This window comes from Dendrobium catenatum, unplaced genomic scaffold (genome assembly GCF_001605985.2).
Source record: "Dendrobium catenatum unplaced genomic scaffold, ASM160598v2 fragScaff_scaffold_1089, whole genome shotgun sequence".
NCBI lineage: Eukaryota > Viridiplantae > Streptophyta > Magnoliopsida > Asparagales > Orchidaceae > Dendrobium > Dendrobium catenatum.
The window spans coordinates 453,739-514,686 of NW_021319551.1; the positions used below are offsets into that span (position 1 = coordinate 453,739).

The 60,948-nt window shown below is 34.0% G+C and overlaps 2 protein-coding genes and 1 non-coding gene across 5 annotated transcripts; all 3 read right to left on the reverse strand.

Annotated features, from left to right (window-relative positions):
- Nucleotides 1-3,271: 3,271 nt before the first annotated feature.
- Nucleotides 3,272-3,371, reverse strand: LOC114580550. The gene has a single exon (XR_003701997.1). It is a non-coding gene; the product is annotated as a small nucleolar RNA Z279/snoR105/snoR108 (small nucleolar RNA).
- An 8,885-nt stretch (nt 3,372-12,256) lies between these two features.
- On the reverse strand, nt 12,257-19,331 carry LOC110098304 (serine carboxypeptidase-like 42). 2 transcript variants are annotated; one of them, XM_020825088.2, is made up of 10 exons: nt 18,825-19,322; nt 14,634-14,741; nt 14,424-14,516; nt 14,231-14,323; nt 14,070-14,155; nt 13,702-13,980; nt 13,493-13,626; nt 12,959-13,051; nt 12,766-12,883; nt 12,257-12,471 (listed from the first exon to the last, which is right to left on the reverse strand). In XM_020825088.2, the coding sequence occupies exons 1-10, from the start codon at nt 19,066-19,068 to the stop codon at nt 12,307-12,309; spliced, it is 1,413 nt and encodes a 470-aa protein (XP_020680747.1). In that variant the 5' UTR covers nt 19,069-19,322; the 3' UTR covers nt 12,257-12,306. The 2 variants fall into 2 exon arrangements, with proteins under 2 accessions (XP_020680747.1, XP_020680745.1); XM_020825086.2 differs by having other exon boundaries at nt 14,070-14,323; nt 18,825-19,331.
- An 11,953-nt stretch (nt 19,332-31,284) lies between these two features.
- Nucleotides 31,285-60,439, reverse strand: LOC110098291 (UDP-glucuronate:xylan alpha-glucuronosyltransferase 1). 2 transcript variants are annotated; one of them, XM_028698475.1, is made up of 5 exons: nt 60,327-60,439; nt 59,826-59,990; nt 33,347-33,553; nt 32,536-33,176; nt 31,285-32,356 (listed from the first exon to the last, which is right to left on the reverse strand). In XM_028698475.1, exons 2-5 carry the CDS (start codon nt 59,876-59,878, stop codon nt 31,359-31,361), a joined length of 1,899 nt encoding a protein of 632 aa, XP_028554308.1. In that variant the 5' UTR covers nt 59,879-59,990; nt 60,327-60,439; the 3' UTR covers nt 31,285-31,358. The 2 variants fall into 2 exon arrangements, with proteins under 2 accessions (XP_028554308.1, XP_020680726.1); XM_020825067.2 differs by having other exon boundaries at nt 59,826-60,380.
- Nucleotides 60,440-60,948: the final 509 nt, after the last annotated feature.

Consider the following 60,948-nt stretch of genomic DNA (forward strand, 5'->3'; position numbering starts at 1 on the left):
GTGTGTGTGTGTGTGTGTGTGTGTGTGTGTGTGTGTGTGTGTGTGTGTGTGTGTGTGTGTGTGTGTGTGTGTGTGTGTGTGTGTGTGTGTGTGTGTGTGTGTGTGTGTGTGTGTGTGTGTGTGTGTGTGTGTGTGTGTGTGTGTGTGTGTGTGTGTGTGTGTGTGTGTGTGTGTGTGTGTGTGTGTGTGTGTGTGTGTGTGTGTGTGTGTGTGTGTGTGTGTGTGTGTGTGTGTGTGTGTGTGTGTGTGTGTGTGTGTGTGTGTGTGTGTGTGTGTGTGTGTGTGTGTGTGTGTGTGTGTGTGTGTGTGTGTGTGTGTGTGTGTGTGTGTGTGTGTGTGTGTGTGTGTGTGTGTGTGTGTGTGTGTGTGTGTGTGTGTGTGTGTGTGTGTGTGTGTGTGTGTGTGTGTGTGTGTGTGTGTGTGTGTGTGTGTGTGTGTGTGTGTGTGTGTGTGTGTGTGTGTGTGTGTGTGTGTGTGTGTGTGTGTGTGTGTGTGTGTGTGTGTGTGTGTGTGTGTGTGTGTGTGTGTGTGTGTGTGTGTGTGTGTGTGTGTGTGTGTGTGTGTGTGTGTGTGTGTGTGTGTGTGTGTGTGTGTGTGTGTGTGTGTGTGTGTGTGTGTGTGTGTGTGTGTGTGTGTGTGTGTGTGTGTGTGTGTGTGTGTGTGTGTGTGTGTGTGTGTGTGTGTGTGTGTGTGTGTGTGTGTGTGTGTGTGTGTGTGTGTGTGTGTGTGTGTGTGTGTGTGTGTGTGTGTGTGTGTGTGTGTGTGTGTGTGTGTGTGTGTGTGTGTGTGTGTGTGTGTGTGTGTGTGTGTGTGTGTGTGTGTGTGTGTGTGTGTGTGTGTGTGTGTGTGTGTGTGTGTGTGTGTGTGTGTGTGTGTGTGTGTGTGTGTGTGTGTGTGTGTGTGTGTGTGTGTGTGTGTGTGTGTGTGTGTGTGTGTGTGTGTGTGTGTGTGTGTGTGTGTGTGTGTGTGTGTGTGTGTGTGTGTGTGTGTGTGTGTGTGTGTGTGTGTGTGTGTGTGTGTGTGTGTGTGTGTGTGTGTGTGTGTGTGTGTGTGTGTGTGTGTGTGTGTGTGTGTGTGTGTGTGTGTGTGTGTGTGTGTGTGTGTGTGTGTGTGTGTGTGTGTGTGTGTGTGTGTGTGTGTGTGTGTGTGTGTGTGTGTGTGTGTGTGTGTGTGTGTGTGTGTGTGTGTGTGTGTGTGTGTGTGTGTGTGTGTGTGTGTGTGTGTGTGTGTGTGTGTGTGTGTGTGTGTGTGTGTGTGTGTGTGTGTGTGTGTGTGTGTGTGTGTGTGTGTGTGTGTGTGTGTGTGTGTGTGTGTGTGTGTGTGTGTGTGTGTGTGTGTGTGTGTGTGTGTGTGTGTGTGTGTGTGTGTGTGTGTGTGTGTGTGTGTGTGTGTGTGTGTGTGTGTGTGTGTGTGTGTGTGTGTGTGTGTGTGTGTGTGTGTGTGTGTGTGTGTGTGTGTGTGTGTGTGTGTGTGTGTGTGTGTGTGTGTGTGTGTGTGTGTGTGTGTGTGTGTGTGTGTGTGTGTGTGTGTGTGTGTGTGTGTGTGTGTGTGTGTGTGTGTGTGTGTGTGTGTGTGTGTGTGTGTGTGTGTGTGTGTGTGTGTGTGTGTGTGTGTGTGTGTGTGTGTGTGTGTGTGTGTGTGTGTGTGTGTGTGTGTGTGTGTGTGTGTGTGTGTGTGTGTGTGTGTGTGTGTGTGTGTGTGTGTGTGTGTGTGTGTGTGTGTGTGTGTGTGTGTGTGTGTGTGTGTGTGTGTGTGTGTGTGTGTGTGTGTGTGTGTGTGTGTGTGTGTGTGTGTGTGTGTGTGTGTGTGTGTGTGTGTGTGTGTGTGTGTGTGTGTGTGTGTGTGTGTGTGTGTGTGTGTGTGTGTGTGTGTGTGTGTGTGTGTGTGTGTGTGTGTGTGTGTGTGTGTGTGTGTGTGTGTGTGTGTGTGTGTGTGTGTGTGTGTGTGTGTGTGTGTGTGTGTGTGTGTGTGTGTGTGTGTGTGTGTGTGTGTGTGTGTGTGTGTGTGTGTGTGTGTGTGTGTGTGTGTGTGTGTGTGTGTGTGTGTGTGTGTGTGTGTGTGTGTGTGTGTGTGTGTGTGTGTGTGTGTGTGTGTGTGTGTGTGTGTGTGTGTGTGTGTGTGTGTGTGTGTGTGTGTGTGTGTGTGTGTGTGTGTGTGTGTGTGTGTGTGTGTGTGTGTGTGTGTGTGTGTGTGTGTGTGTGTGTGTGTGTGTGTGTGTGTGTGTGTGTGTGTGTGTGTGTGTGTGTGTGTGTGTGTGTGTGTGTGTGTGTGTGTGTGTGTGTGTGTGTGTGTGTGTGTGTGTGTGTGTGTGTGTGTTTTGGATTTAGTAGGCTGTCGGGCAGAACTCCGACGCTAGTCGACAGTTGGGTAGAATTCTGATGTCAGTTGGCAGTCGGGTGGAAGTCCGGTGGTGGTCGAGGAGTCTTTTCCTTCTCTTTCTTTCTTCCTTCTATTCTTGATTCCTTAATTCCGGCATTAAGTCCGACGATGTTCGAGGAGTATCTTCCTTCTCTTCTCTTCTTTCTTGGGATCCCCTCTCAAGAGAAATGATTGATTTATTTATGATTTTCTGAGAGTGATATGACTAGTAAATAGGAGAAAGATAAGGGATAAATTGGAAGTGATTTGAATGGACAGCCGATGTCGAATCCCTTGATCGTGGACTGTTTATTGGGCATTTTAAGACCCTAATGATATCAAAATTCAAAGATCTTGGGCTCGTCGGATTCGTCTCGTGGAGCCGCTCGATACAACTATAAGCACGTCATATTTGAAAACTATTTGGTAATCGAAATTATGGATTGAACCTTCGGAATGTGATTCGAGTATTTGATTTGAACTCATTTGGACGGATTGAATATTGAGTTGAATTTGTTTTTTTTTTTTTTTGGGGACATTTAAGGCAAACTCACACACACAACGCATACACATAGACTCGAACCCTGAACCTCTAAGCTCTCAACCAATAGGCTCGTTGGATTCTAAGTTTGTTAAAATCAGAGTTCATATCCCAAATTTTATTTTATGTCCAATCAAAATAACTTTTTGATGATATAAATCTTTTAATCAAAAGTCTTTTAAATCACTTTAACACAAGAAGAAAGAAAAAAAAGTAAAACGAGTAATATTATCAATTATGGAATAAAAAAAAAGCAACTTTTAGGTAATTAATCCAAAGAGAAATAGCTTAATAAATACCACAGCACGCGTACAAAACTCACTTGCCTGTTACTATTAAAACGGCTAACCTAATTGTAATAGCCTTTAATTAGGGATCAGATAGGTAAATAATAGAGTGCCCCTTCTGTCGTAACAAAAAACGGGGCGGGCACTCTTCTCGCATGGCGAGTTTTGACCACTCCTCATATCCCATAAACCTAGAAGGATCAATTGTTTATTCGGCCGCTTGTTTACTTATATTTGAGTTTCCCTTCCGCACGCTTTCCTCTGCAAGATGTGGTACTAAACATATGCACTTTTACGCTGCTTAGTGCATTTTCGTTTCTTGTTATGTTTAGGCCACTCCTTGCCTTAACCATACAAAAATCAGGAATTAATTTTAATACACATATTATCAGCTATATATACCTTAATTTATAGAGGTGGCGATATTGTAATTTTTTTTTTGGGACATTTAGGTCAATTAGGACTAACTCATACACATATCAAATATATAAGACTTGAATCTAAAATTTCTTGATTGATAGTCAAATCTCTCAATCAAGAGATAAAAATGAGCTGCATATTTTAATTTTATTTTGAATGAATCGTGTAAAATCAAATCCAATTGAATTGAAAAGATGAAGAACATAAATCTATTTGATAAAAAAAAAAGAATCAAATTGAATCATTTATTTGAATTTGATAGCAATTAGTGTTGCCCCTAGGGTCAATGGGGGGTTTATATCTCGGCCATAGAAAGCATTTAGTGTCATTTAGTATGAGCTTTGTACTAATTGTTTTCGTTAGCCCCTAGCGTATGCTAGTTATTATATAATTATCACCTAAAATTTTAGGTTTTTTCAAGGCTTTGTTATTTTGTAGTCCAATTGACGAAAAATACTATTCTCATGGAGAGGAGCTAATACATTTAAAATGGTGAAACATAATTGTCATTTTCAAGTTACTCAAATTTTAAAATGATCATTTTTTTTTCTTAGAACTGTTTTTGCATCTTTGATCATGCAATTTTTTATCCATCTACGCTGATGTGCTTGTGGCATCAAGATCTATTTTGTGTAAATCCCATTAGCTAACATTATAGCGTACGTAATTTATTCTCGTAAAATATATTGGAAAATTTTATAATGATAAAATGTTAGGTTTAATTCATCATGATCAAGAGATTAATTTTTAGGGAAGACACAAGGAGATCAATTTAATTGGAGTATGAAAAAAACAGTGCGTTGTCACAATAAATATGTTAAAGATGGAAAGAATTAGGCATTATAAATGTCTTAATTTCATTTAACACAAATGAGTACAAACATAGAATCATTCAAATAGACGTAGTTTATATCATTATGCATTATAATTTTTGCGTGACACTTTTTAGAACATGTAAATAAATATTATATATATAAAGTGTAACGAAAATACAATATCATACAATAAATTATGATTCATGTCAATAAATTTAAGAGGCATCAAGAGCAAAACATCAATGTTATCAAATAATTAGAATGCTCAATCAAGTCATTCAAATCAATATTGAGGGTATATGAGTAAGATTTAAGCTAGGCTACATGTCTAGTTGAACATGTTTAAGTATAGTCAATTAGATCTTAAGTATAGTGTTAAGCTCTACCTTGGTAACCTTGATTAAGATAATGTTCTTGAATCAATGTGGGCTAATGATGAAATGAATACATTAATGCTAGTTTATTAGGGTTTTAGATGGTCAACATTTCATTAGATAGGTCCCTCATATTATCTATATGGTCTCTATATTAATTATTTTAGCTTATTTTTATTATGTGACCAACATGTAACTTTTTAAGTTTATTTAGATTTCTTTGCCCCTTTTATTTCAACAAAATTGTTGTGATATTATAAAATAAAAATAAATCTATAGATAAGGACAAAATAAAATTTATTTTTGATAAAGGCACCATTTTAATATTTACTAAATATAAATGATTAATATATTTAAAGCATAAAAATGCATTAAACATAAAGTTTTATCAACAACACCATTATTAAATTTAAAAATCCTCAAGGTCACTTAATTGGCATCTTCAAAAACTTTTTTAAATAAAGTTAATAATGTTAGAAGATAAAGCTAACTAGCATATTTTATGCATAATCAAGATATAGTTCTTAAGGTACATGATCTCGCCAAAGTCTAAGTAGTACTTATCTCCTTATCTTAGGTCTTCACATCAAACTCAATATGATGTGCTTTTCATTTTATGATCAAAGCTCATGTTCATTTAGATTTCTCCATGGAGTTCTCTTCATTGGCACAAAATTTAAGGATGCCACGAAAAATATTAAAAAGCCCATATGCAAATTATAAACTAATAGTGAGTTTGATGAAAAAATTTGTACATTTTAAATTTCCACAATAATTGATCCTAAATTGTGCAATTTGAAATAGATTTAATATTGCCAATAATTAATATCAGCATTAAGCAGTTTTATTTCTTGTCGCGGCTTCACAAATAGAGTCGATGCAAAGAAACTCATTTATTGTAGTGGCTTCAATTGGAATAAATCATTTTTCTTGTATGTAATTAGGGTGTCAAAATGAGACAATGGATTGGGTTTTGGTTTGACCCAAACCAAATTCGATCAACCTGAATCGAGCCAAATTAATAAATAAGACAAAAAGTTGAACCCAAACTTGACAAACCAGCAACCTCTGTATTAGCATTACGTGCCTCATAACCTATTCTAGTGATTTTACTAATATTAAACATATCTTTGGATATTCTAATTTATGTGCTAAGTATTTCAAGTGCATTGGTTTGATGGATGTGTAGGATGATTACTTATATGAGATGTATACTGCACAACCCAAATTCAATCAAAATTTAGGCTTAGAAGAAGATGAATAAGATGGATAGCTTGAATGTTTATACATATTATAATTCAAATTATATTTACTTAGGAGTATCATAGAGATCCATAGATATTTAGTTGCAAGATTTGTTTGCTCACATCTAAAGATCTATTAATATGCTTTACATATTATTGATTTAGGATAATAAGCTTAATTTATAATATATATAAACATTTCACAATCAACACATTGTTTGGAAAACTTTTTTTGAGGGATTTTTATTTTAGAAAAGCAATCAAGTAAATGATATCAGTTTATATAATATTTATTAATTTTTTAAATGTTGCATAATGTAAATTGAGATTTTTGGATAGCTTTTTTACTATTTTCTAAAATAAATTTTTAGTACAAAAATTCCTTGCACTAGACATATTCGTACTAGAAAGTTGCTTTAAAAGTATTAAAAAATCACCCAAACAAAGCCCACATAAGGCTTGAAATGGGATAGCTTCCTTATTGTGTTATATAATAGCTTTCTAGTAAAATATTTCAAGTTCAAATTTTTTGTACTGAAGAATTGCTTTAAAAAAAGTAAAAAAAGTTGTCTCAAACAAAACCTTAAAAAATAACTTCTAACAATAAAAAAAGGGATTTGCCTCCCAAATGAAGTCCAAATGGCATTTCAATCAATGCTTAAAATGTATCAACATCAAATTTTCAAATTTTTTGGATATTCCAATCACTACTAATAAATCAGGTTGTTGCATCACTTTTTAGGACCTAATGCAGCAGTTTAAACACATAATAATTTATTTGCAGCAGTTTAGAAACCATTATAAATTCATTGTATTTGCATTCACTGGAAAGACTTTAGCAGCAGTTTTATGAATGGTTTTGCAGGAAGGCTTTAACAGCGCTTTAAGCATGTGCTAAAACCGCTGCTAAATGGTAGAATTGATTAAAAATATATATAATGCTAAAATATCAAACTTTGTAATCAAATTACAAATATCTATATAATTGGACTCAATCTGCTATAATCTTCCTGGCCTAAGAACCAAACATGAAAAAAAAACATAAAAATCATAAGAACTGTAGAAGCATTCAAATGTAAGATTTAGAGACAATCAATCAAATACCTTCAGTGTCCCAAAGCCCTAAGTTGAAGTTGTCAAACACAGTTGGAATATAATCCTGAACAGAGAAAAAGATGAATAAAGGACTTAAATTGCTTTTAAAAAATCAAAATATAATGGAATTGAAACGGTATGTGTTAAGAAAAGTTTAAAGCTTTTTCAGAATAAATGAAGCTAACATGCAAAGATCTGAGAAATTTATGACGGAAAAGGAGAAGAAGATCTAAAAGAATAATTTTCAAGGAATAGCAGGGAATCCCAAACAGTAATAGAGAAGAAATATTTCATTGTCGGACTCTCCAATATGTTTTTCTCCCCCTCTTTCGCCTCTTTCTTCTCCTCAAAATCGGAAAACAGAACATTCTCATGACCATTTCAATCTCACCGCCGGTGACCTGCAAATTTGTTGGATTAGGCATCAGGACGACAAGATTTGTCATCTAGATGGATGGATTCGGTCGGAATGGAAGGATTCGGCGTCAAGATGGTGAAGAAATGGTATGAACTACAGAATAACCTCAGCTTTATAGAATTACCAACGAAGAAATACACAGTAGAAAGTATCGTAAGCAGAATACAGAACCGAAGTTTTATTGGATAAACTCAATGTAAATTTACAATTGATTCTATGTGTATTTAAAGTAGGAAGTAGCCGTTTTAAAAATACAACAACCGCAGAGGACTAGTGGGCTTCGGTTGCTGAAAACTGCTTTAGCAGGTTTGCTTACATAAGTGCCATTATAGATAGTTAGAATGCAACGATGAGGATTTAATTTGATGCTTCAGCTCTATTACAGCCCCTCAAGTTGAGGTGATCCAAAACTGTCAACTAGTTCCTGAGAGAAATGAATGTAGAATTTGGAGGAGCTTTCGTTAAAATGTCTTCGATTTGATTAGTAAAAGAAATATGTTGAACTTTGATGATAGCAGATTGTATAACTTCACGAATAAAATGATGATTAATTTCTATATATTTTGTCAGCGCATGAAAAATTGGGTTGTTGGCAATAGATAGATCATATATATTGTCACAAAATAGAGGAGTTGTTTCTAGGTTGAGAGAAAAGTCTTGACAAAGATGATGAAGCCATATAATGTCCATGGTTGCAGCGGCAAGGGATTTGTATTCAGCCTCTATAGATGAGCGAGCAACCGTGATTTGTTTCTTGAAACTCCATGTAAGAAGATTGGGACCAATAAACACACAGTACCATGTAGTAGAATTGTGATCATCTACATCTCCTGCCCAATCTAAGTCTGAAAAGGCCTGTAGCTGAAATGTACCACGGGTGAGAAGACCATGGTTTAGAGAGCCCATAAGGTACCTGAGTATGTGTTTAAGGAGGAAATGGCAATCCAAAGGATTTGTGCATGTGTTGACAAATTTTATTTATGGCAAAGGCAATATCCGGTCTTGTAGAGGTAAGATATTGAAGCAAACTGGCTAACTAACAGACATATTTGGATTATGAAAGTCCTGTTGCAATTCTGGTTTTTTCAGACACTTGAAGGAAAGTGGGTTAATAATTGGTTTGTAACCTGCAATTCTAGCTTTGTTTAAGATTTCAGAAATATATGTAGGCTGAGAGAGATGGTAGGATTGGTGTGTGGTAGTGGCATATATTCCAAGAAATCTAGGTAAGGTTCCAAGATTCCGCATATTAAATCACAATTGTAGTTTGTGGCGAATATTAGAAATGAATTGTTGATTATTTTTGGTGACCAAGATTTCATCAACATAGATGAGAAAATATATATGAATATTATTTGTATCATATATCATAAGGGAGGGATCAATAGTGCTTGAATGAAAACCTTGGAGAACTAGATATGAGGAAAGGGTGGCAAACCAATCTCGTCGAGCTTGTATGAGGCCATAGAGGGCTTTTTTTAGAAGACAAACATAGTTCATATATTGAATATCTTGGTAGCCTTGTGGTTGAGTCATGAAGACTTGTTTATCCAAAGAACCATGAAGAAAGGCATTTGCTATATCAAACTGAAAGATTTGTCATTGAAAATGAAGAGAAATAGTAAGGAATAGATGGATAGTTGGAGACTTAGCAACATGACTAAACATTTCGTGATAATCAAGACCATATTCTTGTTTGATAGTTGGGAGGCAAGCCATTTAGAATATATATAGGATGGCATCTTCGGTATCAATTTGTCCACCAGCTATTGCAATATTATCCACCAAACATTTAATAGTAGAAAGGTAATATATCATGGACTGATTTTGCATAATGAGGGAGTGAAGCTCATTCTTGAGTTGAATAATTCTAGAACGGTTGGTGGAAAATAATCGGTGCTCAAGAGTTGTCCAGATTGAGCGATAGAACTCTAAGTTAAGTATGTAAGGGAGAAGAGAGGCATTGATGGTCGAAAGAAGGGCAACTAATATATTTTGATTAAGAAGTAGCCATTGGTTATATTGAGGATTTATGCTAAGATGATCTGCATTAGAGAATGTGTAATTGGGCAGCAAGAATTGGTGCCATCAAGGTACCTAGCGAACCCATTAACAAGAAATAACTTGTGAATTTGAGTTCGCCATGTTGGATAGTTGTCAAGTTGAGTTTGAATAACATTCTTAATGTTGGAGACAGCGAACTTTAAGAAAGCAAGAATGGGGGTTTCAGATGGTGTAGTCAAACTGATAGCTGGAGGCGAAACATTGGTTGATGAGGCTTGAGGTGTATCCATTACAATTACACAATCTGCTCTAATACCATGAATAAATGGTATGAACTACAAAATAACCTTCAGCTTTATAGAAATACCAATGAAGAAATACAGAGAAGAAAGTATCGTAAGCAGAATAAAAAATAGAAGTTTTATTTGATAAACTCAATGTAAATTTACAATTGATTCTATGTGTATTTAAATTAGGAAGTAGTAGTTTTGGAAATACCATTGTTTTGAAAATCGGATCGGACCGGTTAGTTCGACTAATAAATTGGTCTTATGGCCGGTTCAGTACTCCTGAAGAACGGGTCTAGTATCAAATCAGTCAAAACTAGTTTGAACCGCCAGTTCAACCGGCCAAACCGGTCGGTTCAACTAATAATATATTTAAATAATTTAATTTAATATAAAATATTTAATCAAATATTAAAATAAATTATTTAAATATCATATATTTTATTTTAATAATATAACTTCAAAATTTTAAATGTATTATATATTATATATTAAATATAAATAATCTTACTCACATGATGCCATAATATAATTTGAGCTCTTAACCCATGGGATACAATAAAATGTATATAAACAACACAACATAAAACTCCTAAGTTATATGGGACTAAACAACTAGTAATTTTTAGTTTCAACTTTTAACAATGTGTGCAAGAGACTTGTTTGAATGAGAATTTATTGGAAAAATTTTGTATAGAATATTCAAATAAAAAATCATCATAATAAATTTTAAACTTCTTAAATTTATAATTAATTATATATTTATAATTATTCAAATAAAAATAATTATTTATAATTTTTATGAATTTTATTTACTTTTTAGTCTCAAAATTCTTAGAATTATGAATTTTTTAAGATTAAATTGTCATTATTATTATGTTAATTTTATTATTTTTAATAATATTATTATTTATTACGTCATCCGGTTCGACCCCAGTTCAACCCCGGTTCAACCGGTCGAACCATGAACATCTCCTTCTTCTGGTTCGTTGTCCTGTTTGATTTTCACAATATTGGAAAATATAACAACCGCAGAGGACTAGTGGGCTTCGGTTGTTGAAAACTGCTTTAGGCAGTTTGCTTACATAAGTGCCATTATAGTTAGTTAGAATGTAATAGTGAGGATTTAATATGATGCTTTGGCTCTATTAGATGGGTGGCTTCGACATTAGGTTGGATGATACGGCGTGGATGATTGTTGAAGTCGCGGGAGAAAGAGTCGGCTAGGGCACGAAGGAGATGTATAATATGGCAGATTGAGGGCCGTGTCTTACCGGGCGACCCGGCAGTTTGCAAACAGCTGCTACAAAATACTATGGTAACTTAATTTTTAATGGTGAATTTAGCAATGTTTAAAACCGCTGTCTATATCTATCTATTGCAACAATTTTAAAATCGTTACTATAAACTGCTGTGAAAATATTATCTTTTTTATAGTGAATGAGCTAAGTCAGCTACATTGATATTAAGGAAACATTTGGGAAGATTATAAATTTTTTTTTTTGTAAAAGTAATTGTTAAATTATTCTAAAAAGATAATATTTTAAAAATCTATTATGAGTATTATAAATATATTTTTTTTCAAAAAATATACATGAATTTTTTATCATTATCACATATCAGGAGATATTATTGTAAAAGTTAAATTCTAATCAATTTTTTTAAATAATAAATATATTAAATTGCAATAGACCTAAACATGGTATTTTTTATATTGCATTTTGAATACGCCAAAATTTTTGACTAATTTAGCAAATTGCACAAAATAAATTCACGCATTAAATATGTTCTAATTTTTTTTTTTGAACTGTGCTTCTTTGGATGAATTATTATGTGCGGATGCCGAACACCGTCCAGAACCCAATGAAAATGCACTACATCACCCCCTACTCGGTACTGAGGCTCGGTGCTGGATGACGTGGCTGCACCTGATTCGTCTCTAGACCGTAAGCTGTGTCCGGTGTTCGCACAGAATAATCTCTTGCTTCTTTGGCTTAATTCGGATTCCGTCCCACTCCCTTTAAAAAAAGCCTCTAAAGTAACATAATGAACAAAAAGGCCCCAAACAAACTCTAAATATTAATAAGCTTCTATTATGAACATAGAAACTTCAAAAACTAGTAATAAAATAAATAAGTTGCTTCAAAAGAGGAAGAATCAATCATTTTTTTCAGTAAAGTTAGGCTGATACAATGAAATCTCAACTTATTCAATCTCTTATTCCAAATAAAACGCCGGATCAAAATCAAATTACTACTCCCAACAATTGAAAAAGAAAATCAAAATACTACTTAGATTGAGGTTTTATTTGTGACCATTTTTTTTATTACCTTTTAAATAACCTTTTAGTTTAAAAATTTTTTAAATGAAAAATTTTTATACTAAAAAGCTGTTTTAACAAGCAATAAGAAAATTGTCCCAAACCAAATTTAAATCTTATAAATCTTTAGATTTTATCTATCATCAGTCAATGGGAGGAAAGGTTGTGTTTGGCAATCTTCTGCCATTTACAAATAGTTTATAAAGAAAGAAAGCTCTTGCTGGCTGCGCATAAGGCACCATATGAGCAGCTCCTCTCACTGTGGCAAATGTCAGTATGTTTCCATACTCTGTCATCCATCCACCGACCTGTGAAGGTCCCATGGATGATTATATCTCAAATTTAATCTAAGAAAATTGAAATTCTTCTCCTCTGTAACCTTACTCGAGAAAGAGAATATCCAAATACAAAACGCAAAGCTCTTTGATTTGTGTTAAGATTAATACACTTTATATACAATATTAATCTTAAAACAAGTCTTATGATTCTGAAGCACATCAAGCATTTTGCATCAAAACATTCTGATCCAAATTTTTTCTTTGTAAACTTACTTTCATTGATCTAGTTTCTATGTTATCAAAGAGGCTGAGAAGAAAGGATACCTGGCCTTTGTAGAACCAAGCAGTATAAGGAACGCTAACACCAAGTCTCATATCATGTGCTAGCTCCCGCATAAGTGCTCTAGTGCCCAAGAACGGCGCCACAGAGTCTTGATCTCCACTGCAGATTTAACATTCCTTGGAGTTAAATTTCCAAGATAATGGAGAAATATAGGTTGAGTATTGGAGTCCTTACCTGAAAACCCAAACTGGTATTCGATGTCTAATAATTCTTTTGAGCAATGGAAGTATGTTGATACTCGCATCATTTAGGTTGTAATTTAGGATACTGTCAATTAAGAAAGTTGAATGAGTTAATTAAAATTTTATATGGAACGTAGTTCATTTTAGTCTATTGGTTGAATGAGTCTCATATCATGTCCCACTACATGGGGACGGTTATATGTATTCATTTTCGTCATTGTGTCCTGTTAAAAGTCAAATCTGATTTAAATCTAATAAAGAAAGATCATTTCTAATATTTTCTAACAAAGTCTTTTTAGGTCTAGCTCTATCTTTCTTAACATAAGTCAAATCTAATACTACAACTTTCCTAACCGGATTATCGGAAGGCCTCCGTTTAATGTGACCAAACCATCTAAGGCGACTCTCTCTAACTATTAATATTGAAATACCCAATCAGGAAATTTAATAATGGAGATTTTAGCTGAAAATGTATGCGAATCATTCATAGAAACATAAAATGAATAGCCTTGATAAGCCTTCTTACTCGCTGCAAGTGCTCCAGTTATAAGGCAAACTAGTTCTGTTGGCATGAAGGGCATGCTGTACCTCTGGTAGATTGAAGTAATAGTCCCTTTCCATTGTCATGCACACATCAACCCCAATACTAAACTTAGAAACCTGCCATCATCAAAAGCTCAAAGAAGAAAACCATGCATATAAAACAACAAACTCATAAAATGAAATGATTCTTACGGTTTTTTTCAGCCTCAGTTCCTGTTTTACAATAGATGGATAGCACAGATCAAGGATCACATCATATTGGTTTATGTAATTTCCTACCACCTGATATGCTTCTGCAATTGCATCATTGCATAAATTGCTAACATTGTGAGATTCGGTAAACGTATAATCCTCAAAATCACAATTGTTCATTATCCTATCGCCTATCTCATCAGAAATCATTCCATGAGACCAAAAATACTCATAAGAAGCAGGAATATCCCTGTCAAGCTTGAGAAGTGGATTCCCAATCTACTCTAGCAAAATGAAATGAAGATGTATTAGATAATAGTTAAATAGGTATTCGTTATAGTTGTAAAGTAATGTTCAAAAGCTCATACAGCAACCCCTTTAATATTGAACTTGAAATTAGTTGAACGTTTGTTATGGTTCAGTAGAGCAACTGCTAGTTCTGGTATGTAGTGCCCTGTGGCCACACTTAATATTTTTAGTAAGAAACTTTTCTGAGGAGAATTCATGTAATTATATAAGGAGAATAGACCTGCATAGCTTTCTCCAGTAAGAAAAAAGTCTCGAGTTTTGAAGTCAGGGAACTTCTCAAACCACCGTATTAAGAATATATGCATATCACTAGCTTCAACGTTCAAAAGATCAAAGAAATCAGATTAGTTCTATAATTCATTTAAGATGTTCAGCAGTTGATAATTTAAAGAGAAAATGCATAGAAATCTTACTTGTAGATTTATCACCACAAGTGTAATCTGAAGTTCTGTTTGAGTATGACCATCCAACTCCAGCAGGTGATTCAACAAACAGAAGGTTTGAAACTATGTATAGCAAATTGATGAAGTCAATGAAGTTTTGCAGTTCAGTTAACTAGAGAGAGAAAACAATTATAGTTGAAGAATAATCTAATTAGCTTGTTTGACTGACTAAAAGAGAACCTTTATTCCAAGAATGCTTATTTAATCGGAGGCCTCGGCCATCCCCTCTAGGGAAGAATGGTCCCAGTTCAGTGAATGCACCTCCTCCAATTGAAGAGCATCCAGGGCCTGACAATAAACTTTTACTTAAAAATATCAATATTAGATGGATGCCATTCTTTAAAATCGAAAAGATTTCTTCTTTAGCTAGCCAATAAGAAGCAACATGCAAAAAGAATCATCTCACCATGAGGATGGTCTAGCAGCATTTCCTAAGTAGGTGATTTTGCATCAATAATCATCATTACAAGCAAAGGAAACACGTGAAGCTAAGCTTTAAAAACTCAAGAATAAGAGAATTCCAATGAAATCTGGCAACATAATCCCATCTTATTGATTGCAGTTAATAGCATGTTTGGTTAAATTTGAGAACAATATCGCTTCAGAATATTTTTTGTTTTAAAATTTAAATTTCAGTTAAATTGACAAATTTTACTCTATTTCGTAAAAGAATTCCCTTCTTGATCACTCAAGGGAGAAAAAAAATATTTGATGAGAATTCTAACCTTTTTTTTTTCTTTTGAAGGAAATATATTACTTAAGCCATGTGTTTGAGCATAAACATGGAGAATATTGATTGCATTACTTCAATATCCTTTAGCTTATGACTTGTCCTTTCATATTCTTTTCATCTTTTCAAGATGAAAGTTGGATAATTATTCCATCCTATCTTTAGAAGAAAGTAGAAATTAGGCTTTGTTTGGTAGGCTTTCCATGCTTGGCGCTGCATAGGGCGGCCATGAAAATAAATTGATAATCCATCATCTGGCACACTCTACTATAAAAGTAGCTTTTCTGGTTGCTCATGAATACATCAGTGCCTAAGAAAGTAAAGCCCTTATACCAATTTTCAGAATGCAACAAAAGCATAGACTCAGTTTGATACAACAATAACTAGCCTTTTTCCCACTATATGGGGTTGACTACATGAATCATTTTTCTCCATCATGTTCTATTAAAAATTAAATTACATTTAAATCTAATAAAAAATGTCATTTTTAATACTCAAGTCTTTTTAGGTCTAGCTCTACCTTTCCTAACGTAGACCGAATTTAAAAGATCTACCCTCTTAACAAGGTCATCAAAAGGCCGACATTTTATATGACAAAAGCATCTAAGACAACTCTCTCTAATCTTATCTGCCACTAGAGCTACTCGTATATACTCATTTCGTATTCTATCTCTAAGTGTAAAACCACTCATCCCCCTAAGCATCCACATCTCTGCAACACTTAACTTAATTTTATGCTTCTCTTTTAATGGCCAACATTCCCAGTTTAATAATAATTGAAAAAAAAGTAAAACACGTAAATAGAAGATATTCAACCTAATGATCTGTAACTAAATAGGATGAATGGGCCTCTAAAATTGCTCGCAAAGTTCCTTTTAGAAATCATCAATATATAAGTTTTGAATTGAATGTGCTAATTCGAAACTTAGCAAGGAATATTATCAAATGATTGTCATATCTTACCTTTGTAAATTTCAGTCATAGCCAATGAACAATAGAAATAAAATAATATCATCTAGAACTTAGCATTTCATCTTCTAAAATTTCCCCTCTTCCTCCCTAAATAGTGGGGCAAAACTATTTTTTCCGAACCACTGGGGATGATATTTGACGAAGAATTGACCAAGAATCAAGAGAGAAATATTCCTCTCGAGGAAGCACGCATTGCAACTATGTTGAAAGATAAAACAAGTGTTAATAAAAAGTAAAAAAACAATTACCATGTATTTTTAAGAAACCAAAAATAGAAATTTCTAATCTATTTACCTATAAAAAATTTGAGTGTTATATAAATAAAAATAAAAATTTAAATATTAAAAATAAGAATAAATAAAAATTTTATGGTATCCAAAAGTTAAAAACTGCAAAACCGATGAAATGAATGCAGAACTACAAACAAGCTTCCAGAGCCACAGACAAACTCAGTGTAACAAATAAAATAAAGCGCATACTTATCCTTTCAATGCCAATACATAGTCAGCAGTACAGATCAAAACAGTAACTTCTCCTTGACATTAAAATAGATAACTAATCATACAGTATTACCCAAACCAAATCAAAGAGAGAAATAGATATGGCGCAGTAATCAAACAGTAAAAACCAACTTGAGAACACATCTCATGGAACCACAGAGCTGCATCAATAACTATCATTACAAGCAAAGGAAACACGTGAAGCTAAGCTTTAAAAACTCAAGAATAAGGGAATTCCAACGCATGAAATCTGGCAACATAATCCCATCTTATTGATTGCAGTTAATAGCATGTTTGGTTAAATTTGTGAACAATATCGCTTCAGAATATTTTTTGCTTTAAATTTTAAATTTCAGTTAAATTGACAAATTTTACTCTATTTCGTAAAAGAATTCCTTTCTTCATCACTTAAGGGAAAAAAAATAAGTGATGAGAATTCTAACTTCTTTTTTGTTTCTTTTGAAGAAAATATATTACTTAAGCCATGTGTTTGAGCATAAACATGGAGAATATTGATTGCATTACTTTAATATCCTTTAGCATATGACTTTTCCTTTCATGTTCTTTTCATCTTTTCAAGAACAAAGTTGGATAATTATTCCATCCTATCTTTAGAAGAAGGTAGCAATTAGGCTTTGTTTGGTAGCCTTTTCGTGCTTGGCGTCGCATAGGCTGGCCTTGAAAATAGATTGATAATCCATCATCTGGCACACTCTACTATAAAAGTAGCTTTTCTGGTTGCTCATGAATACATCAGTGCCTAAGAAAATAAAAGCGCTTATACCAATTCTTAAAATGCAACAAAAGCATAGAGTCGGTTTGATACTACAACAACAATAACTAGCCTTTATCCCACTATATGGGGTTGGCTACATGAATCATTTTTTTCCATTGTATCATATTAAGAGTTAAATTATCATTTGAATCTAATAAAAAAAATGTCCTTTCTAATACTTTCTAATCAAGCCTTTTTAGGTCTAGCTCTACCCTTCTTAACGTAGACCGGATTTAATACATCTACCCTCTTAACAAGGTCATCAAAAGGCCGACATTTTATATGACAAAAGCATCTTAAGAAACTCTTTCTAATCTTATCTTCCACAAGAGCTACTCCTATCTTTCACGTGTATACTCATTTCGTATTCTATCTCTAAGTGTAAAGCCGCTCAACAACTTGAGCATCCTCATGTCTGCAACACTTAACTTAATTTTATGCTTCTCTTTTAATGGCCAACATTCACAATTTAATAATAATTGAAAAAAAAAAACGTGTAAATAGAAGATATTTAACCAAATGATCTGCAACTAATTAGGATGAATGGACTTCTAAAATTGCTCGCAAAGTTCCTTTTAGAAATCATCAATATATTAGCTGTGAATTGAATGTGCTAATTCGAAACTTAGCAATGAATATTATCAAGTGATTGTCATAAATTACCTTTGTAGATTTCAGTCATAGTTAAACATACTGCATCCAATGAACAATAGAAATAAAATAATATCATCTAGAACTTAGCATTTCATCTTCTAAAATTTCTCCTCTTCCTCCCTAAATAGTGGCAAAACTATTTTTTCCGAACCAATGGGGATGATATTTGATGAAGCAATGACCAAGAATCAAAAGAGATATATTCCACTTGAGGAAGCACGCATTGCAACTATGTTGAAAGATAAAACAAGTGTTAATAAAAAGTAAAAAAACAATTACCATATATTTTTAAGAAACCAAAAATAGAAATTTCTAATCTATTTACCTATAAAAAATGTGAGTGTTATATAAATAAAAATAAAACTTTAAATATTAAAAATAAGAATACATAAAAATTTTATGGTATCCAAAAGTTAAACTGCAAAACCGATGAAATGAATGCAGAACTACAAACAAGCTTCCAGAGCCACAGACAAACTCAGTGTAACAAATAAAATAAAGCGCATACTTATCCTTTCAATGCCAAAACATAGTCAGCAGTACAGATGAAAACAGTAACTTCTCCTTGACATTAAAATAGATAACTAATCATACAGTATTACCCAAACCAAATCAAAGAGAGAAATAGATATGGCGCAGTAATCAAACAGTAAAAACCAACTTGAGAACACATCTCATGGAACCACAGAGCTTGCATCATAGGGACGAAACAAAACATTTTTTAACTGCAAAATCTGTACCTCCATTAAGCCAAAGGGTCAGAGGCTTCTTATCTGAATCCTCCTGTGATTCTACGAAGTAGTAGAAGAGACTCTTCCCTGCCTTCTCATCGACATCCACGTACCCTGCGAACTGCTTGAAATCAACCTTTGGCTGCCCTGGAAGTCCTGCCACCAAATGGTCTTGTGGCTGACCACCTACGCCGATTCCGCTACCCATTACAGCCCAAAAAGCCATCAAAATCCAAACTAGGAACTGAAACATCTCTTGCCTCAAAGAGAGAATACGAAATCCTTGTTCCTCTTCCTCCAATTCTCTTCTTTTCTCTCTTTTCTGCGATGTGGAGTGTTGAAAGCATTAAGTGGACTCCCCGCCATCATCAGTCATGGGGTAGCGTCGACTTATCTATTGGCATCATTCGCAAAAGTCTTTTTTATTTATTTTTGGTTAAATTAAGAGAATAGCCGATTTCATTACTATAAGAATAATTACATCTGAAAGATAAAACTAAAAAAAAAAAAAAATTGAAGTAATTGAAGGGATAGACAAATTTGTTTATAGACTATTTTTATTATATCACATGTCTTATATTCACAATATATTTCATGTATTAGTATTAAGAAAATGAGTATGTAATGTAGAGCAAAAAGTTATTGATATGATCATATTTTGGCATTTGATGTTAAGCAACTAAGGCATAAGCAAATCTCAATGACCAAAGTTCAATGGAAGCATCGGACAAAAAGGGAAACAACCTGAAGAAAGAAGCTGAGATGAGGCATTTATATTCGGATTTGCTTTGATTGAAATGTCGGTGATGACATTTTTCCAAAGAGAGGAGAATGTAGTATTCGTCGTCTGAAATTCAGGTAATTATCTGCTTAGAAGTATATTTTTTAATTAATCTAGTAGTTGCAAGTATTATTAAGTTGTTTAGATCTTTGAATATTTAAAGATTTGAGTTTAGGAAGTGAAATTTAAAAGTTCAATTTTTCTTCTGCGAGCACTGTGGCGCTGGATTGGGCGCTTAGTCGCTATGCTCTTGGGAAAATGGAGAAAATGAGCCTTTGAGGGAGTGTTATAGCTAAGCAGTGTTATTGTGGTGCTGAGAATGGAAACTAAGAAAGTTTGAGAGAATATGGGAGAGTTTGAGAGTTTTGCTGGAAATGCTATGGTGTTGAAGATTGTAGCACGACGACGTTAGGTCTAATTAAAACTTTTTAAAATAATAAATATAAAAAATCAATAATGCAAACCCAAATGCCTAGCAACTTGTCGAGGAAGAAAGGAGATGACAGGAGGAAAGAAAAGGAAATAGAGAATATTCAAGGTTAAAAGCCAAATTTTTGTCCATCTGGCCAACCATGAGAATTATTGGGCTCGAGGTAGGCAACCCATACCCCATTTCTATTTTTAAATCTGTTGTGTATAATAAAAGATATGTTTTTGAAAGTATTTTTTAGTTTTAAAAAGATTTTACTATGTAACTTATAGTACATTATTTTATTCATCATTCGGGACATTTGACTATAAGAATGTAAAATTTTATCGGTCGATTTATTCTGTATGAATTTTTTATTATTCTTGTATATGGTAAATTTAATGAACTATAGTACAGTTAATAAAGTATATTATTTTAACATTATACACAACCTCTATGAAATTGAAAGTTTCGGGCACTTTGTGTTGGCAAGTAAAATATGATGGTTTTATATACAAGTTTACATATGATGTTATTTGCTTAAAAAGTTCAAGTGCATGCTATATTTGCATTATCATGCATTTCATGATAAGTAGTTTCTGAAATGTTAAGGAAAATACGCTGGAAAATCTCTACTTGGGCCCAAGGTGAAAATGCTTTGTATTGGAATACTCTATTTTTGGCTTTGTAGTGGAATTATGTTTTATTTTGGTTTTGCTCTATTTTGCACTTATCTTAGGCAGGTGAGAGGTGGAAGATTTGGAACTTATAAGGGCATCAACACACATGCCTTCTGCATTCATAAGTTCATTTGCATATCTAAAACATTAAGTTGAAAAGTATTATTACAATTTTGTTTTAATCACTTTCAATAGTATGCATTGAATTTTGTTATGGGAAACGACATTGACCTATTGAGTTATATACTCACTCCTTTTTTATATCATTTCAGGAAAAGGTAAAGATTTTGTGAAGTAGGTCTAATTCAATAGGAAGCATAAGGCCAGATTTAGCAGTTATTTATGATTTTGTAGTCTATGTTGTATTTATAGTTTTGTTGGAAGTATTGGAGTCTGGACTTTTGTAAATGATTATTTTGGGAAGAGAATCCGTGGTTTGCATTCTCTGAAAATTTATTTTATAAATTATTGATATTTAGTTTGCTCTGGTGTATATGAATTTATTGAGGATGATAAATTTAGAAGTATAAGAAAGTAGGCTCAATTAAATTCCTTCTTTAGATCTTGGTGCAATACAAAGTGGTATTATAGCACTAATTGGGAAGAATTGAATCAGTACTAGAGCCTTAGGACAAAACTCTTGAGATGATATGGTCCATAGCGCAACATAAGTAGTAGAACTATATTTGATGATGCAGTTTGCTAGGCTAGTAGCATAATTGATAGAAGAAGCTCATAACAGGATATTACGTGCAAAAGGAGTGAGATAGATCATTATTTATATTTATTTTTAGATTGAAACCTCCCCCTTTTCATGGAGCTATAAAAGATAGGCTATAAAAGATTGGTTATTCAGATTGGAGAAATCATTTTATGGGATGTAGTGCCCTGAAGGCAGAAAGGTACCTATGAGAGTGTTTCTTCTTGATGGAGAAGCTAAGGACTATTGGATAGGCCAACTGAGGGAGAAATTTCAGGGTAGGATGAATGCTGAGACCTCTTGGGAGGAGTTTATGAAGACTTTTAGAGAGTAGTTTATTCTACCCTCGATGAGGCAACATATATAAAAGTAATTCTTGAGGCTGGTTTAGGGGAGTAAATCAGTGATGCAGCATGAATACGAGTTTATAGCTCTAACTTGGTATATCCCTTAGTTAGTTAATACTTTAGAGGAGAAATATTTTCATTTTTTAAGAGGACTGAGAGACAGTCTGATACATCTGCTGGTACCCTTTCATATCTAGGACTTTTATAGATTAGTAAATATGGCTATATTGGTAGAAAATGATTTGGCAGCAATGCAACAGAGATGGTATACCAGCAGGAGAAGATTTGGAGGGGAGCCCTCTAGGAGTGAATTAATTGGAAAGCAGCCCAATTTTGGTGGTATTTGAGAGTCGAAGAAGGAAATTTTTGTAGCTTCTGTGAGTGCTGGTGCATTTATATATGTTGGTAATGTCCCTCCTATGGATTTTGAAGCAGAATGCACTATGTTAGTGGATGCTTCAAGTATACGGATCAATATTTATTTCGCTCAGTTGGGTCACAATATAACTCAGTGCCCCCATAATATACGAGAGGGTAGATCCGAAGATGGAGGTAGTCAGATTTAGCTATTAGTGGTGGTTCCTTCGAGGGCTATTAGTAAAGGGACGACATCGCATAGTAAGAGCAGGTTGGTAGTGGAAAGCTATTAGAAGTGTAGAAAGAGTCAAGGAGCATCGATAATGCCCCTTCCATTTAGCCCAGTGTTTATAGTTTGACCCAACAAGAGGTAAAGGAAGCTTTAGATATGGTAACATGTATGGTTTATGTTTCAGAATAGACATGTAGTGTTCTTTTTTGGTCACGTGATAGTTATTCTTTTCTATTTTAGCACATTTTGGTTGTTCTGAGTTTGCCTCTCCTTCAATTATGTCCTAAAATGTCGATTATATTTCCTACGGGATATTTGATGTATATAAATAAAGCTGTTAGTGTGAGTTTGAGATTTTCAGTTAGAAGTTGGCAACAACCTTAATTATATAACCTTTAAAGGAGTTCGAATTATAGCCAGAATGGATTGGTTAAGTAAATATTAAGCTTAGATTGATTGTAATAAGAAGAGAGTGATTTTATGCATTGATGGTAAATTAATTTATTCTCTAGGAATCCGAAGTATTATGAGTTATTTAATTTCTATACTCTAAGTGGATAAAGCTTGGCATAAAGAGAGTTCTATTCTTAGCTTATGTGAGAGACCTAAGCAAATTAATTGAAGATATTGCTAATGTTCTAGTGGTGAAGGAGTTTCTTGCTATTTTTTTTAAGAAGTCATGTGGGTTACCTCTTAAGAGCGAGATAGAGTTTATATTTAAGTGGTGCCATATACTGCTTTGATAGGAAAAATGACATATAATATGGCACTAAGAGAATTACAAGAGTTGAATGTGTAGCTGTAAGAGTTATTAGAGATAGGATTCATCAAGCCGAGTGGATTTTCGTGGAAGCTAATATTATTTATGAAAAAGAAGGATGGATCTCTATGGACATGCATTGCTTACAAAAATCTAAACAAGGAGATGGTGAAGAAAAATACCTACTCCCAAAATAGATAAATTGTTTGATCAATTGGAAGGAGCAGCTATATTTTCTAAAATTAATTTGAGATCATGTTATCATCAATTAAGAGTGAAGCATGAGGATATTGTGAAGACAACATTCAATACTAGGTATGTGTAGTATGAATTTATTGTGATGTCATTTGGTGTGATGAGTACACCATCCAGGTTTATTGATATGATGCATAGGGCTTTCAAGGAATATTTAGACTATATCGTTATTTTATTTATTAATGATATTTTGGTATATTTAAAGTCTGAAAAGGAACATGTTGTCCATCTAATATTAACTATAGATATGTTGAGATAGCAGAGATTGTATACTAAACTTTTGAATTGAGAATTTTGGTTGACTTTTGTAACATTTATAAGGCACCATCAATAAAGGGTGAATTACTATGGATCCTCATAAGGTGCATACTGTGAAGGATTGGCTGAGACTGACATCAATGACTGAGATTCATAATTTTATGGGTTTGACAAGATATTATTAGAAGTTAATCAACGGGTTTTATCAAACCAAAGTTCCTTTGACGAGATTAACATAGAAGGTTGTACCGTTTAAAATATGTCAGTGTGAAAAGAGCTCTTAAATTTGAAATAATGTTTAGTGTAATCCCATGTACTTATTATTCCATTGAATATATAAGGATTTAAGCTATACATTGATGCATCCTTGAGAGGATTGGGGTGTATACTTTAGTAGAAAGGGAGGGGTTGACCCATACGCTAAAAATATGAAAAATAGGTGAAATTGGTGACTCAAATGATTGTCGACAGGCGCGCCGCATCGCTTAAAAGGTCAAACGCCCCCCAATAGCCAAACAAATTGCGCCGTTGTGATCAAAGCGTTGAGTTCACCTAAGAGGAAGTCCCTCATAATCAAATTAGGTGAAAACAATCAAAATTAGCGAACTAACACCCAAATTTGATGTGTGATGTTGTCAAAATGAAGTTCAATGGCGAAACACATTTCGTTCTTGCATTCAAAACATTTGAGACACCTAATAATGACTATAATTCTTCTCAATGGAGTTCACACGAGGAAATTGGCATGAATTTTGAGGCAAAAGCTTACAAATTGAGGCACAAAATCCCATTTTCACTATTATTATTATTATTATTTCCCAAAAAAAAATTATTATTATTATTTAAAAAAATACAAAAAAAGTGAACATACATGCTCATTTGGCACCGATGCCAATGCCATTCAAGCCTTCTAGCATGGTCTCTGCTCCAAGCATGGGTAGATTCCCGGGGGGGGAGTGGGGGGCTAGGGGTGTACGTGCCCCCCTCCAAAAAAAATAAGGCTCCAAATTGGCATCAAATTTTTTAATTATTTAAAAAACTATAAATTCTAATTTATATGGGATTTATGTAATTAAAGCCAACAAATTATATTAGAGGAGAATTATAATATTTAAATTTAAATCAAGTAGCTTAAAATACGCTTCTTATAAATGGTTATATATTTTTAATATAGTGCTCCAAGCATGGACGGCGACATTCTCACTTGTTATTAAAATGAGAAACGAGCGAAGATTGTTGGTTTTGCTCTTCTTCCAAGCATTTAAACCTCCACAGCCATCCGAATTCAGCCGCTTGATCTCCTGTTTGAACACCCCATGCTATCCAATCCCTTACTCTACCGAATTGCACACGTCTCTACAGCAACCTCCTGCAACTGAACTCCACCGCACACGCCGCCTACAGCCTGACTTAATCCGTCGAATTAAACTCCGCCTTGTTGCCGATGCCCAGTCCGATCCTACCAGAGCTGCCAATCGCCTACCTCACCCAGCCGCTCACATACCACCTCCAATATCCCCTGCTGCCTCCTCCGTTCAAACCCATCTCACAAGTCACAACCCACTTTCCCAATCGATCTGATATAAAGCTCTCCGTCGAACTCTACACCCGTGCATATCTCCTCCAACAGCTGAACATCCACTTTCCCTACATAGGATTAATTGTCTTGCACTGCTGCTGCTCAATAAAAGACCGACCCTTCTTGTCTATCTCATTTTTCTGTTGATGAGTCAAGTACTTCACACAACAACTCTTTCCCAGTTCATTCAACTCTCCAACAGTATCTCATCCCCCTATAATTATTATTAATTTAATTAAAAAAAGGAAAAGAAAGACAAAAAAGAGAAGAAAAAAAGAAGAATAAGAAATAAGAGGAAGAAAGAAAAAGAAAAGAAAAGAAAAGAAAAATATTCATGCATTTTTGTCGTCATCGTCATCGTCATTGTCCTGACACCGCTGTCGCCGATGTTGCTTGTAAAGATATAATGATTTCTAAACTAAAAAATCTTACAAATCCTATTCAGTGCTTGTGGTGTGTCGGGAGACCACCCATACATATTTTTTAGCGTGGTGGGATGGAGCCTGATGCGAAGCTTGTGGCAAGGCGGGTCGGCCTCATACACACTTTTCATAGTATGGCAGGAATAATCTTAAGTACATGTGCACGTGCTTCTATGCCTATGGGAAAAAAATTATAAATTCTTAGCATACGTACCTCGAAGATCCATATATGTTTTTTAAGCATGGTGAGATTGAAAATCACGGCCACGGTGTCCTCCAATATCCATACAAGCTTTTTATAGTGTGGTTGGAAGGCCTAGCTCTCCAAAATTCCCATAAATATGGGAGATAATGAGAGGCTGCCAAAATTCAGACCCACAGGATACAAAAATTAAATTAAAATACAAGGAACATAACTTGAACTGAACCATAGGGAACTAGATTTAATGGAATTGTAATTTACAAAAAAAAAAAACAATGACTTGTGATGAATAAAAAAATTTCCTAGATCTCATCCACAAGAGACAATCAATACAAACATGTAATTTGATTACAAGTAGTGATGAAAAACTCTTAACTCACTGTAAACAATATTCAGCTCAATCCTGTTTACAAAATGAGCAAGGATAGTTGAAACGAAGTGGATATTTACGAGTAAAGCAAGAAGAATACATAATGAATCCAATGACATCTCTACCATCAACAATAATATAACTTCAAACAAGCATAACAATCCCCTGCAAGCAGAGGGGGTCAATGTATAATGAACATGATGATTTAATGCATTCGATGAAGTTCAAAGTACATGAAGTTTGCTCACAGTCAATACCATTCAACTCTAAACACTACTTGTTGGCGAACAAAGATGAAATAGCCGATGCGCAAAGAATGTTAGCATACCTATAGTTTGCGCTAATCAACATGCAAGAAAATGTACTAATCCCTATGAACACTAAAGGTGGATACACAATGAAAATAACAATATGCCAACCAACATGCATAAAGAGATTAGTGTTGAATATAGTGCATCTGATAGTCAATGTTAACTTGCAAATGAATACATTAACTCACCTTCAAACAATAATGCTCCCTACAAACATAAACAAGTAGCGATGATAGATGTGCTGCAAGTATGGTAGATCCCTTGTGAATAAAGATACACCCACAATATACTATTTACAGGAGATTACAACAAACCTGTAATGAATACAAACTTCTACCAATCACTATAGGATATTCTTCGTACACGTAAATGTTTTCCTAAAAGCTAAGCTGATGATTTATGAATGCCCCGTAATAGCATATAGGTAGATTCAACAAAACATGCATGACATAATAGCTCACCTGCAAGAAGCAAAGGGATGTAGTGCAGCACTACAACCCTCCTACCAGAAAAATATACATTGAGTGTAGTCCACCTCCACAATGGATGACTTTTAAACATCTGCTAATGACACACGACCAACAAACACATCCAACAAAGCTTGTAATGCACAATAGCTCTCCTACAAGAAATAATAGGTGACTCGTAGCGCAGCGCTATGACCCACCTATAGGACACGTTGGTTTATTCGTGATGAATGCAAGTATCTACATGCAATGCTCTAGGATACCTAATGCTGGAGCGCGAACAATGTTAAACAAAACTTACAATGCATCATAACTTGCTCGCAAGAGGCAGCATGCAACCCGTAATGCAACACTATAATTCACTTTTATGCAGAAGCATGAAATATATAGTAAAGGTTGTAGATCACTGGTAAACTGAGAAAATAAATTTGTGGTGCCATGCTATTACACTAGATAAATTAGTCTACTTACAAGCGAAAGGTAGGAGGCTCTTGAGACACTGCATAGCTCATTTGTAGGCTAAAGTATATTCTCGCAAGCTGAATACTAAAGAAAATGACAGCTTATAGAAGATGAAATGAGCAATACCACATTAATGAAGCATGATAAATAAGGCCTACAATGATGTTAAATAATGCCATTGAATCTGAAACACTCAATACAAATAAACAGAAGACATTTGTTGATTCCAAGATGAAACCTTGCACACTTGTTAGTGATAGTCATTTGCATAGCTGGCTATAATTGAATATTGTAAGAACACCCCCTTCATGCATCAAGATATGTACCAACAAATTTATATCATGTATGCATTTGTAATATGCAAGATGTATCATGCAAATACGCCACCCAACATGTAAAATCTTCCACGTTGTGACAATACATTGCATTAACATGCAAAATATATTATGCATATACACACTCCAATGTACAAAATGCACTATGCAAGCATATGATACAAGCATATAATAACTACATGTAGTTAAGAATGAGTAAACATATTGCAAGCATCCTCACCTAATATATGAATGTACCATATACATACACATTATTGTATATAAGATACACGTTGCAACATGCAACATGCATCGTGGAAAGACATCATTTATGATGTAAATACATATGCCAACACACAGATAGATACAAGAGTGTATATGCATAATAGCAGATGTGTTTCATACATCCACTACATTGCATATAAATAGCTTCCACATAGATATATCATGTTAAATGCATTCAACAACATATACCCGCATGGGCCATAGCGAGTGTGATATATGTACATACATGTCACATCTGAGGATACTACACGGGTCAAGAAAAGAACTTAAGTTTAAGCCTAATCATCTATCAGTAGAGAGATAAAGTCTACATTGCTTGAATCATCAAACAAATACATAGTTGTAGTGTCGACTGGAGCATTTATTTTATACGTTCATATTAGGAAATCATGGTCTATTATGAGAAAGATTCATCACCAAATATGTAAAATCTACATTGACCCAATCCTCTATGAACAAGTAAAATGGGTCGACAAAGTTTGACCAATAAAGAAAGATAATCCACAATAACCTTGATGATGGTCTTATTGATAGAAAATCTCAATCAAAGGGGACCCAAAATATTCAAAATGGATCCAAATTCTTATAAAATATATTCAATTAACTTTAACATATTTGAGCATAAAATTTTATGTACTTATTTTACACTAATTTGCTTTTAAATGTGTTTAGTAGTTTTTTTTATTCAAATTTGCATAGCTTAACATTATACTGTCCGAGAGGGGAAACTAAGGTTCTAATTTCGAATTAGAAAGAGAAACTATAATTTACTTTTCTAATACAATACAACATAGGGAATATGCAATCCATCTTGAGAATATAATATTCTTCTAATGCTCTAATTAGAAAATAAATTATAAAATTTAATTTCATAATCAAATGCATAAAAGATATTCGATTCACCACAAAGGAAAATAGAATATCTAATCATATTTTGATTATTAGATTAAATATAATATTTTAAGAAAAGGTCCATGTTCACAGATTTTCCTCATATCTTAGAAAGAAACTAAGATATGGTTCATTTTATTCTGGGTTCTAGACTCCCTATAGAGGAAAGTCTCTATAATTAATTACATCTCCTAAGAGATCACTCTCGATTAAAGTAAAGGCTAAAGATTTTTTAAATTCATATAAATTTAAAGAGATAATTGGGCCATTTTTTATTTAAGTGTACAAGCTTTAGATTGTAAATTATGGAGTAAGATTCGGAATTCATATTTGAATACAATAGGCAAAGATGTGCAGGGAGATAGGTGTATACAATCTGGACTTATACTTACCTAGAGTGAGCTTCCAGCTAATAATCTTAAACAGAACAATCACCATATGTATGCAGGATTTGGTAAGTTCTGCCCTAAGAATTAAGAGATTATTATTCCGAGAATTTAAATTTAATGTTCTATAACATGCTTTCAAAAAATAAGAACTACTTATATGATGGAAATGATGCATGAACAACAATATATAAAAGAGCTTATTTTATTGATTTATGAATTTTTAAAAATATAACTCGGGGGTATGCTAAAAAGAAAGGTGGTCAAGCTTCACCAACATCAAACTTGGATTCTAATCCTACCAAACACACACACACACACACACACACACACACAAATATATATATATATATAATCAAATACATCTTCTTATGATCTTCGAGTTTCAAGTTTCCTATTAAATTTTAGTAGAGAATATCCTCTAAGGGAGAGGATATTATTTTTTGGAGCCCCACTTATCTGTATAAGCAACTATATTTGGCCCTTTTATAACTCATGTCTTTGTACAACTCGATTTACATACAAAAATTTAAAACATTTACATTTCTTTCTTATATACATTAACCCTATGTATATTTTATTTTACATAAATGTAAAGAGCAAAATGTAAAAATGCAGATATGATGGTGCAATGTGAGAAATTATATATACATAAATGAAAAAGTAAGTAAATTGCATGGTCCTGAATTCGTTCACTCTGCTCTCTAGTGCACCAAAAAAAGAAGTAAGTATGACATCTAGATTTGCAGAAAGTAAGCCAACACACAAAGGTACCCTCTAGGCAAAGGTGCCCTCAATCAAACCAAACCAATCCACCAGCCTAGCCTAGGCTAAAATTGATTGTCTTAGCAAACCACCTAAGAGATAGAGAAGAGTTTAAGATTTTTGCTCATATCCAACCCTTTCCAATTCATAAACTAAAAATATATGAAGATTCAAAGTACTTTATTCCAAAAGAGCCAAAGCTATCAAACTCTTTTGAATCCAATGCGTCAAATGTAAAAGCTACAAAGCGGCCCAAACAAGAATGTGAGAAGAAGTAGGTGAGAAGAAAAAAGGCAGTACTAACTCTTCCCATAGCAATCACCATGTCTAAACCATGCAAAGTTATGCCCCACATGGGAGTGACATTGAAGAAGATGAAATCATCCCTTCCAAATCTAAGAAGACCACCTGCTAGTCTTTAGTTAAACGGAAGAAGAAGAAGGCAGAATGCTAAGATTCTTATTATGACTACAGGTCTACTTATATGAGCAAGGTGCGGTGTGTCTTCTCAAGAAAAATAAGTAGCTTGTCAATCTCAGAGAGAAAATTCGTGGTCATGCCTCTCCCTCTATGACACTTCAAAAAAATTATCCCTCATGTGGGGCATAATGTCGAGGAGCGTAAGACGTTTTACCACCTCCTCTAAGTAAAAACATTAAACCAGGGAGATTATTTTATAAATTTCGAGAACATTAAGAAGAGGATTTTGACTGGCTTATCTAGCTTATTGATTCTAGAGAGATAATTCCTATGATGATGCCTAAGTATTATCCCAAAAAAGTTCAAAGAATGAAGTAGAGACAAGGAGTTCATGTTAATATAACTAAATGATGAACTCATATCTTTTTAAAGTTATGATATTAGAAAAGTCCTCTCATATCATGAAAGAGTGATACCCTTATAAGAAGAGGCCTCAGATTTAGTGAATGAAGTACCCCTAAAAGGAGATTTACTGTGCAATCACATATGGGAAAGTTGAATCCAATGATTACAATGAGGAAGAGATCTATGAAGTTCATATGGTAGATGATCAACCCATAGAAGCTAAGCCTGCACCAGAAGAGCTTGCAGATGGTGGACAGGTTGCTACGATGGTGATCAAATTTTATCATATAGAAAAATAATTATATGAATGATGTTCTATAATAAAGGAGAACCAAGTGTCTTTTTCAGTCTTTTAGTACCATACTAAATTCTATATAAAACAAAAAAATGTCTTTATATGAATATCTCGTGGATTATACAGACCGCCAACATTATTGGAAACAATGTGAGGAAAGATACACAGATCAGAGACCCGTCGTTTTTTGTCAAGTTTTTTTTATTACAGAGCTTCCATTTACATACCAAGGATCTTTCCAGTGCAGCAACATAGACTTCCAGTCACAGTAATTACCTTTACAAATCCTTAATCTTGGATCAGTAACATTCCTCCTCCAATGTCCATCAGAGTAATTGGCCTTCTCTGCTCGTCTTCTATCCCATTCCAAACCTGCTTTCATATGAGTACTTAGAAGACAGAATTTGTGCAACTTTCTTGGCATCAAATCATGAACCTTCCACCACCTTTTATGAGCAACATCACTTGCGAACTCTTGCATAAAATCGACATTCCAGTTACAGTCATAGTCTCGAAAGCACCTCCATGGCTTCAATCCTAAGTAATGAAGCGAATATAGAACAGGAGGCTCAGCGCCAAACAACTGAGTCTTCATAGCTTTCTTCTTCTCAGCATCACCAATCCAAAAATGCTTCAGGAAATTCATGTTCCTAGGAATTCTATGCCACCATGTAAAAATCTCATTCAAATATCCCTGATCACCACCATTATATGATTTTATTTCATTAATGTTCTCCATTAACAACTTGAAAGTGCAGAGTGAAGGCTCAATAACCATAACGCCTGAGTTAAACAAAGTTCCATTGTTTCCTGACGCGCTGATCTCGGGCATTGTGAAGAGGAAATCAATGTTTCTTAGAATAAGAAGGTCGGCATCGATGAAGATGATTTTGTCATATTCAGTGAGCTGCCATAACCGGAATTTGCTGTAATTCCATTCATTGTAAGCATCTTTCTCAGCTTTTGGGTTTCTTATCCTTTTGATTTTTTTTATCTTCCAACCTGCTTCTTCAAGACCATTTTTGTAATGGTTACTGATTGTTTCATCGACGAGAATTACAAGATCTCTGGTTGAACCACTAAAACGTATGCTTTGAGCTGCGGCAATAGCACCACACACATATACATCTACTGAGTGGAGAATGGTAGCATATGCTTCTCTCCTGCCATTGTTTGATGATGGCCTCACTGTTAGAATTATCAGAATAATGGAGATGAGTATCTCAGAGAAATATTCGGGAAAATGGTTCTTAAAGCTGACTACTTTTCTTTGCTTTAATTTGAAATAAAACTTTTTCTGCATTACATCTATAATTTGATCACTTAACGAGAAGAAAATATCAAACATGCAAAGATTGAAAGCTCACCTGTCTGTTTAAATGGAAGTGATAGTTCACATGACCCAATCGGAAGCTTGAGTTTCTCTGTTAAAACCTTCAAGTCAGGCTTGTATAACCAAGCTTGCCCCTTTCTTGTAACAAGATGCCTGCATGAAAAGAGGTTTGGTATTGGAAGGCAGTCTGTGACAATAAGAATATGGACTGGTTCATCCCTTTCCTTTGAATCTGAAGCAAGTTTTGCCGTCGAAATCTGCAAATGCAATCGCGCTATATCCCTTGTCCAGTTTCCAGTTTTATTACAGGGAAGCTTGACAGCAACTAGGCCAAATTTTATTTCTTTTGGGACTGCAGGATTGGGAAGATTTTTGCATGAAGGAACTTGTGATTCTTCTTCCTCATCAATCCATTCAGGATAGAGGTCATCCCAAGTAAGACTTCTTTCAGCATTTTCAAGTTGAACATTGGAAATTTTAGCACTTGGCAATAGCTTTTGCCAATGGTTGATCTCAGGGCCGTTAAAGTTTAGCAATCCTATCTTCAGATTTTCTTTTCCATCAATTTTTGTTATGATTTGCTGTATTTGGGACCATTTAATATCCAAGTTTGATACATATCTTGGATCTGGAATTGCCTCATTCCACATCCATCCAACACTTGAAAAACTTGACCTGTATTTGTTGAATTTAATGTTCAAGAACTTGTTCTTTTCTGAAGAAAATTTACATTGAAAAATGGAAACATGAATTTTCTTTATTTATTTTTCTTCACTACTGAAAAGAAAGGAACCTTCAACGATGCAAAGATCAAAGAGAATTGGTATTGATGTGAAAGCATGTACCGAATAAGAGGGCTGGAAGATTTTGTATAATGATTCTGTATTGGAGAGTGAAGAACTTTAAGTAAGGTCCCGAACACAGCCAGCACAATGAAATACTTCAACCATCGAAGCTTGCTTCCTGCATTCCTTTCTTGATTTAGATTGACCAGCTTTGCAGTTTCTTTGAAGCTGCTGAATTTGGGGGAAGTTCTATGGCTCGCATCAGAACTGAATAAATATAATAAAAACATGATTAAATTGTACTTAAAGCTCAGGAAAACTACTAAGTCCTGCTATTAATTAGAAGTACATGTAAAAAATAGATCTCTAAAACTTTAAGCTGTTTGCCTTATTGGTTATTCATTTAGTAAAAGTGTCATATGCTTCATATGAACCCCACATAATTTCTTCCATTTTAATAAAAGGTCAGGTTGAATCTTAGTCAGAGATGTGGATATTCAGGAGAGAGATCTATTTGAAAGTAGTTGATTAAGTGTTTTTTCTCCATTGGGAAGGTGGGTATTGACTATTTAGTTTTAGTTTGCTTGAGCCATGCTTTTGTTTAGTTCTTGAATTTTATGGAAGTCTTTTGGGCCGCAATCTTTGTCAGCTACCAAAATAACTAAAATTTTAAAGTAAATATTAGGAGAGGCTTTTTTTTTTCCTTTCACACAACATGCGCTTGCTTTATGTTTGACTTATCAATCCATAAAACCAATAAGAGATGATCAAACTTAGGTTTCATTTGGGACAACTTTCTTAATGCTTTCTAAAGCAACTTTTTAGTTAAAAAATTTCTTGAATTTGAAATTTTTATGCTAGAAAGCTGGTTTAGAAAGCAGTGAAAAATATGTCCTAAATGAAGCCTTAATGTTTGTGAGGCTTCTGGTTTGCCCATGTTTTTCTAAGTCAAACCACAATAATAGAAAAACATAATAGCCCAATAGTCGAAAAGCTAGCTTTTTGGGCTAGTAAATTTGTTTCCTTTCGAAAGCACCCATGGATCTTCAAAATGGTGTGATTACAGTTCAATATTTCAAGAAACATAATATCAAAATTCTCTTCATTGACTTACTATAAATAAATTGGTATAAGTTATAAACCAATCAGTGAAGCTCCTTATAGCCTATCTCTTCCACCCTTGGAATCTAATTGCTATGCCAGTGTGACTTCACTCACTAAATTTGATTTGAAATTGAGTTCGTGCATTGGGTGTCTTGAAAATTACACATCATATTTATGTAAGTATAATTGATTGTGAAATTCTAATATGAGTCCCATATTTTGAATCTAAGGATTTTGCTCTACGACAATCATACTAAAAATACCCAATTATAAATAGCATCAAGTTAGTTGAGCTATACAATTAGATGAACCATAGTACAATATATTTTTCAAATTCTTGTAATATTTCTCTTTCTAGAATCGTTAGTTGTTGAATTTGTCAATTATTTTTTTCAATGTGCTCCAAACTTAGTGTAATATTTTATAGATATATTTCTTCATTTTATAAACAATTAATTATATCATGTATGCTTCTGTTAACTTAAAATCATAAATGAAACATGTTGTTATTTATAAGTTTTCCCCTCACTATATAATATATTTTTTATCTCATTTCAAGCTAATAGTTGGAGAGAGAAGGTAGGAAAGGGAGAGAGAGAGAGAGAGAGATAAGTATAGATTCAAAGCCGTTGAAGATTGATACAAGATAAATAATATTTTAATATGGCATGATGACTAAGATTGTGAGAAGTGCATAACATGTTTGAATGAGATATCCATATGAATGCTACATCATTTTTCATAAGTGACTTTATATATAAATATTTATGGCTCTAACTGATTAGTTTCCATATTACTCCTAATTTTATACAATTATATTACTCTAAACCCCCTATTTTTTCTCAAATATATTATTAAGAATCATATTCATGGGGGGGGGCAGGGGGGGCACGTGCCCCCCTTGCAGTCGAACTGAATGGGGAGATTTTAATCCAAAATTAAGTTGGTAACTTCAAAAATTAATTCGGAGACCATATGAATTCCGATTTCAGTAAACTTACAGTCGAACTGAACGTCTCAAAAACACAAACCTAACGACACCAAATTCAACTCAATCCGAACCCAAATGACTCCAAATAGTTTGGATGTAAAAAATTGAAGAAAAATAATAATATAATAAAAAAAAATTTAAGCCCCCCCTAGAGATATTTTCTGGCTCCGCCACTGATCATATTCATTGTATTTTTATAAACAATGAAAGTGTCACATATTATGTGATATGCTCTAAGTTTTAAATCATATCGATAAGATTATGAAAGAAAAAATCATAATAGAGACATAAATTCTCAAGTCTTGCAAAAGGGTAAGTTAACAAAATTATCTTAATTATGTAGGGAGTTGAAGGTCATACTTGGGAGTTACAATAAAAGGGTATCATGCATGAAATATGGTAGAGTGTGTACTAATTGACAAGCATATGATTTAAGTATTACTCTAGCTAACAAGAGCACTCTAATAAGCAATTGGATGGTAATTATGGTTTAATCTATAGAGTATAGGTTCACTTTATTATTTCTTGTACATGACATACATTGTCTTTATGATATGAATGTTTTATTATAGAACATTTTTCCTTATGTTATGTATATTGAATAAAACATTTAAATAAGTGATGCATACTAATCTAAAATATACTATATGATGTGTGATAAAGTTATATCTTAATTGCAAGGATGCTCTCATATGAATAATTAATGGTATATTTACATATTTCTAGACAAATTATACATTTTAGTGATTCCATAACTCCTACAAGCTTAATGAACAATTTGAAATTATTTGATATGTTTTAAGCATCATTTACATGACTTGAATTTAAAATTCATATTTTATTATTATGTTTTTATTATAAAAATTTGATTGTGATATAATATATACTCTATCAAAAGATCACTGATTAAATACTCAAGCATATGTGGTCTCATATAAGTATTTATGGTTATGTCTATACCCAATATATCATTTTGTTTTTTGACATGGCACGTAGATGAATTAGTTCGACACAATGTTTAGTTGTTTGACTTATAATTGAAATTTTACTTGATTCTAACATTTACATTATATGTGATTTGCATTTATATTTATGAATAGCTTACTATCCATGTTATGATTTAGTTCTATGATATAGTTTTTTTAATAAATATTATAATTTACCATTATGAGTTATATGTAAATGACATAAAACTCATGTATGTAGCATCGGGTATGTTTGAGTATGCAGGAACTTGATTCCACATGCATGGTATATAACTTCATGGATTTTTTTTTTTTCATGTATTAAATCCTCTTAAAAGTTTCACATAACCTATTGAGCTTTTTACTCACCCAATTCTACGTATGTGTGTTTAGTTTCTAGTAAGGATAATAGGCCTACGAAATAATGATCTGACTTTGTATTTGTTAAAGCATAACGATGTGTATGGACTTTATGATTTATATGTCAAGTGATGCAATCTATATTTGAGAAATTATATAATTACCCTTTGTCTTATAATTATGCATACTTTTTCTTTAATAGAATTATTGTATATTTAATGTATATAATTTTGAGTGCATGGTACTATTAACCTATATAATGTCTAAATTGTCTTTTGGATTATTGATAATAAAATTTTGTAAATGAAAGCTTATATTATCTTATTTGTTATTTGTATTGTATTTGAATATAGTATAAGATCACATAATAGTTAAGTAAGATGATTCCTAATATAGTGGATACCAATGAAAGTTGATTCTAGTGGATTAAATTTGATAAGAATATGAAATACCAGGGAATGGGTAGAGTTATGGGAGGGAATGCTAGTACACATCAAGTGAGTTGAAGAAGGGAGAGAATAAAAGGATCAAGAATTAAGGGACTCTATTTCTTACAAGAAAATACATCTATTAAATTAGCACTTAATAATTGGTTCATGTTTTTTGGTTCCTATAAGTTGGAAACAAAGTAATAATTTTCATTACAAGGTTGCAACAACGATAAAGTATTATTAGATAATCTGAATAGAGTGATGGTATGGAGTAATGTTCGTAGGAAAGTGGCTCTCATTTTATAAAATAGTAGGTTTATCATTTAGTTTATATGTTGTTGGATAAGTAACTTCTTTAATAATGATTCATGTTGTATTGCATGTGATTTCATTATTTTATTACAAAAAGTGGATGTTTAAGAATTATTTAATAAGTTTATTTTTATTACTTTAATATATGATAGGTTTCAGTTGAATTTGAGTTAAGAGAAAATGTAATTTATTATATGTATATAAATAAATACAAGATCCAAATGAATATATATGATATGAAAGGTTTGTTGTAATTAGATAGTTTGTAGAAGAATTTTGAAAATACTGCTTTTGCCATTATTTATCATTTTAAATGGTATATAATTGATAGTTAGAATTATGGTAATTTTCATAAATAAATAACTGAATATATGTTTCAAGATTGATAGTTGAATTGACAAACAAAACAACAGCATGATCAATTTAACATTATGCTTAAGAAGTAACATGAATAAGGTAATAGTATAATTGAAGCATATTAATTGTGGTTAATAATTTCTTTTCATTAGGATTAAATATTTTGATTCAATTGAATATCATATGGGTAATATATAAGTGCAATATAAAATAAATTAAAATTTTAGAATAGTATTAATGAATTAAAAGATTATAATTATTGGCAAGTTACATTGACTATTTATTTCACACACACACACACACACACACACACACACACACACACACACACACACACACACACACACACACACACACACACACACACACACACACACACACACACACACACACACACACACACACACACACACACACACACACACACACACACACACACACACACACACACACACACACACACACACATATATATATATATATATATATATATAATGTATTTTTATGCATACATTATCACTATAATTGGAAAAATTTTGGGCTTATAGCTCTCTTAGATATCTATAGATATGTATATGATGTTAATTTAAGTAATGACATGATATAAGTGTGCTCATCACATACAAAGAGTTGGATTCAATGCATGAGGAGACTAAGAATGTTGCAATGGAATGAAATAGAGTGATATTGGATCAAAATAATAAATAATGAAATAGTCCTAATTGTATTGATAAAAAAATTTACTTTTTGGATAATTTATGAATATAAATTTGCAATCATGATATGAAGAATGATTAAAAGAACTATATGTTTATATAAGAAAATTGTACTATACATGCATGCATGTATACAATGTTGACAATATGATGCTTTCGTAAGAGTGCAACAATGGTAATACAAGTATTTTACTCACTGAATGATCATATATGATAATTGTTTATAAATATAATTATATTGGTTTATATGTATATTTTATTGGATTATGGCTTGATACAATTGATTTAGCCTTGTATAATGCACATTATTGAGATATTTCATGTATAATTTGTGACCATTTTTTAGTATTAATATTTTTTTAACTCAACATAATATTTTATATATATTTTTAGTTTCATTGTATTATATAAGTCATCATTATTATGCTATAAAAATACTTTTAATGAAACTTTCTATAATTTATAAGCTTCATCACCATTAGATAATATCGATCATTTCCATTCCATTTTATTCTCATACTCCCTAAGCAAACCAATGGCGGGGAAGAAAAGAGAAGAGGAAGAGCGAAAGGGCAAAAGAGTCAAGTTCTTTTTCCCATCTTTCCTTTTCTTATAACTATATTATGAATTGGTTGTGCTCTTTTGTCCAAGTCCCTTCCTAGTGTCATCATGCATCTTTCACATTCATTTGGCCAAGTATTTATTTAATTTGGTCATGCTCTTTTGTCCAAGCCTTTCTATAATTTGGCCATGATCTTTTTCCATACCAAACAAACTTAAGTTAGCCATGTTCTTTTAACTGCCACCTTCCTGATCTAGTCATGCATTTTTTATTAAGCCACCTTCTAGTATAGTTATGCCACTTTAATTGGCGCTTCTTCTTAGCATAGCCATGCTATTTTGATGAGTTTTGTCCCAAGTTGATTATATCATCTCAAATAAGTCATTTTATCATTTGGTTATGCTCTTTTGATTTACCACTTCTAGTTTAGTTATAAATTGTATCCAAATCATTCCTTTTTGCATGAATGGACAATTTCTGCTTGGATATACCAGTCTTTGCACTCTAGATATTTGGAGCTCTTTCTTGATTTCTAGAAATTTTTTCTTTGAACTGTTTGGCCAACATTCAAAGGTATGGATCCTTGAGTTTGATAATTGACAAATTTAACTATCTTTCCATTATGTTGCTACTTTTTCATTTGCATGCTTGATTTGAAAATAAATTTCTAGGGGTTGTATATTAACATTTAAAATTCCAAAATAAAAGTGGTGGCTTATTTAATTTTCTAGACATTATAAACTGCTAGGCTTCATTAGAGAAACATTATGTGTAGTAGCTAATGATGTATGTTATCTTTTTTTATTCATGCACTTAATTTTTATTAAGAAAATGTGCAAGGTACAAATAAAAGTACCTAACATATACCCATTTGATATACTAGAGTTTATTCTGATTCTTGTACCTTATAACCCTCTGTTTTGATTATATATATTGGTCTTGGTTGTATTTATACAGAGCATGTGGCATTTTTTTTTAAATTTTTGTTGAGTTTATATTTATAGGCCGATTTGTACCTACCCTTTATTTATTCTTTTATAGGTTCCCTATACTTTTGTCTTTTCTAATTTAATTGTAGGTTGCCTCCTTTTACATATTTAATGTTGTATGGTTTATTTAAAAATTATGCTCTACGATGGAATCTTAGAAAAAATATTTTCTATTAAGTTTAAATAAATTAAAATCAACATTAAAATTAGTTTAATAATTTTTTAAAATTTAATTGCATGGCCTTAGATACAAATTTTTATTAATGGTATCCTCTTAATATCTCCTTAACAAGGTGTAGAGTTGACTTATTGGTAATTGACCCTTGTTAATGTTTGTTCTTAATATGGGCATTTCTAATATTTATAGTTAAAAGCCTTTCAAATTATGGATATATAAATCTACATTCATTTAATTTCTCCTATGATTATGTCCCTAACTTATTGACATGATTTTAATTGAATACACCTAGAAGGATGTATAACATGCTAGGTAGTGACATTCTTAATCTCAGTATGATTACAATTGTCTCTTGCTACATAAAACTAGGGCTTTCTCATTCACTTTCTTAAATTAGCAATATTTATATTTCTAAGGATAGTAATCCTTGCATCATTCTAGATTTACCCCATAGATTATATATATTAATTTGAGTTCACAAGAATCTTCCTAGATGATGTAATTCATGGTTATTAATAGTGTATCTCATTATTAGGATGGGTGAGCTTGATAACATAGGATGATAGATCCCTGAAATCTCGGCCATGTTGTTTCTCCTTTTTCTTGGATTCATTACTAGTATGCATAACCTCTTTGAGCCCTGGCACTATAATTATTTTTATTGACTCATTGATTATCATCAAATAGGATTATCTATATTGAGAAATAGTAGCTCATTTGATTAAAATGATTATAACTTTGCATTATGTGTTATGTCATCTTGAAGGTTATAAAGTCCTATTATGATGTATATCTTTAAATCATAATCTTTCTTAATATTCACCCAGCCAAATAAAAAACATCGTGCATTTTCTTTATTGAGAGCATCACTTAGAGATTTGATTGAGTGTACTTAAATCTAAGAGATATGTTCCCTTTGTGAGACTAATCAACTCATATTATCTTTGACTTGTAACTCAAACTTAAAATTCTACTAAGTATTTTATGTGAATTGAGATCGATTCCTTATTATCATTAGTACTTCTCTCCTTATAGGAGTTTTCTCTCTTATTTCCCTTTAGAAGGCTATTATGTGCCACCAATGATATATTGTGATGATTACAAATATTTGATATTTCCCCTCAACCATACCCATAGTAGGCATAGGTCATTACCAAACTACCATAAACTATAAGTCATCTCTTTATGTTGTGACTTTTCTCTATCTTTTTTATCAAGTAATAGGGATGTGAAGTTTTTTTATTCTCATTCCCAAATTCTTGGAAAATATGAAATCCTTGTAAATCATTTAGCATGAAGATAAAATTAATCCTTTCATATACCCTAATATCCTAGACACTCATTTCTAATGACAATTATCTTGATAGAATTCACAACCCTTCACATTCAATGCTCACACCTATGGATAAATTTTATTTTGGAGAAATACATGAAATTTTAAGCAATATATTTGGATCATATCATTCATTCTAAGAGTAAAAGAAGTTTATATACTTGAAGTTGATGCTATGGTTGTTTGGGTTGATAAAGAATGCAATAATTTTTGTGGCTAGGTGTGAATTATTTTAAGTGGTGAAGGAAAATTATTACAATCCTAGTGTTATATTAAAACTATTGATTATATCCAAGTGGAAGTAAGTAGAAATTACAATTGATTTCTAGATGATGTTTTGATGGGCAAAATAGAACCATGATGCAATATGGATGATTGTTGATTAAATAATGAATTACACACACTTCAAAGCCATGTGATAAATTGATTCAATTAATGAATTATCTTAGCTGTATATGCAATACATTAGTGACTTCATGGAGTGCCTATGGTGGTCATACAACAGATTCAAATCAAAGTTGTCAATGACATTTTTATAGGATTTGGAGAAACCAAACATCTTGATATATCTATATAGGCTTAGTGAATAACACTAAGAAGATGGTTCTAGAAGATTCACCTTATTTAATCCTTATTCTTATTCAATAGCTATTTTATCATCTTGGACGGAGTCATTTCTAATAGATAATATCAAATTAACTCTTATTTACTTTAAGAATAAAATTGCTTGGGAGATTTATCATCAATAAAATTTCATCATCATACCTTTTAAAATTAGTGAAGGTAATTTCATTCAATACAAATTACATACTACCATTCTAAAGCATACATCCATAAATGAATTGTATATCATTATTTAATTAACATGGCTCGCATGTAGTGGTCTTAGAATGAATAATATGTCCAATAAGACCACATAAATTGTTTTTTCCATATATAAAATTATTAATACATCAAGAGAAATTATATCAACATCATATCCCAAATGCTTACCAAGTTTATTCTTTGTTACATATAGCTCAATAGATTTACTCTTCTTTGATCATCATCTTCCTTCGAGTAAGAAATAATTAAAATGATGAAAATATTATTATTATCTCCTCACCCCTTCTTAACAAGCTTCATGAGAGGAGGAGAGGCTAATGATAATAGGAACTAAACCTGAGTAAATTAGTTTTATAGGTTTTCCTATTAAAAAAATATTATAAATATATCAAGATAAATAACTACAAAGCAAAAGGGAATTACACACCTTAAAACACCTATATCAAGTACATATTATTGACATAAACAACATACTAAGTGTCAAACAGAGGGACCTAAGTAAAAAAAGCTTGATGTTGGATTTTATTAGTGGAAATTTCAACATCACTCATTTGGCAAGTGCCGATGTTTTTCATCTTGGCTCTTTAATCCTCTTCTTCTATTACAACTCACTAACTAATGTGAAGTGTTCAAGTTATCTTTTTTAAAGGGAGGCCTAATAAATCATGTAATCCTTAGAGGAAACCTAGACTTCGTTTTCCTTACAACCTTAAAAATGACATCCTTAACCTCAAAGTCAAATCTCCCCCACCTATTTAACTTTGTTTATCTTTCTCCTTACGAACATTTGATTTACCTTTATCTCTAATAAAAGAGTAAGTGGTTTAGCCTTTTTGGGGCACTCCACCCATAATGTGTGGTGTAAAAAAACCCTTTATATCCAACACTAACTTGAAAGACATGCTCTATATCTCTTTTATGGAGAACAAAGCTTTGAAGGTCTTAGTAGTAGAAAATTTTGGGATTATAAAGAATCTTTATACCTTAATTTTTTTTCATAAAGAAATGTCTATTATTCACCCTATTATTAGAAGAGGGTTACTCTAAATGTAATTATTAAACTAAATAGGGAATATTATTCTTATGAGAGTGTGACTTCATACCTTTCAAAATTGCATGAATTGGTTGGGAACTATGTGAGACAATTTCAAATGTTATTAGAACCATCATTTCAAAGAGTAGATCAAACTTGCCTTTTGCCACATGCTCTAATTACCAACACCAACGCGTCTTACCATAGAAGGAAGAAAGAGAAAGAGAAGCAAAAATATTAAAGAGAAAGAGAAAAACTAGATTTTGGGTCACCAATTCTTTTTGTCACTTTTACAAAAACTGTTCAGATTATGATAGGTGACTTTTATCCTACTTTTGTTTTTAAATAGTTTGATTTCAACCATTCATTTTCTTTCAAACTGATTTTATTATATTTTCCCTAGATTTAGTAAACTTCTGCCACATAAAATTTTATATATTATAATATTAATTATTCTGAACATTTTGACTAGTTGATTTTATAAGTTTACTAGTAAAATAAAAGTTATTGTATTTTATAGGATTTACAAATAATAGAACTTTTGGAATTTTTATATAAACATACTGGTAATACAAGATTTATGAATGAATTTGGGCATGTGATTGGGTAATAGCTGGATGCTATTACTGTTATAATACTATGATAATAATATGTGTGAGAATAAGTAAAAGCTAATTTTATTGATGTTGGCTGGAGTGATTAACATGTACAGGATGGTGGGCCAATGAGCTTTCCTTTAAATAATATAATTTTGTGTTATCCTCTATTGAATCACGTAATTTACTGATTGGGAGTTAGAAGGGGTTATTAATATGCTATAAGCTAAGAGTGATGGCTCTATTTAATAAGCCAATGGTTATTGATTTTTTATTACTAATTTGTTGATTACTGGAAAAATATCACGCAAGCTTGAACTTCTTACTTGTTTAGTGTGATTACTGAAATGCATGTTACAACACTACTTCCATAATACTTTTTAATATTTTATTGATTATTATAGTATTTTATTATTACTACCACCAATTTTATGGAGAGTGGTATTATTACTGATGATACTAAAACTATTATTGATTTACTATTACTATTACTATGATCGATTAACTATTTATTAATTTATAATTATTGAGCATGTGATATAAGATATTAATTAATATTGATATAGAATATGTGAATATCATGTATATGCTCTTATAAGATTTTAATACATAGATATGATTCTAACAGATTTTATAGATGTTTCCATTTTACTAATTTATATGATTTTCTTATGGATTTGATAGTTCTACTATGTCACCTACTTTATAGATTCGATACCCATACTGATTTACAAATTTCATTATTTATGTATTGCACTATTTTATTGACCTCTATATTATAATGTTTCAACTTTCAAGTCTGGAAAGACGATCAAGGATCGGGAGTGTGAGACAGATCAGCTATAAAATCCTCCAGATTTTCTATTATTTTGTTTAGTTATTCTTTTGCAGATATGTGTAGATAGATTGTATGTTGCAATTGTGAAACTCCTAGTTATTGTACATAATTTTTGTAGTATAGATACATATGTATATTGATGATTTGATAAATATAATTATGTTAGCTTCTATCTTATATTATTTATAAAATGAATTAAATAGCTCTGGTGGCTGTTGCTGTTGCTATTAAAATATGGAAGAAATAATTCTTCTAAATTATATTCTAGAGCATTATATTTTTTGTCAATTTTAATGGCGTTTGATTTGTTAGATGGACATCCATAGACATACATTAAGACTGCTTCTATCTGTAAGAATTGGTGAAGGTTAAACTAAACAAGTAAAGCACGAGTAGTTTATTGGTTATGGTGATGCTTGAGCTCGATGAGGCCATTTACTTGGGGTTGTATGGGCAAATTGTTTGGTGGATTATAAATTATTAATGAAAAAATTATGAAGTGTGAGATTTTCATATTCACTACCACTGTCAGATAATAGGATTGTAACATGAACTATGAATTAGGTTTATATATCTTATTTAAAGCAAAATGAAGTGATTTGTTATTTTGACTTTTGTTCATAAGAAAGAATCAAGATTATTGAGAGAAATCATCAACAAAAATATATATGTATGTTGAAGTAAAGGTATTGGGATGAATTTCAAACATCATAATATATTAATTCAAGATAATAAGAGTGATTGCTAGAAGTAAGAAAAGGAAAATAATGGGAAAAAAGCATAAAATTTTATTTTGTTTGGAGAGAGTTGTTATAGTTTAAATATTAGATTGTTCAATTTAGTGGTGCCAAACATCAATGATAGATTTGAAGGATAGTAGGACTATTTTAGTATTGATGATGGGATAGAAGCCATTATGACATAGTCCATCGAAAATTATTTGATACTTTTTCATGTTCTTAGTTTTGTAATAAATGGACTCAAAAGAAAAATAACAATTATTATTAGAGGTGATATGTGAGATGGAAATGACATTATGTGTTATATTAGCCACATGAAGATTTTTGGAGAGATGAAGGTTCAGAGTGGGTGTTGCAAGAAGTCCTTGGATAATATGTTTGACTAAAAAGAAGTAGCCATCATCAACAAATATTTTTTCTATTTCCTAATAAGGTTCATCTTGCTACATATTCTCTAGGTTGCAAGTGAGGAAATTTAATGCCTCTGTATCTAAATACCAATTCGATGATGAACAATAAATAACAACTACAAGAATTTTTTTTTTAAAGTAATCATTGCCAATAACAAATAAGAGTTGTCACACTTAGTATTTATCATAATTCAAGATGGTACACAATGAGCATCAAGAACACTAGGATGTATATATCTAGCTTCAATGTGACAATTAGAGTCAATCATATATAATTTATTGGGAATTAAACAAGTCATTAAGGCTCCAAAATATAGTGCAAAGAAATAAAATGTCTTGGTGATTGATGAGGCGGCTAAGTAATCATAATCGTTAGAGACATGGACTCTAATGAAATCAATCTTAAAGATTACATATTAGTTCAAGAAAACGTTAGAGTCATCAATTAAATATAAAACATCATCAATTTGGTTATAAATTTTTAACAAGGATGCTTTATTCAAATAGGTTTTTTGAACCTTCAACAAAGTCAATATATGGTAATCTTGGATGATTTGGGTGATGAGGATGAAAACCATGAAAGGTAGTCATTCATAATTTTTTGTTGTCCTTTTTTATTTCCCACAAAGATTCTTATGAGGTAAGAATAAAGCACTTTCATGAAGTAATTTTTTTAGTAGCTAAATTTATCATTCCAATTATGCATGAGCACTTGGATGTTTAATTTTATTTTGGTTTATAATAGCATTTTTTGTTAATATATCCACAATGATAATTATAGACAACCATTTCTCCTTCTAGCATGGTCTCTTTGATTGTTTATTGTGCCTTTGATTGTTTATTGAGAGCAAATACATGGCCTTCAGTGGATTGACTCTCTTATTTGAGCATTTTTGTAATCAAAGGAGGTCTTACTTGAAGCCCTAAATTAAGGAAGAATTTATTTCAAGTTTGGATCTTTTTACAAAGGGAACTTCAACATAGTTGCTACAAAATTTGGAACCTTAGAACATTTGTAGTCTCTAAATCAAATTATTATGGAGTCATAAAATGTACTATGAGGAGGAAGACGACGCTAAACAATAACTTCATTATATTTTATGGCTTTTGGGCTCAGTTTAGAGAATCCCATCATATAGGGATGTTGTCAATACATTCATTTTGCAGAAGTCCCGACGTCTGTTAGTGAGCCCAAAAGCCATAAAATATAATTTCCCTGCTTCTTTTTCTACAAGGATGGATTCTCCATCTTTGATGGACTTTTATGCTTCCCATTTATTTAATCAAATTGCTTTCTATTAGTATTAATTGCTTCATCGGTGGAGATTTGTGTCTCCACGTGATGGATCTGATAAGCATATGATTGAATAGTATCTTGCATGAGTGCTAAGTAAAAGGAGCTAAGACGAAGCCCTTCGAGGAAAACTCCTCTAAGTAATTCGAGAACCACTCCTAGAATTTATCGAGCCTCAGTAGAAAATCTTTGAAAATACTCTTTGAGAGACTCATTTTTATTCTGACGAATTCTTAAGAGGTGGGAAGATTCTTTTAACATTCTCCGATTGGAAACAAATAATTCAACAAACACTTTGTCCAATTTAACAAATGAGGGAATAGTTCTGGCTGGAAGCAAATAGAACCATGTTTGAGGTTGCCCTCTGAAGGTGGCAAGAAAAATATGGCAGAGAAGTCCGTTTGAGGCTCACTGGATATGTATGATAGTTTTGTAGTGATTGATAAGATCGTACGGGTTGGATGTCCCATCATAAGAATTGATGTTTGGTAGTTTGAATCCTACCGAGATGGGGTGTTAAAAGATGGCTTCAGACAGGGGTGGTGATTCCTAGAAGTTCCTATAATGAATGGATTTTATTATACCTCACATAGGAAACTCTTTTTGGACTAATCTTCCTAGTTCATGTCGTAGGGCATTGTGTTGGAGCTCGACAATATGTGGCTGGGATAAGTCCTCGGAGGCATCCAGAGGAATGTGAGGTTGCCGACCTGCACATAAAGAATGGGTAGAGCTTGCTTTGTCAGCAAGTTTATTATCTTGATGTGATTGCATATGACTCCCTGGCGTAGGAAGAGGAATTTATATATTAGATGTTCAAATTGAACACCCTCGGCTAGCGGTGGATCTCGAGGGAGAACAATCTCTTCTTATGGTGCTAGCGCTGGTTACCGAGTCTCTTACAGGAGTTGAAGGATCTCATTATGAGATTCTTCCATCTTCCGATGTGATCCTTGAGAGATGGTCTCGATATCCCTTCCCTGATAGGGTTTTGTTCACCGCGGTGAAAAGCGGCAGACACCTGGCATCCCTAGTTCATGGACTGGTTCCTGGATTGGTGTTAGTTGGAGCGGGAGGCTCCTAGATTACAATGGCTATGCCTATTTGCCATCAGTACTTAGGATAGTGGGATTGGGGTTCTCACATATGAAGCCAAACTGTTGCGGGCTAGAATATATGTAGTGAAAGAGTTATAGTTCTACGTCTTAGCATTGTGCGGATATCTAGCTCACACACAAAGAACATATGAATTTTAACGTGGAAAACCCTGGAAGGGGGAAAATTTATGGGGCGTAGCCCAGTTGAAAATAATTCCACTAGAGTTTGAGTTGAGTATAATTGGTTGACTCGTCCTTGAGAGCAATCTGATTACAAATGTCAACAGTATATTTTTAGTCTAGTGAAAAATGGGGATGAAAGTCCGGCTTCACTTGATGGTTAATTTGGCAGAAGTCCCGACATTATTTGGTGGTTCGGCGGGAGTCCTGATGTAATTTAGTGATCTGGTGGAATTTTGACGTCAGGTGGTGGTCTAGTAAAACTCTGAGTATTAGGTGGTGGTCCGACGGAACTCTGAATGTCAGGTAGTAGTCCGACAGAACTCGGGCGTTAGGTGGTGGTCCGGCGGAACTCCGGGCATCAGGTGGTGGTTCGGCGGAACTCCGGGCAACAGGTGGTGGTCCTGCTGAACTTCGGCATCAGGTGATGGTCCAACGGAACTCCAGGCATACGGTGGTGGTCCGGCGGAACTTCGATGCCAGGTGGTTGTTCGGCGGAACTCTGGGCGGCATGTTGTGGTCCTGCGGAACTCCGTCGTAAGGCGGTAGTCCGTGGAACTCAGGTGTTATGTAGTGTTTCGGCGGAACTCCGACGTCATGTGGTGTTCCGATGGAACTCTGGGTGTCATGCGGTGGTCCGGCAGAACTTCAGCGTCATACGGTGGTCTGGCGGAACTCTAGGATGTGGTCGAGGAGGAGCAAGGGGGCAAGAGTGATATCTGATCTCTATTGTTTTCTTTGGATTGGGGTCCCTTTTCATGAGAATGCGGGCTCTATTTATAGATTTTCTAGGGTGGATTGTCCGGTAAATAGGAGGAAGATCAAGGGTACTTTGGGAGTGGTTTTTATGTACGGTCAATGTTGATTCCCTTGACAATGGGCAATTTGCTGGACATTTGAATGTCTTAGTGATATAGGAATTTAGTGATCTTGGGCTTGTTCGACTCGTCTTGTCAATCCGCTCGATTTGATTATAAGCATGTCACGTTTAGAAATTGTTTGGTAAACTAAATTGTTGTTCGAACCTTCCTACAGCGCTTCGGGTCCTTGATTTGGACCCATTTGGGCTCGGATTGAGTCGAATTTAGTGTCGTTGGATTCGTATTTTTGAGACGTTCAGTTCAACTATAAGTTTGTTGAAATCGGAGCTCGGATGATCCCAAATTTACTTTCAAAAGTTTCCAACTTGATTTTTCCTCAAGATTCGCGCCGATTGAGATAATTGTTGGATGATATATCAAGTTTTATGACAAGTTTATCCAACTACCAAAACAATGCTAAAATTTATTTCAACCTTTGCCCTCAATGGATTAAAGGCTAAGGGGTACAGCCCTTATGAACAATTGACCATTTCCAATGAAAAATTATATTATTTCCCTTTTATCGGCTATGATATTATATATTTGATGGCATCTCTGTTGTACTAAAAAATAAGGGGTATCAGTGCTTGAGTAGTTGTGATTATTTAATAGGAGAGGGATTGACGTGCCTAATTTGTTCTTTACAAAGACAGCTAGGCTACTCTTAGTTTCAAACCCAATATGTCCTATTATAATGGTCAAATCCAATCATTAATTACACCTAAAACCTTTTTTATTAACAAAAAAATAATCCTCGCTCTTGTAATATTTGTCTTAACTCTGTCATATCTCTCTTGTATTAACCAAATAATCCTACCATCTTGTATGATTAGTCTTAATCCTAATCATTAATTACATCTAAACTGTCATTAAATCATATCTTCTATTCATATATCATTTGGTATTTTTATATTAACAAGATTTTAATTTATCTGACACAGAATTGGACTGAATAATATTAAAATTCATTAAAAATTAGAGTTAAAAACCACATAAATCACTCAATCCTGATCAAATCATTTACCCTACTTCCACAAGTGCTAAGGAGCGCAAATCTAACTGGTTTGGCGAGTTTTGACTAGATTCATTAGCAGGTTAGACTTACATAATGTACTAAAGCTTCAGGGATATCGCTGTGTGAAAGCTCTATGATTGCCGGTTTTAAAGATTTAGGTTTGATTTGGGACGGTTTTCTTAGAACTTCTTAAAACAGTTTTTTAGTATAAAAATTAAAATTTTTATACCAAAAAGTTGCTTTAAGAAGCAATAAAATAGTCATCCCAAACGAAGCCTTATTCTTTGTTTAAGACAGCTTTTTTACTGTTTTTTAAAGCAGCTTCTTAGTATTATTTTCTTAAACTAAAAATTTTGTGCGTCAAAGCTGCTTTAGAAAGCAGTAAGAAAACGAAAGTCAAAAGAAGAGTAAGAATGTTTCATTTGGGACTACTTTCTTATTGATTTGTGAAGCAATACAAAAAAATTTTTAAACTAAAAATTTTGTACTTAAAAGCTGCTTAAGAAGTAGCAAAAAGGTCCGGCAGAACTCTGGCGTCGGATGATGATTCGACAGAACTCTGGCGTCAAGCGATGGTCCAATGAAAATTCGGGCGATGGTTGAGGAGGATCAAGGGGGAAAGAGCAATATATGATCTCTCTCTTATTTCCTTTGGCTTGGGGTCCCTTTTCATGAGAAAGGGGGGCTCTATTTATAGATTTTCTAGGGTGGCATGACCTCTAAACAGGAGGAAGATTAGGGGTACTTTGGGAGTGGTTTGTATGGACGGTTGATGTTGATTCCCTTGATAATAGACCATTTGCTAAAAATTTAAATGTCTTAGTTATAACAGAATTCAGTGCTCTTAGGCTCGTTGGATTCGTCTCGTTGAATCGCTCGATTCAACTATAAGCATATCACATTTAAAAATAATTTGGTAAACCAAATTTTGGTTCAAACCTTCCAATAGCACTTTGGGTCCTTAATTTGGACCCATTTGGGCTTGGATTTAGTCAAATTTTGTGTTGTTGCATTGGTATTTTTGAGATGTTCAGTTCAACTATAAGTTTGCTGAAATCATAGTTCAAATGATCTCAAAGTTAATTTTGAAAGGTTTTAACTTGATTGTACCTCAAGATTTGTGCCCAATCAATATAATTTTTGGATGATATACTAGTTGCTCTGCTATTTTAAGACGTCAAAGCTTCAAAAGTCTGAAAATACGTATTATAGCTCATAGTGGATTTTTGACGAGATTTGAAACTTGAAAATAATCCATTCTTAGATGTAGAGGTTCCCAATAACTTTAAAAGTGTCAAAATTGAGTCTGAAATATTAAAAGATGGTTCTGGGAACCCCTAAAATATTTGATTTAACCTTTTGGGCCCAAAATTATGATTGAAAATGGGCCGGGTCAGACCACCCGCTACCACTGGTTATCAGTGACCGGCAGTACCCACAGCCACCGTTGGTGCTGCCTGCGCGTCGGTTTTGCCTGGGCTCTGCCTGGCTCATCTGCAAGCCGAGTTTGTCGCAAGGCTCAACTGTGAGCCTAGTTAGCTGACCAGCTTGGCTGGCTACTGCCCAACTTACCTGGGAGTTTCCTCGCCTGCCTCGGCTGAGGCGTTGACGGTGGATCGGGTCATGGCTGGCATGACCCACATCCATTAGGTTGTGGCTGGCATGGCCATATTAAGTAGGATCATGGTTAACATGTCACCCATGACCTACTGGGTCGTGGCTGATGCCCACGACCTGTTAGGTCATGGCTGACATGACCCATGACTAATTGGGTCATAGAAGGTTGAACATAATATTTTAGCTAGCTGTTAGCCAAGTTGGCTCCATGTGAGAGGATTAGCTGGCTCTAAGCTGAGGTAGCCCTCTTTTTTCCCAAATTTTCCCCTACTCCAAATTATAAATACCCCCCTTGGGTATTCAAAAACACACCTTCCCCGTCCCTTCTTTTCCTCAAGCTGAGGCTTTCCCCTAGTCATATTCAGGTGGTATCCCTTATCTAGATCTAGGGCCCCTCACTGAGTTGGAGTTTTTCTTCCTCCATCTTTCTCTCTTCTTCCTATATGGGAGGCCATAACATGCAAGAATCCTTCTTTGAGAGATCCTCTGGTCATGGGAGATTCACATATTGCTTCCCATAATGATGGTGAGAGGAGGCAAAATAAGCAAGCCAGGGCAGACGATGTTGTATCCACTGTTACTATTGATTCTATGATCGTGCTCAACAAGAAGTACCATTTTTCCAACGATCTCGTGGCGACGATCCCTAAAAGATTTGATCGCATGTGCCTTCCCCCTCAAGGGTACCTAGCCATCTACAAGACCAATCTGTGAGCGAGGCTACGATTTCCTCCTCTTATGGAGTTGATCGACATTTTAGCAAGGTGTGGGGTAAGTCTAGCACAATTTATTTATAGAGTTACAGGTCCACGTCCATGATGGTGGGACTGATTGCTCTCTTCAGAGATCGAGGAGATGTTCTGACGTCTAAATGTCTTTCAAGGATGGATTGTTTTACCAGTGATGTGCAGGGACATGTAACATTCTGATTCAAATGTTTGGATGTTCCTACCCAAGATCCATCGAGGAGCTGGGCCAATGCCATTTTCTTTGTGAAAAATGACTAAAGCCTTATAGACAAATGGGGGAAAATAAAGGATCTACCTACTCCCTGAGCCACCTTCCCCAGCTTCCAAGGTCCACATAAGTGACATGTAAGAGGTGACGATCCCCAGGCTTTGTTAAAGAAGAAGAAATTTGAAAGGGTTTTAACGAATACTAGGAAGGCTACACCCGACTCCTCCCTGATCAACTTGTGTATTCATGGGGATGCGTTGAATCACTAGTGTATCAGATGTCTCAAAGCTGATAACTTGGTGGGTAGCATTTTTTTAAAATACTTATTTTTTGTTTATCAATTGGGATGTCCTTTTACATATCTTTCTTCCTTATTTCAGTTGTTGCGGTGCATGGAGCTTGAAATCGAGCTTACTGAGACCTTGAATGAATGGAATAATGAATTTGCTAAGGTTAAATATATCCAAAGAGAGTACAAACAAAAGTACACCACAATACTAAAGTGGTGAAGGTGGTGGAGTTGACTGAGTGTAGAACTAAGATGGCTAACATAGTGCATTATGTTTCTTTTCAAAATTAGTAGAAAGATCAACTCTAGATTGACCTGGTGGTGGCACAAGCAATGATCACCCAACTTTATTGAGGCTTGTATAGTATACACAAATCCTCCAAGCTCCGTTAGGTTTTTTTACCATAATAATATTCTCTATCCAGGTGGGATAGTGCACTTCCCATATGAATCTAGCTTCCAAGAGTTTATCAACTTCCTTCTCAATCGCTTGCTGGCGTTCTATCACAAAACTTTATTTCTTCTATATAATTGGCTTGCACGTCGGGTTTACTTTGAAGGAATGCACGATCACTTCAGGGCTGATTCCAGGCATATTAACTAGACTCCAAGCAAAGACATCTTGATTTCTTTGTAGAAACTCTATGCACTTTGTCGCTTCTTCCTCCAAGAGTAATAATCTAATCTACACTGTTCTTGAAGGATGCTCACTGATAGAGAGATATAAGTAAGAACCTTAATGGAAAAGACCTTTTAAGGAATCTCATCATTTTGGAGATCAAAATCTTTGATACTTAGGGTAATCGATGGGCGTGGTTGAGTCTACATAAGGTAGCAAGATTGTGATACTTGTTGATCTCCTCGTACTATACTGATTCCTACTAGGGTGTGAAATTTTAATTTGAGGTGAGGGATTGAAGCAACAATCCTAAAGATTGGTTGGAGTGGTCTTCCAAAGATAACTTAATAGGTAGTTTCTTATTTCACTATAATAAATTGGATGGAGTGTGTAACATGTCAGGCTAACTCTCCATGTACGACTAGGAGACTAATTATGCCTTCCACTCGTATAGGTTAATTATCAAACCTGTATAATGAACTTGTGACAAGTTGTAGTTTCTCTCTAAAGATGCCCATGTTAAGAAAAAGTGAAGTAGAATAGGATGTCTACAGAGCTTCTATTATCGACCAAGATCCTCTTGACATTGTAACATGGATCACCAATCCCTCCACTAATCACGAATGGGTCTTGATGAGGGATATTTATTCCCTCTAAGTTAGAATCATCAAAAGCAATGGAGTGACCGATGCGAGACTTCTTCTGTATTGGCTCCTTGATGGCTGTAATAAAGACTTGACTAGGCATTGAAGGGCCCCCGTTAATGCACCAACCATTTGATGACTATTCAACGATTGACTTCACTATTGATTCTTCCCCCCAGTAGAACTAGCTTCATTCCAAGCATGTGGGTTTTAGATAAATTTTCTAAGATATACTTATCAGATTAGTCCCTAAATTTCTTTCTTGAGTTGCCTATATACTTCAGTAGTGTGTCCCTGACTATGGTGGAAATGATAATATTGATCTTAATTCCCCACGCTGGGCTTTAAAGGAATCGGCCACTTCACATTCTCCTGATCTTGAATGGCCATCAACACATTTGCTCGAGTTACATTAACTGGTGTGTATTTCTTTTCTTGGCAAGGCTCTTGTCACGGCTGTGAGGGTCGTGGGGCAAATTAGAATTTCCCTGCTTCTTTTGCTACAAGGATGGACTCTTCGTCTTTAATGCACTTTTATGCTTCCTATTTATTTACTCAAATTGCTTTCTATTAGCATTAATCACTTCATCGGTGGAGATTTGTGCCTCCACGTGATGGATCATATAAGCATATGATTGAATCATATCTTGCATGAGTGCTGAGTAAAAGGAGCTAAGTCGAAGCCCTTCGTGAAAAACTTCTCTAAGTAATTCGGGAACCACCCATGGAATTTATCGAGCCTTTGTATAAAATCTTTGAAATTACTCTTTGAGAGACTCATTTTCATTTTGGTGAATTCTTAAGAGTTGGAAAGATTCTTTTAACATTCTCCGATTATCAACAAATTATTCAACAAACACTTCAGCCAATTTGACGAAGGAGGGAATGGTTATGGCTGTAAGCGAATAGAACCATGTTTGAGGTTTCCCTCTAAGGGTTGCAAGAAAAACTTGGTAGAGAAGTGTGTTTGAGGCTCGCTGGATATGTATGAAGATTTTGTAATGATTGATAAGCTCATACGGGTTGGATGTCACATCATAAGAATCAATGTTTAATAGTTTGAATCCTACCTAGACGGGGTGTTGAAGGATGGCTTCAGTCATGGGTGGTGACTCCTAGAAGTTCCTCTGATGAAGGGATTGTCTTATACCTCCCATAGGAAACTCTTTTCGGACTAATCTTCGTACTTCATGCCACAGGGCATTATGTTGGAGCTCAACAATACGTGGTTGTGATAAGTCCTCGGGGGCATATGGAGGAATGTGAGGTTGTCGACCTGCACATAAAGGATGGGTAGAGCTTGCTGTGTCAACAAGTTTATTATCTTGATGTGATTGCAGATGAGTCCTTAGCGGAGGAAGAGGAATCTATATATATAGATGTTCAAATTGGACACCCTCGACTAGCGGTGGATCTTGAGGGAGAAGAATCTCTTCCTATGGTGCTAGTGTTGATTTCCGTGTCTCTTACAGGAGTTGAAGGATCTCATTTTGAGATTCCTCCATCTTTCAAATGTGATCCTCCAGAGATGGTCTCAATGTCCCTTCCCTGGTAGGGTTTTGTTCACCACGGTGAAAAGCGGCAGACATCTGGCATCCCTAGTTTATGGAATGGTTTCTGGATTGGTGTGAGTTGGAGCGAGAGGCTCCTAGATTACAATGGCTAGGCCTATTTGACATCAGTACTTAGGATAGTGTGAATGGGGTTCTCACATATGATGCCAAACTATTGCAGGCTAGTATATACACAGTGAAATAGTTATAGTTCTACGTCTTAGCGTTGTGTGGATATCCAGCTCACACACAGAGAACATATGATTTTTAATGTGGAAAACCCTAGAAGGGGGAAAAATTATGGGGCGTAGCCAAGTTGAAAATAATTCCACTAGAGTTTGAGTTGAGTACAATTGGCTAACTCATCTTTGAGGGCAATCTGATTACAAATGTCAACCGTATGGTTGTAGTCTAGTGAAAAATGGGGATGAAAGTCCGGCTTCACTTGGTGGTTTGGCGGAAGTCCCGACATTATTTGGTGATTCAGCGGAAGTCCTGATGTCATTCAGTGATCTGGTGGAAGTTTGACGTCAGGTGGTGGTCTGGCAAAATTTAGAGCATCAGGTGGTGGTCCGGCGGAACTCTGAATGTCAGGTGGTGGTCCGACAGAACTCAGGCGTTAGGTGATGGCCCAGCGGAACTCTAGGCATCAGGTGGTGGTTATGCTAAACTCTGACATCAGGTGGTGGTCCGACGGAATTTCGGGCATACGGTGGTGGTCCGGCGGAACTTCGATGTCTGGTGGTTGTCCAGCGAAACTCTAGGCGGCAGGTTGTGGTTCGGTAGAACGCCGTCGTAAGGCGATGGTTCAGCAGAACTCCGGTGTGAAGTGGTGTTTCGGTGGAACTCCGACGTCATGTGGTGGTCTGACGGAACTCCGGGTGTCATGTGGTAGTCTGGGGGAACTTCGACGTCATACGGTGGTCCGACAAAACTCTAAGCTGTGGTTGAGCAGGAGCAAGGGGCAAGAGTGATATCTGATCTCTATTGTTTCCTTTGGCTTGGAGTCCCTTTTCATGAGAAAGGGGGCTCTATTTATAGATTTTTTAGGGTGGCTTGTCCAGTAAATAAGAGGAAGATCAAGGGTACTTTGGGAGTGATTTGTATGGACGGTCAATGTTGATTCCCTTGATCATGGACAATTTGTTGAACATTTGAATGTCTTAGTGATATAGGAATTTAGTGATCTTGGGCTTGTTGGACTCGTCTTGTCAATCCGCTCGATTCAATTATAAACATGTCACGTTTAGAAACTGTTTGGTAAACTAAATTGTGGTTCGAACCTTCCTACAGTACTTCGGGTCTTTGATTTGGACTCATTTGGGTTCGGATTGAGTCGAATTTAGTGTCGTTGGATTCGTATTTTTGAGACGTTCAATTCAACTATAAGTTTGTTGAAATCGGAGCTCGGATGATCCCAAATTTACTTTCGAAAGTTTCCAACTTGATTTTGCCTCGAGATTCGCGCTGATTAAGATAATTGCTGGATGATATATCAAGTTTTATGACTAGTTTATCCAACTATCAAAAAAATGCTAAAATTTATTTCAACCTTTGCCCTCAATGGATTAAAGGCTAAGGGGTACAGCCCTTATGAACAATTGACCATTTCCAATGAAAAATTATATTATTTCCCTTTTATCGGCTATGATATTATATATTTGATGGCATCTCTGTTGTACTAAAAAATAAGGGGTATCAGTGCTTGAGTAGTTGTGATTATTTAATAGGAGAGGGATTGACGTGCCTAATTTGTTCTTTACAAAGACAGCTAGGCTACTCTTAGTTTCAAACCCAATATGTCCTATTATAATGGTCAAATCCAATCATTAATTACACCTAAAACCTTTTTTATTAACAAAAAAATAATCCTCTCTTATAATATTTGTCTTAAACTTAATCATTAATTACACCTAAAACTTTTCTTTATCATATCTCTTATGTATTAACCAAATAATCCTCCCATCTTGTATGATTAGTCTTAATCCTAATCATTAATTACATCTAAACTGTCATTCAATCATATCTTCTATTCATATATCATTTGGTATTTTTATATTAACAAGATTTTAATTTATCTGACACAGAATTGGACTGAATAATATTAAAATTCATTAAAAATTAGAGGAGTTAAAAACCACATAAATCACTCAATCCTGATCAAATCATTTACCCTACTTCCACAAGTGCTAAGGAGCGCAAATCTAACTGGTTTGGCGAGTTTTGACTAGATTCATTAGCAGGTTAGACTTACATAATGTACTAAAGCTTCAGGGAAAGCTCTATGATTGCCGGTTTTAAAGATTTAGGTTTGATTTGGGACGGTTTTCTTAGAACTTCTTAAAACAGCTTTTTAGTATAAAAATTAACATTTTTATACCAAAAAGTTGCTTTAAGAAGCAATAAAATAGTCATCCCAAACGAAGCCTTATTCTTTGTTTAAGACAGCTTTTTTACTGTTTTTTAAAGCAGCTTTTTAGTATTATTTTTTTAAACTAAAAATTTTGTGCGTCAAAGCTGCTTTAGAAAGCAGTAAGAAAACGAAAGTCAAAAGAAGAGTAAGAATGCTTCATTTGGGACTACTTTCTTACTGATTTTTGAAGCAATACAAAAAAATTTTTAAACTAAAAATTTTGTACTTAAAAGCTGCTTAAGAAGTAGCAAAAAAAAAAGACTCAAGCAAAGCCTTGTTCTTCACTATACTTCCAAGTGAAAACGAAAGCATGAACTATTTTTTATTGAGGATAAGAAAGAATCCAGAGAGAGAACAAGAGCAGCCATTAGGTTAAAGAAAGATCATTTCTGCAAGGTGAAAAGTGAAGCTGATCATGACAAGAAACAGCAGGAAAACATCAATTGCAAGATAATTGACTTGATGACTGAATTATGCTTTATAGAGAGGAATAAAATGGAATAAATCTGCTAAAGATGAAAGAAAATTGATCAACGAAGAAGAAAATTTCATTTATAATTGGCTTATAACTTTTGAAGCTGAATCGATATTTCTGGGAAATAGCCAAACCTTCAATTTTTAGAGAGAAAATAAATAAAAAAAATAGACCACAAATTATTCAATAACATTTCAGTTCATGGTGACATATGCAGCGCATTCTAATTTATTAGTTGAGAGCTTAGGCTGCAATCAAGAAATCTCGGATTTGAAGCTAATGTAAGCTTTTTTCGCTCAAAATCTCAAAACCAAAAACGAAGGCGACACCGAAAATTAAGCTTATGTAGAAGATTAAGTACTTATATGCTTCTCAAATTATAGCTTTCCATCATTTATCTTTCTAAGTATAAATGAAGCATTAGAAGAGTTGTAGCCCTTAAATGCCTCTCTTAAGGAAACCCACTCAAAACTAAATGATAAAACTAGCAACCCAAATTGGTGAAGAAACTACAAATCAACAACAAATTAAATAATCATAGTTGACAAACTTCACTGCATGATTTAAGCAAAAAAGGAAAAAAGAAATAAAACAGTAAAAATTTCAAAATCAGAAGAAACCAAAGTAACCAAATAGTTACTTAGTCCAGGAAACTCAATTGTTATCAAGATGAAATAAACATAAACCAAAGATCAGAGCAAGTGAAATAGGCACAGCTATAAACAGAAGCAAATGGGTACAAAAGCAATAATATAATGAAGAACTTATAACTTAAGAGATACTCACAGAGTTCTAGCCAATCGATGTCTGACTTCCACAAGACACGCAAACCTTCCCATTTCTTCCTTCTTGATCTATATCAGTCTGCAACTGATAAAGAAGTTATCTTTTCTCTCTCTAAAAGAACAAAATGATTACTTTCTATTTATTACTGGTCATTGCTCATTTGGCCTGCATGAAAAGCACTTCATCAATCCAAGAAGAAATAAGAAGCGACTTCAATAGTGAGGTACTTCTCCACAAAGTAGGTAAACGTTACTATATAATAGCAAGATACCTAACTTTCACCAGAAAAAAAATAAATTAATATATAATACTATTTTGAAATACGGTATGGAAAGTGTATAACTAAAAAATAGACGTTAAAAATGAATTTTTGCAGACGAGCAGAAGAGTAATTAGCTGAAAAGCGCCAAAGGAAGCAAAAAGAGGATAAAAGTAGATAGAGAGAGAGAGCAGAAAGAGCCAAGAGAAGACAGATAGAAAGAAGGAAAGATCTCAGTTTACTGTCTTTGATCTTCTTCTCCAAGACATGGGAAAATGTTTGCAGGAATAGACCAGTGATTGGTTGTTTGGAATTCGGAAGATGAGAGGAACACTTTAATATTTTTTGTTATTTTTATATTTGGTTGTCAACTTAGCCTTGATTAAACTATGATTACATATACTTCCACGTCTTTAAGGATCATGCTGATTTCCTTTTGGCACACGGTAGTTGGATGCTTTGGGAAAAAAATATTGTTAGAATGAGATAATAAAAAAATAGTCAAGGAGTAGTTCATGAGATTATTAATAAACTTGTGATTAAGTAGGAGTTAGTTAAGTTATTTTATTATTACCCATTGATCATCTCATGATGGAGGTGAAAGGATTTATCCACCAAATTATTCTTTGTAGGATCCCTTCAACTAATGAGTATCCCAAAAAAAGTTCATTCTTTTTTGGTTCAAAGATTAAAAACGCTATATATCTAGAAAATAACTATTTTCAAATAGCAATATTCTAAACAAAATGTACTGTATTTGTTGCTATATAATTGAAGGTTGTTAGAATATCACATTGTTAGAGTGAGTGAATTTATTGTCTTAGCTTCAAATGATGGTTTCACATAGTCAAATAATTAAAATTT

Coding starts and splice junctions, on each gene's coding strand:
- LOC110098304 (XM_020825086.2), bottom strand. CDS start 19,068: ATGTTTCAGTTCCTAGTTTGGATTTTGATGGCTTTTTGGGCTGTAATG. Junction 14,517..14,633: donor TAAGCATTCTTGGAATAAAG/GTTCTCTTTTAG, acceptor TGCTATACATAG/TTTCAAACCTTCTGTTTGTT. Junction 12,472..12,765: donor CTTGGTTCTACAAAGGCCAG/GTATCCTTTCTT, acceptor GGACCTTCACAG/GTCGGTGGATGGATGACAGA.
- LOC110098291 (XM_028698475.1), bottom strand. CDS start 59,878: ATGGGAAGGTTTGCGTGTCTTGTGGAAGTCAGACATCGATTGGCTAGA. Junction 33,554..59,825: donor CATCGATTGGCTAGAACTCT/GTGAGTATCTCT, acceptor ATATTTATTCAG/TTCTGATGCGAGCCATAGAA. Junction 33,177..33,346: donor TCTTCCAGCCCTCTTATTCG/GTACATGCTTTC, acceptor CAACAAATACAG/GTCAAGTTTTTCAAGTGTTG.